General features: G+C 38.4%; 3 protein-coding genes and 1 pseudogene across 3 annotated transcripts; 2 read left to right on the top strand and 2 right to left on the bottom strand.

Annotated features, from left to right (window-relative positions):
• Positions 1-29,761: 29,761 nt before the first annotated feature.
• LOC137732882 (uncharacterized) lies at positions 29,762-35,070 on the top strand. Its single transcript, XM_068472138.1, has 5 exons — positions 29,762-30,033; positions 31,640-31,701; positions 33,218-33,308; positions 33,794-33,896; positions 33,984-35,070. The coding sequence occupies exons 1-5, from the start codon at positions 29,837-29,839 to the stop codon at positions 34,695-34,697; spliced, it is 1,167 nt and encodes a 388-aa protein (XP_068328239.1). The 5' UTR covers positions 29,762-29,836; the 3' UTR covers positions 34,698-35,070.
• A 13,292-nt stretch (positions 35,071-48,362) lies between these two features.
• Positions 48,363-50,679, bottom strand: LOC137733022 (protein CHROMATIN REMODELING 19-like). Its single transcript, XM_068472250.1, has 7 exons — positions 50,344-50,679; positions 50,000-50,224; positions 49,745-49,903; positions 49,466-49,543; positions 49,210-49,346; positions 48,803-49,021; positions 48,363-48,643 (listed from the first exon to the last, which is right to left on the bottom strand). The coding sequence occupies exons 3-7, from the start codon at positions 49,823-49,825 to the stop codon at positions 48,421-48,423; spliced, it is 738 nt and encodes a 245-aa protein (XP_068328351.1). The 5' UTR covers positions 49,826-49,903; positions 50,000-50,224; positions 50,344-50,679; the 3' UTR covers positions 48,363-48,420.
• Positions 50,680-65,676: 14,997 nt separating this feature from the next.
• Positions 65,677-66,832, bottom strand: LOC137732128 (probable xyloglucan endotransglucosylase/hydrolase protein 23). The gene is made up of 2 exons (XM_068471427.1): positions 66,516-66,832; positions 65,677-66,373 (listed from the first exon to the last, which is right to left on the bottom strand). The coding sequence occupies exons 1-2, from the start codon at positions 66,789-66,791 to the stop codon at positions 65,780-65,782; spliced, it is 870 nt and encodes a 289-aa protein (XP_068327528.1). The 5' UTR covers positions 66,792-66,832; the 3' UTR covers positions 65,677-65,779.
• Positions 66,833-69,371: 2,539 nt separating this feature from the next.
• On the top strand, positions 69,372-70,576 carry LOC137732339 (probable xyloglucan endotransglucosylase/hydrolase protein 23; annotated as a pseudogene).
• The last annotated feature ends 1,513 nt before the right edge of the window (positions 70,577-72,089 follow it).

Genomic DNA, 72,089 nt, shown 5'->3' with positions numbered 1-72,089 from the left:
AATTTGTCCAAATTACTCCTTAGGTCCTGTTTTGAGTCAATTTAACTTAGTTTGTGTGTTTTGAGTCTATTTAGCTTGTTTTGAGTTGTTAGAGTCTAGTTTTCTGTTTTTGAGTCTAGTTTAGTGTGTTAGAGTTTAATTTGAGTAGATTAGCAGCCCTTCTAATCCCCGGTCTAAAACGATCCCTACTTTCATATACAACAATCATAGGGTTTTAATTTGAGTGTTAGAATATTTCACATCACGGCCAATCTGAGAGAACTATCTAGACACTAGAAGATATGCTAAGATCTTCGGTACTGCAGTTTGGCGACGCTTACCATAAGCGTTTGGATTTGATTGAGTTTGCCTACAGTAACAGCTACCATTCTAGTATTGGTATGTCACCTTTCAAGGCACTTTATGGTAAGTCATGTCGCATTCTAGTATTGGTATGTCACATTTCAAGGCACTTTATGGTAAGTCCATTCTAGTTGGCGAGAGGGTGTTAGTGGGTCCTGAGATTGTTGATGAGACTACCCAAAATATTCAGGTAATTAAAGCTAACCTGAAACGAAAGCGGCCCAGGATCGATAGAAGAGTCTTGCTTATTAACATGCCACTAACAGAGTATATAAAGTTGGAGATTGGGTATTTCTAAAGCTATCTCTGTGGAAAGGCATGGTATGATTTGGTAAGAAAGGTAAGTTAAGTCCTCGATACATTGGACCGTACCAGATCACCGAGCGAGTCGGTGAAGTCGCCTGCAGACTTGAGTTACCTCCAGAACTATCAAGGGTGCACGATGTTTTTCATGTCTTTATGCTTTGTCATTATGTCCCTGATCTATCACATATGATACCTCCTCAACCGTTAGAAATTAATCCAGATTTGACATACGATGAGGAGCCTGTAACGATTTTAGATTGGAAGGATAAGGTTCTTAGGAACAAGACTGTGCGCATGGTGAAAGTTTTGTGGAGGAACCATTCAGTGGAGGAAGTCACTTGGGAGATGGAGGATCGTATGTGAGATTTATATCCATGCCTATTTTATGGATATTAATCTGTTGTTATGCTAGTGTACAGAAATTTCGGGGATAAAATTTTCTTTAAGGGGGGTAGGTTGTGACAACCTGTCCCAAATAAATACATATCTTATCCTTGAATGTGTGAAAATGATGATTATGCCTTCGTTGACTGGGTGACATGGATGTACGTATATAGTTTTAAATTATTTTTCCTGCTGATGTGATTAAATTGTACTCGACGTCACGAGAGCGTTGACGTGAGCTAGGCTCGAATCAAAGTTATAACGAGAAAGTTATGAATATTTAGGTGCGTAAACGGGTAAATTTTGGACTAATTATATGGGCACCTATTCTTTTGGGCCCAATCAAATCATATTATTTTCTTCTGTTGCCCAATCCCGTAACACACACACACACACACATACAACCTCACCCTCTCATTCCTTCTCGAATATTCTCTTGTCCGTACAACCGAGAGACCATCACCTATAACCCTAACCAAACGTCATGGATCGAATTGTTGAAATCCACCATTGTATTCCTCGTAACCTCACGAGTTGAGTGATACCGCTTGGCCATGGAACGGGTCACGAGAACCTGAGAACTCTCAAACTCCGATGACGTGGTTGTTGCTCCATCGTGACGGCCATCATGACTCGATTCCGGTCGGGGTATGTCATAAATTTGGTCTAAATTTCAGTTGCAAAATAAAAGGAAAAAGAAAAGGGACTAGTGCACTGTTGGTATTTGGATAAACATCTCGATTACATTTTTAATTCAAACTTCTTGCACCATCACATTTTAATCCAAAATCAAACTTAACCATTTTCAAGTCACATGTATTCTAATGTCAAACTCCAAACTTCCAATCTACATATTCTAATGTCAAATTGTGGAGTTTTAGATTTATGATAACAAGGCTAACATAGTACAACAAGAAAACATTCTCTCATGAACTGTATTATAGAGTTTTAGATTTATGATAACAAGTCTGACACAATACCTGATTCAAATGTATCATACTGTTTTCACTTTGACGCATATTGGTGAAGGTAAAGTTTGGTGGGGAACATGACCAATTGTAGTTGGGACTCTGAAGGAAAAATGAAAATTGTAATATATAAATATTGAGAACACCAATACAAATTTCAAACCTATAAACTTGTTTACCTGATTAGATAAAGGCAAACTAGTCTGGACATTGGCGGTTGACAATCTCATGGTTGGACAGAACTACAAACATTGATACGAGAAATTTTGCCCAAAATATAAACCAGTTTACCTAATTAGGTGAAGGGAAACAAGCATGGGAATTGGCAGTTGGCATGCTCATAGTTGGGTAGAACTACAAAAAATTGATAGATATCGAATATGAATAATTAAACAAAATGTATATGGAAAAACCTAATTAACTTTTAAGGCAATAACTCTGTTTCGATGAGGCTGACGGCAAGGAAGTGTGAGAAAACAACTTCAACTTTTAATGTTTTTACTTTAAGAAACAGAGAAAATGAGGGAATTCTTGTTATTTTTCAAAGAAAGAAAAGAGGGAATTACTTGAGTCTGTGCAACTTCCCTCAATTTTCGAGACATTGACAGCGGTATAACGGATGATGTAACAAAGTTAAAAGGGCATCTTTGTTTTTTACTTTTCAGCTTCTCCAGGTATGATTAAATGAGCAAATGAAAAAATATAGCTGTCAAAATTTAATAGGTTGGGAACACCACCTGACTTATTGAGGTGTGTGTTCCCGTCACCCCCAAAAATTTCTTCGTCGGATCTTTGGATAAGGGTAGGCAGGTGGAGGTGCTTACACGTGGTCAACTGGTGGTGGTTACGTCAACACCACGTCTATTTTTTTTTTAATCACAATTGGAAGAAATCAATTCATATCTCAAACATGTTCATGGCTTCAAACTTTCCCCTAACTAATTAGGGGTTTAGCCATTCATGATTACAGCAAACTCAAAAAGTAATAACAAAGTAAACATTGAAAACAAGAACGAAGTACACCTAAGAACGCCCCAATCTGCAAGCATGAAACGTACAAGGCCTCCTTCCTCTCCTAATTGCTGCGGCACAAGGGTTTATTGTGAGTTTAGGGGGTTATGGATGATGTAGAATGATGGATTTAGGATTGGGATGGATGTAGGGGACGGCAAAGGTTGGGTTTGTGCAGAAAATATGGAGAATGGTGAAGTATGGATGTGTTAGAGGGATGGGATGATTTTCTGGCGTGAATGGTGAATGAATGAATAATTGTGGCTGCAACAAGGAGGTTTATTAATAGGATTTCAGGAATTAAAACCCTAGGTTATTTAGGTAATCAGAAATTAAGTCCAAAGCTTCTAGAAATAGGAAATCAAATCAGAAATTTAAAGGAAACTTAATTAAAAGTTGCGGCAAGGCTTGTAAGAAAGGAATGCTTTTTATTTCTGAAATTAGGCAAGAATTTTGGTATAGAAAAGGGTATGTGAGTTATGGCTGAGCTTGGTATGAAAAAGGAATGTGTTTAAATGGTTTAAAACAGGAAACAAGGCCCTTCCTTGCACGGCAAGGAAGGGGAATACAAAGGGACACACGGCATGGCTTAAGGTTGCAAGTTTTGTGACCTAGAATAGGTAGGATCCTTTGATATTGCTGAAATATGGAGTCATTAAGGCTTTAGGAAAGATTAAACCAAAATAGGAAACCTTCTTTGACTAGGATTCCTCATTTGATTAGGAATCCTCTTGTGATTAGGAATCCTCACTTCATTAGGTCTTCAATTTCGTCCATCTCTTTTGCTCCAAACATAAGCTATCCATTCCAAGTCCAATTTTGCTCCAAAATGCTCCAAAATGCACCATTTTGCTTCCTTAGCCACATGAACCTAAAAACACACAAAAGAAGCATAAAGGACTAAAATAACTAAGGAAACACAACGTAAATGCATGAGAACAAGCCAATTAAGTCGCATAAATATGCTCCTATCAAATTCCCCCACACTTAGCTTTTGCTAGTCCTCGAGCAAAACAAAACAAACAAAAGTACACGAAACTAGACAAAACGAGCAAAACACAACCTAAACCTTCCAACATTTGCCTCAGGGATTTCCAATGCACATGACATGTTAAAAATCATCATTCCCACAGATTTTGGTCATCTTTACACTTGAGCACATACTTAATCACAGTCACCACTTACTAGTTCACAATTGATCGATTAAAACAACATTTTTAATGTAGTAACATGCCTTAGAGAATTCCCTCAAGTCCTTACTAGATATGCACTCAATTTTCACTCAGATTTTCTAACTACACACCCTAATCTAGTTATATGTGAGAAGATTGATGTAAACATGAAAACGAACACTCACATATATGTATCACAAAGAAAGCAATTTCTGGAGTTAATAAGCATGTTTAGATATGATCTCATGAATGGAATGCTACTACTTAGACGCGAGAACCAGTGACACCATATGCTCATACCAAATTCAAACTCCACAAATTGAAACACATAACACTCAAGATTGAAGTCAAGGGTTGTAATGGGGCTTGGGGTATTGGTTAACAATGGAAGGATAGGGATAACAAACATTCTCGAAGCAATAGCAAGCAAAGTAATGAAATTGAGACTTAGAATTCACTTTAAAACATAGAAATCAACTTTTAACACAAAGGGAAGATCTAAGCAACACTCAGGGCCATATTCAACATTTTGGACCCTCTCTTCAACTACCATAAACATGTGAACTTATTTTCATTTATTTCATACTCTTTTTTCTTTCTTTTCACAACTTTTTCTTTTCTTTTTCTTTTTCCACGAATTTTTTTTTTTTTTTCTTTTTCTTTTCCACCCGTGCCTATGGCACACTAACTCGCATGAGAAGTACTTCCCCCACACTTGTTTTCTGCCATACATTAATCAAAAGGAGTTCAATTCAAATCATGCTTTGCTATGCTTCAAGAATAAGGGTATGGATGGTCCTAATCTAGGCTAGGTGAGGATAATGTGGGTTAACAAAGAATGTAAGCTTAACAAGGCTCAATGGGGTTAACTTAAACATATAATGAAGTAGGATACACGGCAATTTGGCTTTGGTGGTGGTCACTACACAACTTCTTCTTGAATATGTGTTATGCAAATCAATAATATGCTTCGAATGAAATGGGCATGAGTTCTAGCATTTGGAACTATATGATGAAACGCCTTCTAAGTAGTAACCAAGCAAAGAATAATGAGATCATGCAACGACTTTAGAAAACAATAATGCACAGATTTTAACTCTCCAAATAACGTTTAGGCTCAAGTCTCACAAGGTTGTAGCGTTTGTTTAAGTTCCTTCCTTCAAGCATGTTACAAAAACTAATTTTTCTTTTATGATTGCATGTGAAGTCATACAGTATAACAAATAACCAAGCATATACCAAGAGTAAATCAAACTTTTCTCCATGTTTATAACTCTTTTTAACAGTCATGCAATTAAAAACCAAATCCTCATCATTGTGTTGGAAGGTACCCTAAGACACAAACACACAAAAACGACTCAAAACACTCTTTTTAGGCTTTTCAAAACATGTTTTTCAAAATTTTATGTGATTTCCGGAGTTATAAAACAAAACACACTAAAACACTCCAAAACAGCTTAAAAACACTTTAAAACAGCAAGGAACAACACTTGAAGTTATGGGTGATAAAATCCCACGAATTTGCATCAAATATACTTAGTTACCCCCCCCCCCCCCCCCCACACTTAAATCAAACATTGTCCTCAATGTTTGAAACATAAATTCACACAAAACACAAGTAAACACACAAACAACAACTAAACAACATAACATGGCAGATGAGAAACAACAACAAAGAGAAGGGTTTGAGGAATGCAAATCTCGAATTTGGGGGATTCCTAGGGCTTCCTTTGTTGAATGGATGGGTTGCCTCCCCCATAGCGCTTGCTTTAACGTCGTACAGCCGGACGAAGAACATCTTCACTCCAATTTGGAACCCACGGCAAATCTGTGGGAATGATGACCAAAATCTATGGGAATGATGATTTTTAACATGTCATGTGCATTGGAAATCCCTGAGGCAAATGTTGGAAGGTTTAGGTTGTGTTTTGCTCGTTTTGTCTAGTTTCGTGTACGTTTGTTTGTTTTGTTTTGCTCGAGGACTAGCAAAAGCTAAGTGTGGGGGAATTTGATAGGAGCATATTTATGCGACTTAATTGGCTTGTTCTCATGCATTTACGTTGTGTTTCCTTAGTTATTTTAGTCCTTTATGCTTCTTTTGTGTGTTTTTAGGTTCATGTGGCTAAGGAAGCAAAATGGTGCATTTTGGAGCAAAATTGGACTTGGAATGGATAGCTTATGTTTGGAGCAAAAGAGATGGACGAAATTGAAGACCTAATGAAGTTAGGATTCCTAATCACAAGAGGATTCCCAATCAAATGAGGAATCCTAGTCAAAGAAGGTTTCCTACTTGAAGTAGGAAAGTTAAGCCAAGGTTTCCTTTTTTGGTTTAATCTTTCCTAAAGCCTTAATGACTCCATATTTCAGCAATATCAAAGGATCCTACCTATTCTAGGTCACAAAACTTGCAACCTTAAGCCATGCCGTGTGTCCCTTTGTATTCCCCTTCCTTGCCGTGCAAGGAGGGGCCTTGTTTCCTGTTTTAAACCATTTAAACACATTCCTTTTTCATACCAAGCTCAGCCATAACTCACATACCCTTTTCTATACCAAAATTCTTGCCTAATTTCAGAAATAAAAAGCATTCCTTTCTTACAAGCCTTGCCGCAACTTTTAATTAAGTTTCCTTTAAATTTCTGATTTGATTTCCTATTTCTAGAAGCTTTGGACTTAATTTCTGATTACCTAAATAACCTAGGGTTTTAATTCCTGAAATCCTATTAATAAACCTCCTTGTTGCAGCCACAATTATTCATTCATTCACCATTCACGCCAGAAAATCATCCCATCCCTCTAACACATCCATACTTCACCATTCTCCATATTTTCTGCACAAACCCAACCTTTGCCGTCCCCTACATCCATCCCAATCCTAAATCCATCATTCTACATCATCCATAACCCCCTAAACTCACAATAAACCCTTGTGCCGCAGCAATTAGGAGAGGAAGGAGGCCTTGAACGTTTCATGCTTGCAGATTGGGGCGTTCTTAGGTGTACTTCGTTCTTGTTTTCAATGTTTACTTTGTTATTACTTTCTGAGTTTGCTGTAATCATGAGTGGCTAAACCCCTAATTAGTTAGGGGAAAGTTTGAAGCCATGAACATGTTTGAGATATGAATTGATTTCTTCCAATTGTGATTTGTTAAGTTGTGATTGCAATTCAATTATCTGTTTTATTCAAAACTTGTTCTTGTATGTTGATTAAGGATGCATACCTAGTTTTCATGCATGAACTTGATGCTAGTTTATAAACGAGTTTCACCTAATCGTCACAAGTTTATAAACATGAGTAGTGAAGGTTGCTAGTCACAACCGCGTTAATTGAATTCTTGGCAAGAGTATCATGCATTCATAGTTACAATTGCCTCGTCAACACTTATGATTTTCATGGAGCATAATGATCTCTCACTGTATCTCTTCTATGCATTCATGTTGAGGACCGTTGGAGAATAATTTGAATTGTCGCATGCATCATCCAATTCAATGACATAAGGAAATCTGAGAGTTAATTAGTGCATCACGGTTAACGTGGGGTGTTGAGCATCATAGTTAGTGAAAAGCAATTGGAAAATTGATTCATATACAAATGTGTTATGTGCGGAGAATGGACCTCTAACTAATCCATCCATCATCTTGTTTCCAAAAAAATTTGTTTTACAATCTGCCTAGTTTTATAACTTGTTTTGTTATTTCAATTTTCGTCAAATCAAAACCCCCCCTTTACTTTCTTGTTCTATAGTGTTTAGAATCTGTTTAGTTTGTGTTTTAAAGTGTTTTGAATCAACCTATAATCTTAAATTCGTCCAAAATTGTGTTTAGAGTCAGAAACTGCCTAGTTAGTGTTTTTAGGCAGTTTTGAGTCTTTTGAACTTGTTTCGAGTCCTTTGAGTCTTTGTGAACGTTTTTAACTTTGTTTTTATGTTTTTAAGTCAGTTTAGAGGTTTTAGCAAGCCCTCCTAATCCCCGGTCCAGAACGATCCCTACTTGCATCCTTACTACAATTTGACAACAAGAGGGTTAATTTGTGTGCTTAACTATTTGCGCATCACTGGTGCGTTAGCGTCCAGGCGGCACGTGGACAAAGCAGGACCCATCTTAGGCTAAGAGTGCGAATAAGGAAAGCAACGTGGAAATGAAAAAGAAATAGAAGCAGATGGATGTGTACTTGGAGAATCCGGATCCTCTTTGTAAGGATTCTAAGGATCCGTGAATCATGTCAGTTTATCGTACATCGTGCAGTAAAAAATTATTTGAAATTTTTTTATTTAAAATTAAACACAAACAGTACTTGACAAAATTTGACCGCACAATGTACGATGAACAGACATGATTCACGGATTCTTGGAATCCTCACAAGGAGGATTCAGAGAGGATCCTATTGGGTACTTGGAGGGGTAAAGTGGAGAGATGTTGAAGGGCATACAAACAGGATGACAGTGGTCATTGCGTTATCACAACACAATCTTAGTGAACACAAACAAATTCTCCATTGTCCACACAGCACAGCTCGGTTCTCCTACAGGTTAAACCGAGTGATACTGTTTGGATTCAATTTTACACGAGCAGGCCATATAATTGAGGTAGTTAGTGAGCGGAGTTCTAGACCATTAATTATCTCTTAATGATGAATTATCTTGACATTTTCTCGTAAATTGGATGCAAAATATATCTTTGATTTGGAAGTAAACAATACAGTTCAAGTTGAATTAGGACTCTTATCACGTGGTATGGCTTTGGATATGGGGGTGATGATAGGCTTTAGCCTATGGTAAAAAGTATACATGATAGGCTAAACCTATAGATGAAATAGAAAGGGTAATTTTATAAGGAGATCAAAATTTTAAACTAAATTTGTAAATCAAATAATGTGTCATTAATAAAAATTAATTACGTTAATTATTTAAGTAATAATTCAATCATTAGTAATCACATCATTTAATTTCCAAATTTAATTTAAAAAATTTAGTTTTTATGGCATTAGTGACTCGATGTGACAGATGGTTATCATGCATGCATGGATATGAAGGTTATGAAATGATGGCAGATAATGATTATACTTTGCAATTGATTTGCATGGATAAGACAAACATGAAAGACAGAGCGTTTTATGGTTTTCATCTGGAAGATTATTGCACCTGCACATGAATTATCCTAAGGATACTTTTAAGGGGAACATTTTTTCTCACCACTATAACTATAATGTATACTTATTATAAACCTAATTATCTGTCACGTGTTATTTCATATAACTCTAGTTAACTTTCACATTAAATGTTACTTTTTGAATCAAAAAAAAAAAAAAAAAAAAAATTAACTAAGGTTAAATGAAAGGGCACGTGGCAAATAATTAGATGTATGATGAACATACACCATAGTTTATAGTGGTAAGCAAAAATGCTTGCAATTCCAAGTGCATGCAGATCAGCGATGTGTGAAAAAGAGTTAATGCATTGATACGGCTGGCATCAGGATAATATTTCACGAGTCGGATTCTACGATGGTACAACGTGTCAAGTAGTTTCCTTCTATAAATCCAAGGCGTTTTGCAACTTTCAAGGGACCTTCAACACAACACACAAATTTGCCCTGTACAATTTCTCACTATACACGAAACCCTCTCACCTTTGAGAAAACACTGACCTTCCTAACTTTGTTGAGCATATCTATCAGTTTGTATAAACAGCTCTATGGTTGACAACTGGCGACATCTCTTAGTTTAGTAGAAACAACTCTGTAGCCATAGAGTCAAGTAATCGTGGAGTATCTTCTAGTTTGAATAAATAGCACTACTTCAAGCTCAATTGACTATCTATCCAAGTCTCTACCAACAAGGAGTCTTTGAGTCCTTATTGAAGAAGGTCATCTCATTAGCTTTCTTGGTGAAGTGAGGTGTTACTAGGTTATGTTGTTCGGCACATTGAAAGCTGAACTTATTTTATGATTGGATATTCACAAGTACATTTTAGAATTCGGTATTCCGATGGTCAAATCACATTTGCAATCAAGACACTTATCTCTTTTGAGTATTTGTGTTCATACAATATGGTACCGATTTGGCGCACTTATATTTGCACAAATATAATTGAAGCAGCCAACACCACCACCACCATCACCACATTCAATTTTGAACTTCGCAACGCATTCGACACCACCACCACTACATTCATTTATTCATGAACCGAGCCCGGTCGTCCAGTTGACATGCCTTGCAATTAACTAAATGATGTAGTTAGCTCATTAGCTATTCGGCCTACTCGCCACGCATGCTAAGTGGTATTTAGGGTCAACATATACATAAAAATTTACGTGAAATGAGTACATCGTCATATGGACATTTTGATTCAATAACATAATGTCATGTGTTGATAAACTTATATATCATTATTTTAACGAAACATAATATTAAAATGGCGGTAAACTTGTTCCATATAAGTTGTCTTGACTTGATTCTCCGATTTAATTATGCATAACCTTTCATCTTTTAAGACTTTCACCGTTTCAAAAAAATAATTTTTCTTCAATAGTTCGAGACTACTAAGTATTCCGAAAAAAAAAAAAATTCATCCCTTATGAATAAAATACCATTGAAAGAGTGCATTGCCACTTGAGTGAAGAAGAGAAGGGCTTTGTATAGAAACCCTTGAGTCGTGTTTGTCAACCATTATTTCGTTCTATTTATGTATTCAAGCTCAAAAGCACATAATAAAGAGTGAAAATTGACTTCAAAAAAATTGAACTGTTAAGATTAAAAAACAAAATTATTTGATAAACTGAACTACATAAGACAAACTCTGGATAATATCTAAAAGTAAAAATAATTGTTATATTGACACACCCCGACCGAAATCAAGGCGTGCTGGCCATCACGCGAGGGTGACATAGCCATGTGCACAGTACGAAAGCAATATTAATATAAAAAAATGTGAATAAATAAAAACCAAACTAACTAGAACACTAGATAAGATAAGGTGCAAGACAAAATAAGTGTGAATTCACAACCAGAGCATAAGTAGTCCAAGTGCAGTCCAGCAAGATGAATACTAATTATACAACACCCAAAGGTGACCATACAATGGTGATAATTTGTTAGAGCTGTCGTGGATTCCTCGCAAGCCACTAAAAAAAAACTCCTAACTAGAACCTGGAAGGACGCAAAACAGAAAGTGTGAGTGGGCAAAAACAAAGCTTTTCAAAACCATTTCAATTATCAAAGATAGTAACTGTAACATCCCACATCGCCCAGGGGAGTGATCCTTAAATCTATATTCCAATCCCTACCTAGCACGAGGCCTTTTGGGAGCTCACTGGCTTCGGGTTCCGTAGGAACTCCGAAGTTAAGTGAGAAGGGGGCTAAAGCAATCCCATGATGGGTGAGCCACTGGGAAGTTGCTTGTGAGTTCCCAAAAACAAAACCGTGAGGGAATGGTAAGCCCAAAGCGGACAATATCGTGCTACGGTGGTGGAGCGGGCCCGGGACGTGATCCGCCCCGGACCGGGATGTGACATTTGGTATCAGAGCCTATCCCTGGCCGGAAATGTGCCGACGAGGACGTCGGGCCCCTAAGAGGGGTGGATTGTAACATCCCACATCGCCTAGGGGAGTGATCCTTAAATCTATATTCCAATCCCTACCTAGCACGAGGCCTTTTGGGAGCTCACTGGCTTCGGGTTCCGTAGGAACTCCGAAGTTAAGCGAGAAGGGGGCTAGAGCAATCCCATGATGGGTGACCCACTGGGAAGTTGCTCGTGAGTTCCCAAAAACAAAATCGTGAGGGAGTGGTAAGCCCAAAGCGGATAATATCGTGTTACGGTGGTGGAGCGGACCCGGGACGTGATCCGTCCCGGATCGGGATGTGATAGTAACCCCTAGTTGTAAAACCTGTATAATTTCCCAAAACATAGAATACATATCTATACCACAACCATGCTCAGAATAGCAAAATTCACAAATATGCCATGTTTAATATCTCAGCATAAAAATATGTAAGCCAAGTGATATAAATCAATGCAAATGATATGTCAGCCGGAGTCACCTAACGTGACCTGTACGGCTGAATCTAGAGCTCATCCATCTAGCCGAAGTCACCTAACGTGACCTGTAAGGCTCAAATCCACATCTCAACAAATATACTTGCACACGAGTCGGAACCGCCTAAATTGGTCTGTACGATAGGACTAGGTGTAAATAAATACGCTTAAGTGCTACGATTATGTGAAGACTGTGCGAATAATCACGGGTCACTATGAGTCGGAACCACCTATAGTGGTCTATACGACAGGACTGTGCACTTAACTTGGATCCAAGGTGAGCGTATGGTACGGGAGGTGAACATCACATGAAAGATTGTGCCCTAACCACGGGCGGGAGCACTAACACCAGGTTGCAGGTTTATGAGCTCTTAACACATCTCACATAATCATCAATACATAAATAATCTACAACTCACCTAGTACTTACCTGAGCGTCCACAGTGTCAAATCACATTTATGCATACTATATTAATTCAATGATCTAAGTATAAATCAATACGCATGGCATTTCTAAACATAATTTCATTTAAATCGATTTTCTGGGAAAAATCTCAAGTATATAAGTATATACGGAAAACCAAAAGTCCACTCACTGGTATGTGGAAGGGTCGTAGCCCCCAAGCCTCGATTGACTACGCTCGTCCTAAAGATAGGTCTCACCTATATGCGAAACAACTATATAAACGTTAATTTAAAGCACATAAATGAAACTAGCTAATAACTTCTCATACATTGCTCAAATGAGGTGTTTAATATACCAACGTGATCTACTCAACATAATGAACATCCCCATATTTTTAGAAAAAATTTCCAATCACCCATACGCACTCACGCGCCGGCCAAGGCACGGCCACACGCAGGCACGTGCCTAGCACACGTACGAAAACCCTAACGGCGTTAGGGAATATTCCGTCCAAAAATGGAATATACCGTTAAATATTCTTGACGCCATTAATAACGCCATTAGTATATTCCGTCAAAGTTGACGGAATATTCTTCGCCTTCTCCGGTGATCCTCGCCGGAGCCGCCGTCTACGTCGCCGGAAACTGGAAAAACTTCTAATCGTCATATCTTCTTCATTTTTCAACCAAACTTCAAGAAATTTGTACCAAAATGAAGCTTACAATGAGTAGAACAAAACCTTACCACTTTTCGGTCCTCGAACTCACGGAATCTCACCGGAAAAATCACGATAATCCAGCCACCTCTGCAATTTGTCAAACCCAAGCTTCATAACGTCTAAAACCTTCCAAAATTCTTCCCTAAGCTTTGTGAAGAAGTTCTAAGGCTCTCTAACACTTCCAAACTCAACAAAACCTCTTCGATTACGATGGATGAACAGTGGATCTCATCGTGGCTTTCTGGTTCTTGAGTAAATGAAGTCTTCACGTCCAACTAACTATATGGATGAGCTCCTGGGCTCACAAGGAACACATAAACAACCTCATCAACGTCGATTCGTGCATTCAAGGGTTAATTTGAGAGTTGTCCGTAGAGTTGTATGGAAATGGAAGAAAAATCTGAAGGGAAGGAGAGAGAGAGGGTCAACGGGTTGATGTGTGTGTATGAGTGTGTGGTCCAGGTTGCAGCTGATGCGAGATTTATACGCGCACAAATTAAACCCTCGTTTGACAATTGTAGTAGAATGGATAAGTGAGGGATCGTTCTAGACCGGGGATTAGGAGGGATTGCTAATCTAATGAAAACTGACTCAAAGATGTAAAAATATACTTCAAAACACGTAAACAAAATCAAAAGACTCTTAACTAAACTTGTATGACTCAAAACAAACTTAAAAGACTCAAAACAACTCAAAACAATAAAAAAGACTCAATTTAGACTCTAGGACTTGACTTGGACGAAAATAGAATTGGTTTTGACTCAAAAACACTCAAACTCACAATTAGGACAGATTTGACACAACTAAATAAAGGGGATTAGGTTTTTGACGAATTTAAAAGAAAAACAAGTAACTAAAAGACTTAAGTAAACTTTGGACGAATTTGGGGATATGGATGGGTGATTAGCTAGCTAGAGGGTCCTTCTCCACACATGACACACTTGCATACAAATTGATTTCCAGTTGCTTTTCGATAAACCATGAACCTCAACACCCTAGATTAACCGTGACATCACTAATTAACCCTCAGATTTTCCTTAAGTTATTGGATTGGATGACATCATACGACAACCCAAAGCATTCTTCAAAAGTCCCCTACATGACATCATAATAGAGATACAATCAAAGATCATTACGTTCTATGAAAATCATAAGTATTGACAAAGCACTTGTAACTATGACATCATGATACTCATGCTAGGAATTTACTTAACATGATTGTGAAAACAACCTTAACTACTTGTGAATATAAGTTTGTAACGATTATGTGAAACTCCCTTATATTCTAGCCCCAAATTCATGCATGCAAACTAAGTGTGCACCCTTAATCAACAAACAAGAATAAGTTATCCATCAAACGGTTAAGTAAATTGCATTCACAATTTATGAAATCACAACTGGAATTAATCAATTCATATTGCAAATATAATCATGGTTTCAAAGTCTCCCCTAGCTAAAACAAGTTTAGCTCCTCATGTTTACAACAAAAGAAAGAGAATATAAATTAAACATTGAAAACAAAGATTGAATACACCTAGAAACGCTCCAACAATCCAAGCTTGAATAGCCAAAACGTCCAAGGCTTCTCCTCTCTTCTTTCTCCTTCTTTGTTGCGGCACAATAGCATAAGGTCTAGGGATAATTGGTTTTGGGGGATGGAAGTGTGGAATGGAAAAATGGTGTTTGGATTATAAGGGGAGAGATGGGAAGCTCACGGCTAGGGAAGGGAGAATGTGTTTGTAATGTGTTGTGTATGAAAAATGAGATGCTCATGAATGAATGAATGCAAGGGTATTTATAGGAGTAGTGGAGGGAACATATGGCTATGTCATTTGTAGGTAAAGTAGGTGGATGTTGTAGGTGAAGTAGGTGGATGTTGTAGGTGAAGTGGATGTTGTAGGTGAAGTAGGTGGATGTTGTAGGTGAAGTAGGTGGATGTTGTAGGTGAAGTGGATGGATGTTGTAGGTGAAGTGGATGTTGTAGGTGAAGTAGGTGGATGTTGTAGGTGAAGTAGGTGGATGATATGTTAAGTGATAAGTGATAAGTGATATGATATGTGGTTATGATATGATAAGTGGTTAAGTGGTGATGATAAGTGATAAGTGATTAAGTGATATGATATGTGGTGATGATAAGTGATAAGTGCATGTGGGTTAACTAATGAAGGAAATGCATGTGCAATGACAATGTGTTAGAATGGATGTGTGTTATGCATGGCATGATTGGGATTAGGAAAGGTTTAAATGTCCTAAAACTAAAGAGAACAAGGTTCCAACACTTTGGCTCCAATTAGGTCTTCAATTTCGTCCAACACTTTGGCTTCAAGCATAAGCTATCCGTCCTTAGCCCAAAAGTGCTCCAAAAGTCTCCAAAATGCATCTTTTTGCTCCTTTAGCCCTTTCGACCTACAAACACACGAAAATAGCTTAAAGTACTAAAATAACTAAAGAAACATAACGTAAATGCACGAGAACAAGCCATTTAAGTCGCATGAAAATGCTCCTATCAGCAGCCAACCAAAAACAAAGAAAATCTAAGTTCTAATTGGGTCCCAACCATTAGGACTTAACATATTTGGTCCACATCCGAAGATTAAACTATAAAACACCACATAACGTTCATGGGCAAAATCGTCATTCCATGCTAGCAAGGATAAAATAATATACCCATTCGGGACCGGTTGTCACAACCTACCCCCTTAAGAAATTTCGTCCTCGAAATTACACAATAACAAACAAACCGCTAGTAATCGTAAAACAAGCATGGATACAACTTTTTCATATGCTCCTCTGTCTTCCAGGTAGCTTCCTTCATCGAGTGATTTCTCCACAAAACTTTCACAAACGCACTGTCTTATTCCTTATAACTTTATCTTTCCAATCCAAGATTGTCACTAGTTCCTCATCATAAGTCCTTATAACTTTATCTTTCCAATCCAAGATTGTCACTAGTTCCTCATCATAAGTCAAATCTGGATTAATTTCCAAAGGCTGAGGAGGTATCACATGTGACGGATCTAAAACATAATGACGAAGCATGGAAACATGGAACACATCATGCACTTTAGACAGCTCTGGAGGCAACTCAAGCTCATAAGCAACTTCACCGACTCTCTCAGTGATCACATATGGTCCGATGTACCGAGGACTTAGCTTACCTTTCTTCCCGAACCGTACCACACATCTCCATGGTGAAAGCTTTAAAAATACCCAACCACCCACTTTATACACCCTGTCAATGGCATGTTTATCTGCTAAGCTCTTATCTCGATCTCGGGCCACTTTCAGGTTAGATTTAATCACTTGAATATTCTGAGTAGTCTCTTCCACTATGTCAGGGCCTTCCAAAACTCTTTCGCCAACCTCAGACCAACACAAAGGTGTACGACAAGATCTACCATAAAGTGCCTTAAATGGTGCCATACCAATACTTGAATGAAAACTATTGTTATAGGCAAATTCCATCAAATCCAACCGCTTATGCCAAACATCACCAAACTGTAAAACTGAAGATCTCAGCATATCCTATCTGATTGTCCATCTGTCTGACGATGATATGCTATACTATAAAGTAATCTCGAACCAAGAGCTTCCTGGAATGCTACCCAGAACATAAAAGTAAACCTGAGATCACGATCCGAGACAATACTAACTGGAATTCCATGATATGTCACAATCTTCAATATAAATAATTCAGCTAATCGGCTTAAAGAATACTTCTCCTTCACTGGAATAAAATGTGATGACTTAGTAAGCTGATCAACTATCACCTAAATGTCGTCATAACCATTATGTGTACGAGGAAGCTTGTACACAAAATCCATAGTAATGTTTTCCCGTTTCCACTGTGGAATGGGAAGTGGCTGCATTAACCCAAAAGGCTTCTTTCTTTCTGCTTTGACTTGCTGACAAATGACACACCTACTCACATACTCAGCAATTTCTCTTTTCATACTCGGCCAATAATACAATGGTCGAATGGTATGATACATTTTAGTACCTCCAGGATGCATCGCATAAGCCTAACAGTTCGCTTCATCCAAAATTTCTTTCTTTAATTCCATATTATTTGGCATGTACAATCTGTTCTCCTGCACAAGCATGCCATCAGTCTCCCGAACTATGAGATCTTTCTTTTTCCCCTGACTTTTTGCTTCAATTAACTCCTGGATTTCTTCATCATTCATCTGAGCCTCGAGCACATGATCAATTAAAATTGGTCTAACTTGGAAATTAGCAAGTAAAGCTTCTTTTCGAGCTTCCACCCCTAACTTCACTCCAGTGGACCTCAAATCAGCAAGAAAGGGAATATGACAAGCATATAAAGCATTAAGTCTAACTGAAGTCTTCCTACTAAGTGCATCAACCACCATATTTGCACGACCAGGATGATACTCAATCATGCAATCATAATCACTTAGCAACTCAATCCACATTCACTGTCGAAGATTAAGATCATTCTGAGTAAAAACATACTGGAGACTTTTATGATCCGTATAAATCTTACATTTTTCACCATAAAGATAATGTCTCCAAATCTTCAAAGCAAAGATAATGGCTGCTAATTCTAGATCATGAGTAGGGTAATTCATTTCATGAGGCTTTAATTGTCATGAAGCATAAGTAATCACCCTACCATGTTGCATCAACACACATCCCAAACCATTCAAAGAAACGTCACTATAGATCTCGAAATTTCCACTATCATCTGGGAGCGTCAAAACAGGTGCATGAGTGAGACAATACTTCAACTGCTGGAAGCTCTACTCACAATTATCGTCCCACTCAAATTTAACATCTTTCCTTGTCAATCTCGGTAGTGGTAATGTAATAAATGAAAAATCTTTAACAAACTGTCGATAATAACCTGCTAGACCAAGGAAACTCCATACCTCCGTGATAGTTTAGGGCTGCTCCCAATTCTCAACGGCTGCTACCTTTTGAGGGCCCACCAAAATACCTTGGGCAGATATAACAAGTCCAAAAAATGCCACTTGATCTAACCAAAATTAACATTTGCTAAACTTAGCATACAATTGGTGTTCTGTCAATCTATTCAACACCAAAGTGAGATGTCGAACATGCTCTGATTTAGACTTAAAGCATACCAGAATATCGTCAATAAAGACAATGACAAACCTATCTAAATATGGCTAGAATACTCGATTCATCAAATCCATAAATGTTGCAGGTGCATTAATTAATCCGAATGGCATCACAAGAAACTCATAATGACCATATCGAGTCCTAAAAGCCGTCTTAGGAACATCCTCACTTTTAATCTTCAACTGATAGTAACTAGACCTCAAATCAATCTTAGGAAATACACAGGCGCCTCGAAGCTAATCAAATAAATCATCTATACACGGCAATGGATAACGGTTTTTAATTGTTACCCGATTCAATTGCCTATAATCAATGCATAGCCTCAAAGTCCCATTTTTCTTCCTCACAAATAACACTAGAGCTCCCCATGGTGAAGTACTAGGCCGAATAAAACGTTTATCAACTAATTCCTACAACTGAATCTTCAATTCCCTCAATTCAGTAGAAGCCATTCGATAAGGAGTCAAAGATATATGATCCTTACTTGGAAGCAAATCAATTGTGAATTCCACATCTTGGTCTGGCGGCAATCCAGGTAAATCATTACGGAATACATCAGGAAAATGCCTGACTACTTTTACATCTTCCACACTACTAGGAGCAACATCATTCAACACCATATGAGCTAAATATCTCTAGCAACCTTTTGATAATAACCTTTTTGCTCTCACAGTAGAAATAACGCCATGCCTCACCCCACTCTACTCACCCACAAAAGTAACCATAAGTAATCCAGGACGATGGAAAGTAACTGTTTTCCCATAGCAATCTATATTGGCATGATTATAATGCAACCAATTTGTGCCCAAAATCATATCAAAATCAACAATATCTAATGGGATAAGGTTAGCTGGCATAACTATATCCTTTTCCATCACTGGACATCCTGGATATACACAATCAACATAACATATCTCCCCTCTAGGCATAGCAAACTCTAAATCATACCCTAGAGGTGTAGGATGAGGTTGCATCACTTGAGCAAATGTATGAGAAATGACAGAATGCGTAACACCACAATCAATTAAAACACTAGCAAAGTGACCAAGAATGTTTAACATACCCATGATCAAGTCTGGATGATTTTGAGCATCCTGCTGAGAGATATTGTTAATACGTCCCTGGGCTTGTTGTTGTCCCCTACGACCTCTACTAGCTTGATTATTTCGCCCCTGCACACCACGACCTTGACTTGGCTGACCAGGTTGCCTTGAAGATCCTGCACTACTGGAAGCAATCTCTATTTGATGGGGCTGTCCTCCCTAGTACCACTGAGATCAACCAGCTGGAATGGGAGGATACGGCGTATAACCTCCAGAATACTGAGGATACCCACTCTGATAATAAGCATCCTGGGAATACTGATACTGCCTTGAAGTATAAGGAGCGGCGCCACCCTGATAATGGTAAACACCACCACGACCCATCTGACCATAACTACCAGACCCTGTAATTTGTTGGATCGGCGCTGGTGGTGGCAAGGAAGGCTACTGGGGCCTCTGCTGATTCTGAGGGCAATTTATAGCTCCATGCCCCATTTGACCACAAGTAAAACATCCATTGCTGCCTTTCTTACACTCTCTAAAATGTTTATTATTACATCTGCGACACAACGGAGCACTTCCTCTACTACCATCCCCCTGTCTCTGGAATCTAGGACCCCTAGAAAATCTACCACCTCTTCTCTGACCAGTGGCACTAAAACCCCCGCTGGAAGAATTGGAACTAGCTCCACTTCGCTTAAAACCCTGAGTCTTGCGAGGTCTTTGAGATGATTGACCTTTACCTTTATCATCTTTTTTTTTTATTACCGTCATTTTCTTCTTCCTCTTCACTTTCACTAGGCATATTCTTTGAATCCTCAATCCTCAACAAAATCTCATAGAACTCCTGGTAAGAAGCACAAGGAGTAGTGGTCGCCATAGAACGCCACTTCTTTTTAGTACCCAATCTGAAACAACAGAGCATCTCAACTGGATTAGCAGCAACATCCGGATGATAACAAGACAAGTCAGTGAATCTCTTAAAATACTCATTCGCTGTCATCTTCCCCTGTCTCAATTGAGTAAATTCTTACTTCTTGCGGTCAATATACTTAGGGGAATAAACCTTTTCTGAAACAACTATTTAAACACTTCCCAGTCAGTAATTTCCTCTGTGGTCAACTGATAAGCCTCATGTTCCCACCAGGATGCTAGTTCTTTACCTAAGAACCATGTAGTCACCTCGACCCACCTTTCAGGAGGAAGATTCCCTTGACTTTGCATCACTCGAAAAGTCTTTTCAAGATGATCGAGCCACCACTCTGCTCCTTCATGTCCTTCATTACCCTCAAACTTATCCAACTTCAAATTATACATAGTCTTTAGGGGAGTCCTCTGAGGAGGGCAAAGCAAAGACTGAATAACATGAGCTATAACTTCTCCTAACTGAGCTATATCGGGGAAACTAGGCTCAGCTGAATGACATGGCTCTCTACGAGGTGCCATAGTTCTGACAGAAGACACCAAAATAATTAAAATATTCACAAAATATGCAGGACTGCTAAACCTAGGCTCTGATACCAAACTGACACAACTCGACCGAAATCAAGACGTGATGGCCGTCACGCGAGGGTGACGTAGCCATGTGCATAGTGCGGAAGCAATATTAATATAAAAAATGTGAATAAATAAAAACCAAACTAACTAGAACACTAGATAAGATAAGGTGCAAGATGAAATAAGTGTGAATTCACAACTAGAGCATAAGTAGCCTAAGTGCAGTACAGCAAGACGAACACTAATTATACAACACCCAAAGGTGACCATACAATGGTGATAATCTGTTAGAGCTATCGTGGATTCCTCGCAAGCCACCAAAAAAGCACTCCTAACTAGAACCTGGAAGGGCGCAAAACAGAAAGTGTGAGTGGGCAAAAACAAAGCTTTTCAAAACCATTTCAATTATCAAAGATAGTAACCTTCGCTGTAAAACCTGTATAATTTCCCAGAAAATAGAATACATATCTATACCACAACCACGCTCAGAATAGCAAAATTCACAAATATGCCATGTCGAATATCTCAGCATAAAAATATGTAAGCCAGGTGATATAAATCAATGTAAATGATATGTCAGCTGGAGTCAACGTGACTTGTATGGCTCAAATCCATATCTCAACAAATATACCTGCACACAAGTCGGAACCACCTAAAGTGGTCTGTTCGACAGGACTAGGTGTAAATAAATACGCTCAAGTGCTACGATCAAGTGAAGACTGTGCGAATAATCGCGGGTCACTTACGAGTCGGAACCACCTATAGTGGTCTGTACGACAGGACTGTGCACCTAACTTGGATCCACCCATTGCGTAAAGATGTATCTCTTTTGCCAAGTCAAGAGCTTCGAGATTAGCACAAGCCAAGGGCCAAATTTCACATTCACCTTTTTACATTTCACCAATCTCCTGACAATTTCTAGCTTCGTCATTGCATGTCATGACCCTTATCTCCTCCCTTGTCAACAACATACATTTCCCTTTAAAATAGGTCAGCATCTGATGTGTGTTCGCTTTTGTAGCTGAATAAGCATGTGTGGTGGTGTGATTTAGGACTTTAAGCTCAATGAACCTGTCATAAATTGGTAAATTGAGAGAAAACTTTTGTTAGAGATTGAAGTAGAACAGGATCAATGCATCACTTTTTTAATTTTCTTTACTTGTGTCTGATAAAAGAGATGAATATATAAGAAGAGAGGTGAGAGAAACTAGTATTATTACTTTATACTTTTGATCTTTTTGTGCTACTGGTATGATACAAGCATACCTTTGTATATAAGTTTTCATCCAACATTTCTTTTAATGCATGTAGAAAGTTTGCACACTAAAATATTTAAAACCAAACTTCTACTATTTTAGCCATATAAGTTTGACTTATACTCTTTCATTTTCCATCCTTAGCTTGTTTTATGTGAGCATTCTGATAACTCATATATTTCATGCATTTATACCATCCATTCCTAGTCTATTTGTGATGTTTTAGAGTAAAACCGGTTGCATTTCACCCTATTTTGTATTAGTGTGCATGCGTTTTAGGATCAATTTGAAGTCAAAAGAAGTGAAAACATGCCATTTTTGGGGTTGACCCTTATTTAAACGTGGAAAGAAGTTTAGTGGCCTATTTTGAAACCCAAACAAAGAATCCAAAGTGAATCTGGCTGGTTAGAAGACCAAGAGCAAAATGGGAAAGGAATTGGAATATCTAACCTAATTTGGAGGAGCCAAATATGGAAAAACGTTCAAAACCTTGGCTTAATGGTTGGGATAACCTTGCAATCAGCTGCAGCCCCATTTAGCATATAAATACTAAGGTTTCAAATCACTTTTACACAATCCCCCTTTGGCGACACCTAGAGCTCTCTCTTTTCTCTTTATTTGGCCTTTCTTCCAGAATCAAAACCCTATTTCCTTTCCAGAATCAAAACCTTGGAGAAGTTCAACATCAGAATTGCTTCAATGGGGTTTCTGCTATGAACTTTAGTTTCACTCATGTTGTTCTTGATATTTATATATTCTGTAATCATGTTGTGTGATTAAGTTCATAGCTGGGGATTTCGATGTAGCCTTGCAAAACTACTCTTTGTTATTATGTTAAAGTATTCAAATTACCAATTTGTGTTCTTGTTTCATCCATTGATTTTATAGTTTAATTTGTTTGTTAATCTTAATGTTTGATCACCATTAGGGCTGCTTATGAATTATTTGATCAAGGTTATAGTACACATCATGCTTAATCTTGGTAGACATGTAAATGATTGAAGAAACTGCTATGCATACATCCTGCCATGTGATTTCTTTGGTTCTTTGAAGTTTTCTTGTTCTTAATAGATTCTTATTTGGTAATCTAAGTTGAACATGACAACTAGGTTGCAGATTAGGAGTACTTGATCACAACCACACATCAAATGGATGATCTTAAATGAGTAAAACGAACCCTAGATGCAAATTGGAGAGTAGAATGCGTTTTGACTTAATTTTCATGGAATTGGCTTGTAATGGTGAAATCGGTATCCCTAGTTCAATTCCCATTATTTCTGAATCAACCTATCATTTATCTTTATCTTTCTTTCTTTTTTAAGTTATTTTAGTTTTCAATTGAAAAATTTAAATGTAGTTTGCATTTTCATTGTTTAGTTAGGGTTCACATATAGCTAGTAATTTGTAGAGATCTAATCACTCCATGTGGTTTGACATTCTTATTTGTGCCATTATACTATCCTCATATTTGCACTTGAAAGGAAACAAAATAAAATTTTGGTGTCGTTGCCTGGAACTAATTTTAGTCCCCTATAATTGCTTACTTTATAAATCCTATATGTTTTTATTTTCTTAGTTTAGATTTTTAATTTACATTATAGTTTGCTTGATTTCAAGTGGTATAGAGAGATGTATGGTGTATGTCCATTATGTATCAAGTCCGGTCATCCTTTTCAATTCTGCCCAAGGAAAGACGAGTTTCATACATTTATCTGAGAGCACTCACACCACATGTGTTTCTCTAACCAAGGGCCATTGCAACCATTGCCTAATCATGAGTCTTGGAACAACATAGAAGCTCCAAATCAAGCATTTGCACCTCCCCCACAGTAGACCCCCTTTGACACTTCATTGGAGGACACTTTGGGGCTACTTGCTCAAAGCATTTTACAATTTCAACAATCAACGTGTAACATGATTCAAGAACACTCCACTGCACTTACCAAGTTGAAAATTCAATTGGGGCAAATTGTCCAAGCGTTAAATGAACAACCCTGGGATGATGGTCAAGATGTGAACGTTGAACAATCATTTGAATCTAGCTGTGCCTATATACATAGAGAAGATCTTGAACTTGAAGTTTTTTCCTAATCTGCTAATTTGCTTGAATTTTTTTCAAAAGTTATGTTGGATTCTCCTTGTTGTTTTACATCTTTGGAGTCTTTTGGAGATGATTTGATGTCATATCAAGAGGAAAACAAATTGAAGTTGGATGACGAATCATTGCTGCCCATTCACCATAAGAAAGAAGATTCGGAGCTAGACAATGAGATTGTTGCCTTGAATGAATTTCATTCATCCTTATCAGCCACAAACTCATCCATTGAAATCATTGCTCCGGCCACATCTTTAACAATTTTTGAGGATACACTTCTTTGCAAGGAGAGACAAAAACACCATCACAATCAAGTCCTTGTGGAAATTCAATGCACCATATTCAAAGACCCTCAAAAGAAACCACTTCTTCCGACCAAGGTTCGGAGGTACCTTGACTTCTTGCCACCCTAGGCGTATATCTATCATGATACCATGTCTCGCCTAAACATTAAATAAAGCACTTGCTAGGAGGCAACCTAGCTAGGTTTGTGTTCTTTTCTTTTATTTTGTGTCTTTTAGTTTTTGTCTTATTTCATTCCATGCATACTCTACCTTGATGCATTACTGCATTCCATTCATTTTTTTACGCATTGAGGACAATGCTTAGTTTAGGTTTAAGGGTGTGGGATTGAAAATTTTTGTTTGTTTTTGCTTACTAATGTGAATGTACATGAGGGCTATGTTTACAATCAGGACTATAATGTTGTCATGAAATTGTTTCATAGCATATTATTTTTTCACAAAGCTAGTACTCTTTGATTTATTACGGTTAAAGTATCATGCTCAAATTCTAGAAGAAGAATAGTAGAGACTACCTTAGTGAGCTATTTTGAGCCTATTTGCTTCTTTGAGAGGGTTTAAAGTGTTTATATTCCTATCTTTTTCTTTCAGACTCACTTCAAATGATCCCATTATTTCTCTTTGATTGAATGCCAAGAATAATCCTAGGTTGCAGATACCATGTGTTTATTATCACCAATGAATGAACTCATTGAAATGATGCTAGGCTATGCATGTTTTAACCACTAAAAGGCCTAATTCCCATCCCTTTGTGTGCTCCATTCACCCTTGTTGCAGCCAAACACTTTTAGCTTAGTTCTTTCATCACCCACACCAAACTCCCATCTTAGTCCATTATAGCCATACCTTATAGTTTGGGAAATACTAAAGTGATGAAGACACAGATAGATTGAGCTCTAGATCAAGAATGTGGCATGAACTGAGGTAACATGTGCTTGAATTGCAAATAAAAAAATAAAAGTTGCAGAAAAAAGAAAAATCAAAGAAGATGCAATTTCCAAATCTTTCCATTATCATGTATGGGTTCTGGACGTCAAGAACAAATAACAAAGACCAATTCAAGTGAACAGTGTGCTTATTTCATAACAAAGACACTTTGGTATGTCCTAAGCTCTAGTATTTCCTATCCTTTCTTTCATAGCCCATAGCCTAAACCTTACATTACAACCTTGTGAAAGACCTAGCTGATCTTTGGGGATGTATTCATAGGTGCTGGTAAGTATGTGTTTTATCCATATTCTTAGTATTTGATTCATTTCATGAGATCTATTAAGAAATTGTGCTTTTATTTCATATTTCATATGTGAGAATTTTTTTATCCCTTTTACATAATTTCACTCACATGTATTTGTGGAGAGACTACACCTTAGGATTTGAGTGAAAATTTGAGTGACATTTGTGAGGACTAGAGTTGAGGCGAATTATATCTTTGGCATTTAAGTATGGTGTCTTTGAAGTCATGAGTCATGGAGTAATATTTTTACACTTTACGCATTATACGATTCTTTGAAGTGTAAGACTTTTGGTTTGGATGTATGACTAAGCTTTCATTGGTTCTTATTAGTTTGTTTCAACTATGCCTTAACCAATTTGTTTGCAGAGTCTGTAGATGTTTGTGGGCATTGTCACTATAAACCCTTAGGAGACACAACTCCTCTGACTAAGGACACCTAGAGGTTTAAAGGCTTGTTGCACATGCTTAGGCAATCGTTTAGCCAGCGAAAGTGGTATAGTTAGATTTTATAGTTTTGTGTGTTTTTTAGTTATAGTTTTGCTCAAGGACTAGCAAAAATCAGGTTTGGGGGTATTTGATAACTCATATATTTCATACATTTATACCATCCATTCCTAGTTTATTTGTGACATTTTAGAGTAAAACCGGTTGTGTTTCACCCTATTTTGTATCAGTATGCAGTTACGTGGGTTTTAGGATCAATTTGAAGTCAAAAGAAGTGAAAACATGCCATTTTTGGGGTTGACCCTTATTTAAACGTGGAAAGAAGTTTAGTGGCCTCTTTGGAAGCCCAAATAAAAAATCCAAAGCGAATCTGGTTGTTTAGAAGACCAAGAGCAGAATGGGAAAGGAATTGGAATATCTAGCATGATTTGGAGGAGCCAAATAAGGAAAAACGTTCAAAATCTGGGCTTAATGGTTGTGATCACCTTGCAATCAGCTGCAGCCCCATTTAGCATATAAATACTAGGGTTTCAGATCACTTTTACACAAGCCTCCTTTGGGGACACCTAGAGCTCTCTATTTTATCTTTCTTTGCCCTTTCTTCCATAGCAAAACCTATTTTCCTTCACCATCTGCTGCCAACAAAGAAACCACACATCAGCGTTGTTCTTGGAGAAGTTCAACATCAAAATTGCTTCAAGGGCATTTCTTCTATGAACCTTAGTTTCACTCATGTTGTTCTTGATATTTATATATTCTGTAATCATGTTATGTAATTAAGTTCATAGTTGGGGATTTCGATGTAGCTTGCAAAACTACTCCTTGTTATTAAGTTAAAGTATTCAAATTACCAATATGTGTTCTTTTTCATTCACTGATTTTATAGTTGTTTGTTAATCTTAATGTTTGATCACCATTAGGGCTGCTTATGAATTATTTGCTCAAGGTTATACTACACATCATGCTTAATCTTGGTAGACATGTGAATGATTGATGAAACTGCTATTCATACATATTGCCATGTGATTTCTTTGGTTCTTTGACATTTTCTTGTTCTTAATGGATTCTTATTTGGTAATCTAAGTTGCAACTAGGTTGCAGATTAGGACTACTTGATCACAACCACACATCAATAAATGAGTAAAATGAACCCTAGTAGCAGATTGGAGAGTTGAATGCATCTTGACTTAATTTTCATGGAATTGGCTTATAATGGTGAAATCGGTATCCCTAGTTCAATTCCTATTATTTCTGAATCAACCTATAATTTATCCTTATCTTTCTTTCATTTTTAAGTTATTTTAGTTTTCAATTGAAAAATCTAAATTTAGTTTGCATTTTTATTGTTTGGTTAGGGATCACATAAAGTTAGTAACTTGTAGAGATCTAATCAGTCCATGTGGTTCGACACCCTTACTTGTGCCATTATACTATCCTTATATTTGCACTTGAATGGAACACAACACATTCACACCCATTCCACAAGACTCCCCTTGGATGCCCTGCCCATATAGTGTTAAGTATGCTTATGTTGTCTTGTAAAAATCTTAATACGACAAAACCCAGTGGAAAAAATCCTAGTAAAAAAAGTGCAACACACATGTGTCCTGGATGCTCTCACCTTATCAATATCTCCCCCATATTTCCGCAATCTTCAATCTAATTGATTTCTATGTTGGCTTAATCCGATACCATATGCACCAGCTTCTTGAATGTATACTTTGGTAAAGATTTGGTGGACAGACTTGTTAGATTATCCTTGGAACGAGTTTGTCTAACTTTAGTAACTTTAGCCTTTTGGAGCTCATGTGTATTGAAAACTTTAAAGATGTGTGTTTAGTCTTATCGTCTTAGATGAATCCTTCCTTCATTTAAGCAATACAAGTTGCATCTTCTTCATGAATGAGAGTTGGAATGTTTATTTTTAAAGATAGACCACATGAGTTTTGGATGTGATAGATCATTAATCTTAACCAAAAACATTCTTCACTGGCTTCATGGAAAGCAAGTATTTCTGAGTGATTGGAAGATGTAGCAACTAGTATTTACTTCGTTGAGCGCCATGAGATTCCTGTAATTTGATAATAGAACAATATTCACTTTGTGAGCAAGTTTTATATGGATGAGGGAGAAAACTAGGATCTAGTGGTGAACAATGTTCAATTTGTGACATTGCCACGTCAGCCATCAAATTAACATTTGACATTTATCTTTCGACATGTTCATTGAAGATGTTCTTACGTTGCATGTTCAAACCTTTCACTCCCCTCAATATAGATTAACGTAGAATATCGTGATAAAAAAAATTTAATAGTTTTTATTTAATTTAAAAAATATAATTATTTTTGACATCCATTTCATAATTATTTCCTATTAAAAAAATGATAAATATTTTTGACATCCATTTAGAAAAATTCTAAAGTTTTAACATAGTTGACCACCGAGGTGACTTTTAGGGTTGACCATTTACTTTTTCGTTAACTTTTTACAAAATTTACCCATGACCTATCTTAGCGTATTTCGACTCGCTGATTCCAAATCTGTTGTTTGTTTTTCCAAATTTAATCGTTTTAGTTGAGTTTTACTGGTTGGACCCAATATTATGCTTAGGTGCGATTACTATCGGAGACTTTGACTTTCATAGCTCACAAGGATGTGACATCGCAAGTACCTGTGAGTGGGTCTTTTGTTTTTATGTGTATATATGTATATGTTTTTTCTCAACAACTGCTTTTATATATATTGATGTGACATGCCATGTTTAGCTTTACAAATAGATTTTTCGTACACTTTATGTTTTTAATATTATTTGTGAGTATAAACTTGTGGCATGACATTCTTGCGTTTTACCTACTCATTATTACATGTTTGCATGGTGTCTCTTACTTGTACTATCTTGGGCCAAAGACTAGCTTCACGTGTATTTCACATGCACTGTTTACATTCACTTTGGATCCAGAGTTAGGTGACAGCCTGTTCTTTTGTGTGATGTTTTGGACTTGTATGTGATGTGACTAACGCAACTCACGTGATGTAGTCCTAGAATGTAAAATCTACACCTAGCCTGTTCCATTGCCTGATATTTTTTCAAAGTTTGGCTTTTTGAACAGCCTGTTGCATTTGGTCACGAGATGTTTTGGACTCGTATGTCCTTCTGCTACAAGGTACTAATTTGGCTTTTTGTGATTTTTTTTTCAAAATTTGGTTTGAATTAAAATTTACTTTTACTTTTTTTTTTTTTAAAATCAACTTACCAATGAATTAATTGTTGAAAAAAAAAAAAAAAAAGGAAATAATTATTAGATAGTCTTAAAAATAGCTCGACAAAACAAGAGAGAACTAACTTTTTGTCTAGAAACAAAAACTGACCCGGCCCATTAAGACTCAATATTTTTTTACACATCAAGTGGCTGACCACACACCTCACGCCGATCCCTTACCAAACACAACTCTCGCTTCTCTAAATCTCTCTTTAATTCCATAAAACGCAATTAAAATACAAAACCCGATTTCGCGCCCTTATGGCAGCTGCTCCTTCGCCCTCGCCTGCCCTAAGCAATACCAGCTCCGGCGACACTCGCCCCACCACTACCGCCACCGCTGCCGCACCTCCCGTCGCTCCCTTCCATCCGGTGCACCGTACCGACACGCCTCCCAAGACCCTTCGCGGCCTTAACAAGCCCAAGTGTAAGCAGTGCGGCAATGTCGCTCGCTCCAGGTAATTCATTTCACGGAAATTGAATTCCTTGTTTGATTTCCTTTTCGGTCTTTATTAATTTATGATCTGACAATTAGGTTTTGGTGGAGTATGCGATTTTTGTCTTTCTAATAAGCATTGCCTTGTTTGTTGTTTGCGGTTTTGGTAATTAATTTGGGGGAATTGAAGGGCTAAAAATTGAATGTGTTTATGGTCTTAAAGGCAAGTAATTTGCTGTCACAAGGTAGGGATTTAACTATGCCGGATGGTAGATTGTAGAAACTGGATGAGACAATCTTGCCTTGGTAGGTTTGATGTAATTCTGATTTTCTGCCTCGATTTGATGAAATTTTCCGGGAAATTTATGATGCGATTGGGGGCTTTACATTGATGAAGTCGATCAGCTTTAGTACGACTCCTTTTAACTGTGCAGATGGTATTAACTTCAAGAGAGAATGCCTCTGAATCAACTTTAGAATTTGGCGCAAAGAATAGCGCTGTAACCATGATAATTAGATACTTGTTAATATTTGAATGTGTTTAGTGAGTACAGTAGTTATTGTTGGACGAGATTAGTTTGTTTTTTTTATTTTTTTATTTTTTTTTATTTTTTTTATTTACTAGAATGCAAGCCCTAAACAGATTGGAGAAATGGGCAACCCCGAATTTTTTTAAATGTATTTCAAACTTAGTTCCATCTCCTCAGCGATATAGACTCAAACCTCAAACTAAGAGTTTTGAAGAAAAGTAAAAAGAAATTAGGAGAAATAGAGAAAGGGAGGGAGGAAATATGGAAGAAGAAAAGTTGCTCTCAACAATACCTTCTAAGGGGTGGCTAGTCCAATGGCGGACGAAGGCTGCTGCTGAGAAGAGTAAAAGATGAAGGCGAACTGCTTGAACAGCTTTACCATGAAAGAAGCTAGTATACCACTTAGGTAATCTTGTTCCACGTATCGACAAGACCCACTATCCAGGTACCATTAGGAAGTATTGTTTCCTTGGTAAATTATGGGCCTAGCTTCTCCTTACTGTATCAGGATTTAACCTTGATGTGCAAGCCTTTATAATGTGATATACTCCAGTACTAATTAATTAACATTCTTGGAAGTTGGGAAGTTTGTGGTGAGACTCCTAGAATGGCGTTAATGAGACTTTAAAGAGGACATTCTTCATTTTTAGTTTCAAACTTCTGATTTTCAGCCACTTCTCAACTTCGTTCAAGTACCATTTGACCCCAAACATGCACTTTAGGAACTCAGGATAATCCATTTTCATTACCACCTAAAGAAAGAAAGAATGAAATTACTGTTTGATGGTCTTGTTCACAGATCTCACTAAGGCACATCCAAATAAAGTTTTCCATGTTAATTTCAATTATGATCCTTCCCCTTCCAGCACCAACAGGAGATAAGCTTTAGTGCGCTGACTTTGTTGATATTCTGGATGATGGAGTAAGAATCTTTTTTTTTTTTTTTTTTTTTTTTCTTCATATACAATGTGCTATGTTATTGATATGTTTTTTACCATACGCTATATTGTGTTGAATATATGTTTTGTTTGTATAACTACATTTAGAATAATATCCTTTCTTTCTGTTTCATGTTATTGAGATGCTTTGGATGTGCAGGTGTCCATACGAGTCATGCAAAAGTTGTTGCTCAAAAGCTCAAAATCCATGTCATATTCATGGTATGTCTGTTCAAGACTGTGTACTTTATCAAAACATCCTTAAAGTGCGTGGCTATTTTGAAGATTGGATAATTATATTCATTTTTTCTTTACTGTTGTGGAGGGTGGGGTGTGCTTGTGCATTTTGTGAAGTTTTGGTAATGCTTTTCTACAATTGGCATTTCAAAGCTTTATCTTCTACAGTTTTCATTTCAAGCTTCGGGACAAAATCTTGTATTGCTTGGTTTTGTCTGTATGGTTTCCAACAATGCCAGTTAATAGAGAAAATTTCACGTGGAGAAGAGTGACGACAACAACTGCCGCTTTTTGAGGGGTCTGAGAAATTTTAGGTATCTTATGTAGTAATGGCTTTCAGCTTTATGTCTGGTGATGGCTGATGGCTTTGAGCAACTACTCTGATGAGTGTAAATGAGGGAAAGTCGGTGGTTTCCTATATCGGTAAAAATATATGTTTTTTTTTCTAAAGTGCTGACTCCACATAACGTCCCTTTTTCCTAAAAGGAAAAGAGTGGATAGCTTAAAGGTATGGTTCCACCACCCATGACATCACTTATGCTTATGCAGAGGATTGAGTAAGCTATCTGTGGCAAAGTTGGAATCTTAAAGTGGATCCTAGGGAATAATGACGGCTGCTTAGTGTCTTTGAGCTGCTGAAAGCATCATGAACAGTCTCGGAAACACTGCGTTCCTAGCCCTAAGGTCTTTGGGTGTGTTGGATGAATATCCATATTTGAAATGTTGCAAAAATTGAAGAGTAGTGGGGCGTCTGGTTAAATGTAATACTGTTATAGGCTTGGCATGCTAGCAGGTAACTATTTATGCTTAGAAGCATGAAGTGGCAATCTGTTCCATTGGTGGACAAGATTGATTATGTAAAATTTTGATCATAGTTGCTTACCTAGGTGAGATTCTTATTAAATTGTGTGTCAGAACCATCAAGTGCTCACTCACACTACACAGAGACAGCAAGGTGTCTTGAGAAGGGTAGGATGTTGACTTGATTTTGGCATGCCTTTGCATGATATCTTGGGGTTGTGTTACTTATGATGGGTCTGTTCAGGTTTGGGCTTGGGAATTTTCACCTATCCATTTGGATTGGTCTGCTATTTTAGATTAAGTGGGACTGTTTTCTTTGGTTTATATTTGAGTTTGCATTTCAGTTGTATTTTAGGTGTTTGATCCTGATGGACTGCTTGTTGATCATTGTTCTTTTTCGTTCTGACTAAAAGAAAGATCGGTCATCAGTTTTGTCCTTTTTTTATTAGTCTTTTTAAGATATAACTATTAATCCAACTTAGTTTTTTCATTCTCAAATATATCAAGAGATCTGCATTTAGCATCATCTTATGGTTTTGGTTTCTATGGATAGGCCTAGATGTTTGGGTGGGTGATCCAAAGCTCTTGTTAAGGAGATTTTTTGGTCCCTTTAAGAAAAAATTGTTTGTTTGGATTTTTCATCTTTGCATGTTTGTTTTTGGCCTTCTCCTCCTTACTGTATATTGTATTGTCTCTGCAGTTTTGAAAACAAATACAACTTTTCCAGACAAGGCACCAACCTCAAACTCTCCTCTATTTGACCATCAATCAACCGATGCATCACCATCAGGGTGAGTTCCTGACAGCTGCTCATTTAACATCTGATTATATCTTAATTCTCTGTCTCTAAGAATTTGGTCATTAAATTGTTTTCCCTACAAAACTGCATTGCTCTTCTACCATTTATATAATATTGTGTCATATTGCTCAAGGTTAATTTGTTGGCAGCGAAGCCAAGTTTATAGTCTAATTCACTATGACCTAACTTGAGAATGGGTTTGTCAAAAATTGATGATTTTAATTAAGTCGAATCTTCCTATGGAAGGCAATTGGCTGAAGATTTGCACTGGTTTCTAGCTTGTTCTATAGTCATAACTTTGATGGTTTTATTCCCTAACTCTAACAGTTGGCCTTCTGAGCTTCCCATGTTTCAACCCTTTCTACTTTTTCTTGCTTGCCTTGGCTGCCATGGGAACTTCATTCAGTAAATGTCTTCAAAGCAAGTACTGTTTTCATTGTGGATGTAGATTTTCTTACATTGTTGGCTGTATTTCAGGAATTCCCATAGAGTTGCATCATTCCGGCAACTTTCGATCAATTTTGCTCAATTCAATAATCTGCATATTCCGCTTCGTTCGAAGAAGCCTTTGACCAGAAAGGTGCATGTCCTTTTGTACCATCTATTTGTTCTTGTACTATTTTCACAGTGAGAATGACTAGTTCTAACTGAAAAATATTAATGTCAGGATGCCGTGGCTATTAATGAGTGGAGATTTTCCAAGTTGAGGGAATACAAGGACAGAAACATTGAAGTGGAAAATGAAGCTTTTGATCGATACATGCAGAACGTCAGCCTATTAGAGCAAGTGTTTTCTGTGGAATCTATTGCAGAGGAGTCAATGAGGGATGGATCATCCATATCAAACCAAAATACTACTACTAATACTACAGAAGATAACACTGAGGCTATAGTGTCTGGACTGAAGTTGAAGTTGAGATCAAATCCAATGAGAACCAGTAACTTCCGAAAGAGGATACAGCAAATTGTTGACGAGGGACTAAAGAAGCTTCAGAAATGGGAGTTTGATGACGGGGGCAAGAAATCAAGTGTGCCAAATGGATTGGATAAAGGGCCTAAAAAAGAAGAAACACGGTGGGCTGGAAGGCCTTCTGCTTTAGGCGATCTCATTGATAAGCTGAACAAAGCCCGAAACAAGGAGGATTTGAAGGCATGCTTGGAGTTGAAATCCCAGCTCTTCAGTGAACACAAATTGACTGGTAGAACAGAATTGGAAGACACTGACATAATGAAGAAACATACTGCAAAGAATGATTCGGAGCCCGGAAAGGAGTGGAATTGTTCGTTTCCTAAAGTGATTAGCGCTACCGAAATTGATCAAGAAACTCTGAAAAGTGTTAATGCACACTTCTGTACCCTTGAGCAGATAGAAGGTTTATGAATAAAAAGATTCAAAAGGTAAGATTTTTCTGTACAATTTGTACTTTTGGTCAGTTTTAGTGGTGTCATAGCTTAGTGTAATTTCATCCTTGAGTTACTGTTCCTGTTCATATATCAACAATGTCTCCTATATTTTACTTTCTAAAAATGTTTTTATGACAGTTGCTTCTAATTAGCATTTTTAATTTGGAAGTGAAATTGGTACCTGAATCTTTTTCTAAAAAGCTTTTATTTAGTAACAAGTTCAAGGACCAATAAAGAGTTTAAAGGAGCAAAAAAAGGATAAAAGTTCTAATGGAGTTGGCTAAAAGGACCATTGTTGTATATTAGAACGAGTTATGGGATCAATACTGACGGATTTTTAGTTTAGAGACCATGATTATTGTATGTGTGAGAAATGTATTTATGATGCGTGGCCTTAAATGGTAGGATGTGCAGATTATAGAAATTTTTTTGACTAAAACGGAGAAGAACAAAGAGAACTGGACGTGGGGGGGATGATGCAGATGTTGTGATTCCTGAGAACCTGACTCCTAACACTATGATGTCGGTGAGTTGAAATGCAGTTGAAGGAGTTGAAGGTGTCATTCATGCGTCTGGCCCACGAGACGGAGATATCAAACATGATTTTGCTGAAGAAAGTGGAAGAGCTGTCGAATGGGGTGGAGGAATTAAGGAGGTTAGTGAAGGAAAAACATACAGATGAGGATGCTAAGGAAGAAGAAGAAGAAGAGAAGAAAGATGTGGGAGATCAAGTTGTAGAGGGAGGAAAAGATGAAGAAGAGGGAGAAGAAGATGAAAAGGAAAAAGAAGAGGAATGAGATAAAGAAGATGAAAAAGAAGAAGACAAGGGTGGTCAAAGTGGTAGTAATGTACAAGAAGAAAAAGGGTGATGAGAAAGAGGGTGATGAAAAAAATGGTTTGGAGGGAGGGGAGAAAAAACCAGTGGGTAAGGAGGGGAATCAGGAGGAGGAATTAAGGGATGAAGGCAAAAGAGGGAAGGCAAGGGATTGAGAGTTGTCTTTTGGTCAATGTGTCTTGAACCGTTTTAGAATGTTGTAGAGAATGTGTGCAAGCTAGAATTATGTGTTTTATCTTAAAATTCTGAAATGGGACTTATGCCTTGTTCTAGGCGACAATTGTCCATGAACGCATCAATCTTTGTGCTAGGGAGCCGTAGCGCAAACTCTAGGTGAGTGACTTTAATATGTGTGATATTGGTTATTACTAAAAATTTCTCATGCTAGTATGCTTTGTGGATACTGCATGGATTTATAAATGTAATTTCTATTAAAATATTACTTTGAAAATGTGTCATTGATCTATCCATGAAATGGTATTTGAAACTTGAGGGCTAGTAGAGGACCGTTACCCCGTTGTCATAGGGAGTTGTTTTGAGTTGTTCTAATCTAAGTTCCTTGAAATCTACTCGGTTCCGTTGAGTGCTTGGGGTTTTGTTGAGTGGTCTGGTACCCTGCTTCGTCTGGATTCTATTAAGTCGTTTGAAATCCCTCTTTCTCCGTAGTTTCGTTGAGTGGTCTAGAATTGTGTTCCATTTGGATTCCATTGAGTGGTTTGGAATGCCATTTCCTTTTGGTTTCATTGAGTGGTTCGGAACCCGATCTTACTCCTTTGATTGGTCCAGAATCCCATCCCTTTGTTGGTTCATTGGATTTGGTCTAAAATGTGAAAGCTTAGGAGCTGTAGGCTTTGGCCGAATTGTAGCCCTAGTTTTCAGTGTATTTATGAACTAGAAATTCAAGAACCTTTGTGGTTTGATCTAGAAAGGCAATTGGATGTTTAGGTGACTCCTTTGGGATGTTCAGCATATTGTTTATGATTTTATAAAGTATGGTTTTATGCTTAATGTTTATAAACTATGGTCAATGGACTTCTTTTATGATTATCACATACATCGGATTGTCACTCACACGAGTTTCGAAGCTTATCGGGGTTATTGCTTTGCCTAGTGCACCATTTCCAACGTGTAAGGAGTCATTGTATAGGTGACAAGTGTTAGTAGATATGAGGAGCTCTTGGGGAAGCAGACATAGGTTAGAGAACTTGGAGTGTGACATCCCACATCGCCTAAGGGAGTGATCCTTATATGTATATTCCCATTCCTACCTAGCACGAGCCTTTTGGGAGCTCACTGGCTTCGGGTTCCGTAGGAACTCCGAAGTTAAGCGAGTAGTGCGCGAGAACACTCTCATGATGGGTAACCCACTGGGAAGTTCTCGTGTGAGTTCTCAGAAACAAAAATGTGAGGGCGTGGTTGGGGCCTAAAAACGGACAATATCGTGCTATGGTGGTGGAGCGGGGCCGAGAAGTGGTCCCCCTTGGGGCGGGATGTGACAATTTGGTATCAGAGCCTAACCCTGGTCGCGTGTGTGCCGACGAGGACGTCGGGCCCCTAAAGGGGGTGGATTGTGACATCTCACATCGCCCAGGGGAGTGATCCTTATATGTATATTCTCATCCCTACCTAGCACGAGGCCTTTTGGAAGCTCACTGGCTTCGGGTTTCGTAGGAACTCCGAAGTTAAGCGAGTAGCGTGTGAGAACACTCCCATGATGGGTGACCCACTGGGAAGTTCTCGTGTGAGTTCCCAGAAACAAAACCATAAGGGAGTGGTAGGGGCCCAAAAGCGAACAATATCATGCTACGGTGGTGGAGCGGGCCCGGGAAGTGGTCCCCCCTGGGACGGGATGTGACATGGAGTGATTAGGTTAACCCAATATCTTTCATTGTATTTCTTTTGGACTTTCCTTTTTAGAGCCTATGGCGTTGTCATAGTGAGGGTTGTTTGATTTTGTTGTATATTTGTTGTAAATATTGTTATTTCAGTTCAGTATTTTTTGTTTGTATTTTCTTGCACCCCTGCACCCGAGCGTCACGTAACGATCCTGGATGTATGTCGTGATCGGGCGTGACATGGTCAATGAAAATGCATGACTAAAATAGCGTGTAGGAAAATATCTCATTTGCTTACCCAACATGGGATCACTCTAAGTTGGGCTAGGACTTTGGTGTTCCCAAGTAGACCAAAGTCTACTATCATAAGGTTTCCATGGGCATTGTGTACCTCCATAACCTTCCACACCTCAACCCCTCAAGCAAGCTCCATGAAACCACGTGTCTTGGGTCATGTGAGCTTGGTAGATATTGGGTTTAAACGAATTTGTTTGACATGGAGTGATATATTTCCTTGTTAGTGTGGCATGATAATTAATTAAAACTTGTGTAAAACCTTCCTTAACTACTAATTTTTCAAATAACAGTGTCAAGTTCGAGTTGTAAAGCGTGTCAGAAACGAGTTGCCTAGGTTGTTTTGTTACCGTGTCGGCATTTGAGTCTCTGTAGAGTGTGACCAAGTGGTTCAGGCGTGCCCATTGTGCCTGACTTTGAGAAATTCAAGTGTGGAAGATTTTCTTTCCTAGGGCCCAAGACAAATGCCAGAAGCCATGTATACAGTTTTCTTTTTTTTCAAGTGTCAAGTTCAAGTTCGAGTAGTGATATTAACAAAAGAAAAAAAAGAAAAAAAGAAAAAGAAACCATGTATACAGTTTTACCTCAGAGAGAGAGAGAGAGAGAGAGAGAGAGAGAGAGAGTTAACAAACTTTTGGTATCATGCACAATACCATAATGTGACATGCAGCAAAAGTCACCGTTTTAGGTTTCCTTTAATGGTGAGCTAAGCCTCATTTGTATTATGAATTTTCACATTCACTTTCATAACGCCATTTAAATGAAAATTATATTGCAAGTGTTGGATTTTCATAGTGGTTGGTGTAGAGCAAGAAATTGAATTCAGAAAATTTTGAAGTGGACATGTTTGTTAACGCTCAAAATTTGCAAGTTAACAAATTAGAACAATAAATGTATGAAATAATAGACTCAAGATTTAAGTGGTTCACCCTCAAAACTGGACTACATTCACTATGGTGCTTGGAATATATTGATTTATTGATTACAAAAAGCACTCGGCTATAGTCTATGTTCCTTTTCCTCTCAATCGTTCGAACTGTCATAAGAGGCACTTCCCCCCCCCCCCCCCTATATAGGCCCTCAGTGAGCCCAACAAAGTCCTTTAGGGCTTGATCTTTCTTGGGCTTCTCTTGGTGTTCTTCCCGGCTTGTACTACTTTGAGTGTCGAAAAAGGAACTTGCGATAACAACATGAACTTTCATTTTTATTAAAGAGAACGCCTTCATTAAATTGGTGAGGACCACATTTGTTTCACGCGCAGTTAATTACCAAGAAGACCTGAGTTGCTGACTACAACTTCTCTAAGCTCTTCTGCTCATGGCAAGGAGATCAGACATGGAATTAAAGGTGGAATATATAACTAATTCCTACCTTTAACCTTTCCTCATTGAAGACATATTCCTTTAAACAAGGTAGCCCAATCACATCCAACCAAAGATTCTCCAACATAATCCTTAGGATATTATTAATTAAATTTAATAATAACTACAAAGATTATCCTCAGTATTGTCATAGCATAAGTACAACTACATCCATCAGACGACACATCTTGGTAACTGAATGTAGACATGTTGCGTGGGATACACCACCTATTTGGTTGGCCTTTAGCTCCTATAAATACCCTTTATTCTACAACTTCTCAAGTAAGTTGAAGTTAACTTTGAAGGAAATTTTGTGATAAACTAAGTTCATTGAGCAACATAATACATGCATTTAACTATTGAATGGCGGAAGCATGCTTGTGTGCACATTAAAACAAAACTTAAACCATGAAATTCAAAGGCTAATAATTGCAGTGAACCAAGAATCAACTCCTATAGTTAAAAAATAAATTAAAAAAATGTGAAAGTTGTAGTAAGGCTAAAATCACTAAAAGGCCTCATAAAATGTCCCTTTTTTTTTTTTTTTTTTTTTTTTTTTTTTTTTTTTTTTTTTTTGGAATTAATCATAGTGAGATTTGTGAATTTTAAGAAATTAACTTATGGAGGAAACATATTTTATCACTTTTGTTGATGATTACTTCAAATATACTTATGTTTATTTGATAAAAAAATAAAAGTGATGTTTTTAACTATAGTAAAAAATTAGCCCTTAATTTCAAAAATGTTAGTTTTTATAAAAACTTTCAAATATATCCAAAATCTCACTTAAATAGATACAAGTTCCCTAAAACTTTAAAACCAAATGAACAAGAAAAGCAAAACCTATTAGATGAAGAATTTCTGATGGCAAAGCCTAAGAAATAATGGAGACATAGTTAAGACATTGACTGCTAATGGAGATGTGCATCCCTAGATGATATTGAGTGTAGATGGTTAATCTTTTTTGTATTTTTTCCTCGCCTTCGTTTTCTTTTTGCTTTTGTAGTTTCTTCCTTCGATTGAATATTTATTGAAGAATGAATGTCAATTTTTGTAACGTTATTCATCTCAATTTTTCTTTGGATTATTGGTACTTCATATTTATTATTTCACACCTTTGAATTATTTGGTAGATGTGGGGTACCCACAAATGAGAGGTTATTTGGGAGCATGCAAAGGTGAAAGATATCATCTCGCGGACTCTCGTAGGGTTGCTGAACCAACAGGTCACAAAGTGACACATCCCAACTCTGAATGTCCACGTGCCCATTCGAATCGTGATGTGTTGGCCGACACCCGGAGGGTGACAAAGCCATAAAGTAAGGTTGATGTGTAAAAGTGAGAATAAATTTAAACTTTAAATAAATAAACTAGAGTGCACAACGTGATTGGGTGGTAACCCTTATTACAAAACGTGAAGTTCATAGCATGGTGTAGAAAGATAAAAGTTGTCACATCCATAAAGGATGATTATTTAGTACATAAGCAACCTACTTTGACCGAAGGACAGTCAACTACTTCCACTGAACCTCGTACTCACACGAACTCATTCTCTACATCCTAAAGGGGCAAAAAACAAAGGTGAGTGGGCCTAGAAAAATAAAGTTTTCTAAAACCTTTTTGAAAACTTGTAACCCCTCGCTATAAAACAAGTATATGATTTCCCAAAGTAATAATATAATAATAGGTAGTAGGGAACCCTGCAACACAAATGATTAAAGGATATATAGGGTGCTACTACAAAATATCTCATCATCAAAACTCGAATGGCTATCATAAAATCACAGTTATGGAAATCATTAAAAATTCACTGCTATGAAAATTTGTACTTATTACCTATGTCGGCACACAAGTCATACAAAAAGTAGTTGATGAACAGGCTAGGTGTAGGTTTTACATTCTAGTACTACATCACGTGAAGTTGGCGCTACGTGTATCACATACGAGTCCAAACAACAAACTTAGGGACAGGTTGGCACCTAATTCTGGATCCAAAGCGAACGTAAATGGTGCGTGTGAACATACACGTGAAGCTAGTCCTTGGCCCAGGATAGTACAACTAACTAATAAACACCGTGCACACATGTAACAATGACTAGATATAATGAATGAAGATGTCAAGCCACATTTTATACTTGTGAATATAAAGTGTAGAAAACCTAATAAGAAGATAACCATGACATGTCACATCAATTATGTAAAGAAACAGTTATGCGTAAAATCACACACACACACACACACACACACGTGTGTGTGTGTATATATATATATATATTTAAAACCAAAAGACACACTCATTGGTATGTCGCAGGGTCGTAGCTGCCCAACTTATTCTGCCCGCGGTACTCCTCTGGGTGGTCTTCTCGTAGATGGGAAATTACTACACTAATCATTATACTAATAATAATTGATGCAAAACACCTAACCTCTCCTTATTTTGCTCAAAAATGGAATTTGGAGACAATTGGTATTGAAATTGGAAAAACAGAGCGTAGAAACGGAATCAGCGTGTCGAAAAACTCTAGAAAGGGTCTCGGGCAAATTTTCAAAAAAGTCAACTTTGGTCAACTAACTGTCAATAGTTAACTTTAAAAGAATATTTCATCCTTAGATGGAATATTCTGTTAAAGTTAACTAGAAGTTAACATAATATTCCAAGGGAATATTTCCTCCAATTTCATAAATGGATCCAGGTCAGATCTGGCCCACGGATCTGTGTTATGGGTTTGGGCTTTTTTTTTATTCGAGTGATGGGCTTAGGTCGGTTTTATGGATCTAGGTCGGATCCGGGTTAGGGTTAATGGGTCATGGGTTTTGGGCCGGTTCATGGATCGAGTTTTGATTTTTTTTTGATTTTTTGATTTTTTGTTCTCTTTGCTGCAGATTTTCGTCGAAAAATCTGGGGGAATAAGATTATACCTATTTCAGAGCCATTTCACAACCAAATTTTCCCCATAATATATCAACCACAACAACAAGGTTACGTTGGGTTTAGCTTGGAAGAACGTACAACTCGCCGGAAAACATGGTGGGTTAGGAACCATACTTCGAAATGTGTGGAAACTTGCATGCATGCTAGTAAACTACATAGAAAAACTCAAGAACGCAAAGATAGTGACAGAAACATCACATGGGTTCGGGATTGAGAGCTCAAGCTCTAGGCTTCAATGGTAGAACCTCGCACCATGCACCGATGCCGCATGCAAGGCCATGGTTAGGTTCCTTGAGCTCCAGGGATTCAAAAAATAATATTTTTGAGCTTGATTTGTTGAAGGTTTGAAGAGGAAGGAGAAGGAGAGCTCACGGAGCTTTAGAGAGAAAATGATAGGAGAGCTAGGAAAAGAGAGACAGAGAGAAAGAGAGAAAGAAAAGAGAGAGGGGGGACCGGCTAGGTGAGGGGAAAAGGAAAAAGTGATGGGTAGATGATGTCTGATGGATTAAGTGGGAGAAAATAGGTTTTAAAACCTATTTAAACCATTATTTTAAAGTCCAATTGCACACACCAACCTAAGTGGTCAGTACATGCAGCAATGTCTCTGCACGAAGGCAAATTTTAGTGTCCCAAAAAGGACCCATGCAGTGGTGCATGCTGCACAAGAAGAAAATTTCAAGTTTTGAATTTGTCTCAGGTATTTTTACACAATTTTGAACGTAACTTGTTCGTTATAACTTCAAATTGAATTCCGTCTATGGCCACGTGTTAGTAAAAATAAGTACTATTCATAAATAGCAAAGGAAGAGTGGGAAAGTGAAAGGAAAATTGAGGTCCACGTGGAAAGCTTACGTGGCAACTCAGTGGCATTGTAGAAATTTCATTGCTACCAGGAATAAAATGCATTAAATTTCGGGACAGAATGTCACACAAAGAGGTATTCTACCACATGCATTTCTTCTATTAGGAGCATCGTTGAACAAACATTAGGGGTATGAAAGAAAAGATGGGCAATTTTAAGGGATATGCCTAATTACATGTCCAATAAGCAAGTGAACATTGTCATTGCTACAATGGCTCTTCATAACTGCATCGAAGGTATTCTGAACGTGATTGTCATTTTGATGACCCTAGTGATTTTTGTGAAGAGAGCAATAGTGATGATGATGATGATGATGAATACCATAACTATGAAGTTGAAGGATCACATGAACAGAAGCATTAAGAAATATAATTGTAGCAAGTTTGATGAATGTATCTATTAGACTACTTTCAAATACATCAACAATATTGTACTAATGAATCCTAACTATTTAGTCTAATATTTCTATATTTTGAAGTAACTTGTCTTACTAATTAATATTTGCAATAAGTTTATAAATATTTTTAAAAAAATTATTTAGTAATTGACCTTTGTTTGTTAAAAAATAAAATTAATAGCACATCCAGTATTATACATTTTTTGGTCATTTTACACAATCACAACTGTTTTATATAAAAATTTACCAAAATACTGTAACGATATTTTTTAAATTTTTTTATTATTAGTTTTTTGCTACAAGCACTTTTACAAAAAAAATTAACAAGCAATCTACTGCTTTATTTCACAACTACTTATTCTCATAGTATAGCAAAAGCAGTTTTTTTTTTTTTTTTTTTTTTTCAAAGCTCAACAATACCAAACTAACCCTAAGGGTGTTGTCCGTGTTCAGATTGGATTATCGGTGATTCATATTTAGTTTTCCACACCTTTGCAATATTTGTGCTTCATATTTAGTTCCAACATAATCACATTTTGACTTATATATTTGTAGATATCGAAATTTTGGTGAAAGTTGTCCTAGGAGTTTTCGTGCTTACAATATTATTGGAGTAATATTATAAATGGTCCCAGGTTCAACTACAACATCAGTAATTGCTACTGTTTGAAATTCCAATTTTTCTTTCTTTGTTTTTTCATTCTTCTTATCTTGGCTTGGGGTCAACTAATTGTATTAATAATCTAGGCAATATTAATTCTTTCTTTTTTTCAATGTATTTGTCACTTTTTTCTTTTCTTATTGTTTTGCTTATATGTTAGGGAAATGTCTAGTTTGACAATTTTGGTGAACTATAATGGAAGGTGGACTGACTCAATGTACAAAAATTGCAAAACAAAAGGATTACTTATTTCAGATAAAATTACATTTGCCAAGCTTCAGAGAAAAGTACATGGTATTGTGAATGTGGACCCAAATGAGCATGAGATAAGTATGAAAGTCATATGTAATGAAATGAAAACTACATGGCATGAAAATGTAATTGATGATGATGATGTGAATGCATTTATTTTTAAAACCTTTCGAGGTCTTGGAAGATTCCATTGCGTGTTACATTAAAGCATAAAGTATTTTCTTCAGAAGATAATGATGATCCATTGCAAGCAGATCTCAACTTTGTTACTCAAGGGGATTTGGAAGATAATGTGCTACATGATTCAGATAATGGTTTGGGAAATCAAGAATTTGAGGAATCATCGTATCATGAAGAATTTGAGAATATGCCACATATGGAGTCATATAATGTGTACCAAGATAATGTTGAATTTAATGAGTATGTGATGATGTGCCCCTTAATTTGCAATATGATGAAGCAAGTTCTAAATAATCAGATGTTCACAAGGGTAAAAATATTCTACATGAATCAGACATGGCGAACTTGTGCAATTCAGATGGGATATAGTTGCACGCCAATTGTACGAGACTAAGGAGGATTTAAAAAAAAAAAAAAAAAAAGTGTATTGATACTATGAAGAACAATTTTGAGTTCAAAGTGAAGAGATCAACAAAGAAAGGTTGAAGTTGGTTGTGTCGGTGATGGATGCAAGTGGAAACTATAATCTTCTAAATTACGACAATCATCATATTTCAAGGTTAGAAATATGTTAATATGCACTCATGCTTGTGAGACGTTATTAATCACCATCATTGATAGGCAAGTCGTTCTCTTATTGGTCAATGCATATAATCTAAGTGTGAGGGTGTATCATGAGTATATAGACCACGTGACATCATGGAAGTTATACAGAAGGACATGGTTGTGAGTATAAGTTATGTGAAGGGTTGGAGAGCTAACATGCATTGGAGTTGGTTAGTGGATCACCAGAGGAATCTTATGCATTGCTTCCATCTTATTTTGCTATTTTAGAAGCAAAAAATCCAGGTACGATAACACTTATTGAAATGGATGAGAATAATCATTTTTTGTACTTGTTTCATGTCACTTGGACCTTGCATAAGAGGATTTCGAAGTGCAATTAGGCCAGTAATAGAGGTCGACGATACATTTGTAAAGTGTAAATATCTTGGCACTCTATTTATTGCCACACATGGACGACAATAAACAAATATACCCTCTGGCATTTAGAGTTGGAGATCCAGAGAATGACACAACATAGAATTGGTGTTTGACAACATTATGGGTAGCAATTGGGGAAATTGATGACTTAGTGTTGGTTTTTGATAGACATGAAAGCATTCAAAAGGATCTCTCAACTGTTTTTCCCAATGCTATCATGGTGTATGCATATTCCATATAAGTCAAAACCTTTGGCACAATTTTAAGCATAAGAGAGTACACAAACTGTATTTTACAGCTGCTAAGGCATATCGAGCTCCTAAATTGAATCGCCTTATGATAGAAATATATAAAGTCTTCTATGAGGTGGGTGATTATTTTAATTCGGTTGGATATGAAAAGTGGACTTGTGCGTACTTTGATGGAAAGCGGTACAATATCGTGACAACAAATATTGATGAATGTCTCAATGCAATCACAAGAGATTCTTGTAAACTACCTATCACCCATTTTCTTGAGTATTTAAGAATGCATATTCTTCAGAAGTGGTTTTATGAGCATCAAACCAAGGTAACCAAAATGAATACATATTTGATAGATTGGGCAGACAAGTTGGTGCGAGAAAATAGCAAGCAAGGGTTATCATTACATAATTATATTTTATCAATGTTATAAAAATCGCTCTAGGCAGCGCCTAAGCGCTAGGTGATAGTTGTCCAAGGCAATTTGGGACAAATCGATTACAAAATTGGTGAGGAGCAAGGCAGCCTCCTAGGCGCTTGCTAGGCGCTTTAGGTGATCAACGCGGAGCTCAGTGGCATATCTAGGCAAACTAAATCTAGTCGTTTTCCATTGCTAGCTCTGCAACTCTTACCGTCTCAAACTCCCGTCTTTTGCTCTGTGCATAATTCTCTCTTCATCATATTCTGCTCTGCTCTAAATCGTGACATCTCATCTACAAATCTCGCGACACCGAACTCGAAGAACAAGAGAAATTACAAGGAAAACTGAAGAAGACGATGTGAGAAAGAAAAGGACGAGGAAACGGAAAAATAATACAAAATAAGGGCTTTTCGATTTTCAAGACTTCAAAAGGTTTTGCGTGTACTCATCACACTTCTTACAGTCATGTCTACCACTAGGCCTTATCATCAAAAGAAAGAATAGATTTCTTTAATATTTTTTACACTATTTGATCTCATATATTGCAATTGAAATTTTGGGTAATGTAGAGGCAAGTGAATGGGCTCCACCGATGGGATTGGTGTGGGAAAGGTGGGGTGGAGTTGTAACTATGTAGGTATTTCTTTAAAATAAAAATAAAAACTATATTTTTTTATTATTTTCTGTCAAACTATCTTAAATTACTATATTTATATATACATTTTTGATGTTATTATATTTTTTGTAGTATAATTTAATTAATTTATTCAAATTTACTTAAATCTGCCTAGACTTCCCCTAATCCCCGCCTAGTCGCCTAGGCCCTAAACGCTAGTCTACCGTCAGACTAGTGCCTAACGTTTTGTAGAACTGTGTATTTTATTCACTTAAACAAAATTTATGAACTTGTCTATATAATTTTGGCAGATTTTGATTTGGTCTCAAGTGTTTGAATTATTTTATCGGTTCTTATCACTAGTACAAAAAACAGTTTGCGTGATGCAGGTACCTTTGTCGTGCAAAGGCAAAAAGCGTTGCCCGAAAATTAGCCCAACAACATCATTGTCGTGCGCAAACCATTGCGCAACGAAGAGATAACATGCGTCGTGCAAAAGATCTTTGCACGACGGAGTTCCTGTAATCGCGCAAAAGGACTTTGTGCGACGCATGTTATCTCTTCGTCGCGCAAACCCTGCTTTCACAGACTTTGCGCAATGGTTTGTGCATGACGAAGATGTTGTTAGGGTAATTTTCAGGCAATGCTTTTTGACTTTGGCGACAAAGGTACCTGCATCGCACAAACTGTTTTTTGTACTTGTGATAAGAACCGACAAAATAGTTCAAACACTTGAGACCAAATCAAAATGTGCCAAAATTATATAGACAAGTTAATAAATTCTATTTAAGTGAATAAAATACAAGGTTCTACAAAACGTTAGGCGCTAGTCGGGCAGTAGACTAGCGCCTAGTGCCTAGGCGGCTAGGCGGGAATTAGGCGGAGTCTAGGTGGATTTAAGTAAATTTGAATAAATTAATTAATTTTTACTACAAAAAATATAATAACATCAAATAATGTATATATAAATATAGTAATTTAAGATAGTTTGACTAAAAAGAATAAAAAAAAATATAGTTTTTAATTTTATTTTAGAAAGAAATATCTACATAGTTACAACTCCACCCCACATTTCCCACACCAATCTCATAGGTGGAGCCCATTCACTTACCTCTCTCACATTACCCAAAGTTTCAATTGCAATATATGAGATCAAATAGTGTAAAAAATATTAAAGAAATCAATTCTTGCTTTTGATGATAAGGCCTAGTGGTAGACATGACTGTAAGAAGTGTGATGAGTACACGCAAAACCTTTTGACGTCTTGAAAATCGAAAAGCCCTTATTTTGTATTATTTTTCCGTTTCCTTTTCATTTTCTCTCTCACATCGTCTTCTTCAATTTTCCTCTCACATCATCTTCTTCAGTTTTCTTTGTAACCTCTCTTGTTCTTCGAGTTTGGCGTTGCGAGATTTGTAGACGAGATGTCACGATTTAGAGCAAAGCAAAATACGATGAAGAGAGAATTATGCACAGAGCAGAAGACGGGAGTTCGAGACGATGAGAGTTGCAGAGCCAGCGATGGAAAACGACCAGATTCAGTCCGCCTAGACATGCTGCCAAGCGCCGCCTTGATTGCCTAGAACGCCTAGGGAGCGCCTAGGAGGCCGCCTTGCTCCTCACCGATTTTGTAATTAAATTATAAACAATAATTAATAAACCAAGAAAAAGTATTTAATTATAAAATATATGAAAATGTACATACAAGATGTTCAAACATAAAAGAAAAGACTACAAGTAGTCTTCTAGGCTTGATGCATTAGGCTACTGGGTATCAGCTAGGCGAATTGGCTTGGAGGTCGAAGGTGTGACTAGAAAAATACAGACACTAAATTACAAAGGTTTCCAGTTGCAATTTCTCTATCGACAGATTGACTGTAAGTTTTCTAAAATCTTTAACCAAGCAAAAGTTTCGATAATATCTCTCCCATGGTGGAAGTGTTCCTTCATTATCCATCTCCACGCCAGATTCCAGGACTGCAGCATCTAGCACTAACTTCCTTTTCGCAATCTCGTAGACATTTTCATCAACTGTAGCCTTAGTGACTAGCCTGTAAAGGACATGACAGGTTATAATTCTACAATTTTCTATTCAAGATTATGACTCATACCAATACCACTTTATAAAAGCAGGTAAACCGGAAAGGTGCTTCTCTCAGATTGGTAGGTATAGGTGAGGAGCGAGATTGGGAAATTAAAGAGGGGCTAACCTGTATATAGTAACAGGCTTCACTTGGCCAATGCGATGACAACGATCTTCTGCCTGTGGATAAATTTGCGGGTTGTAATCCATATCATGAATAACTACGGTATCAGCCCCAACCAAGTTCAAACCCTGACCTCCAACTCTTGTGGACAGCAAGCAAGCAAATATAGAAGTGTCATTATTGAGTGTATCAACTATCGTCTGTCTTTCTGTCACCTGAGTGCTGACATTGGGAAGATACGGGTTAACAGACAAGAAACGCAACTTAGAACAGATAAGGTAACAATTCAATTAACCACAATCAACAAGTGGAACTGAGCAAGCCAGATAATAAAACAGATATACCATGTGGCATGGCACATTTTCTTATGATAAAAACAATCTGTAAATGTGACAAAAGTACACCAGTACCTTCCATCAAGTCGTCTGTATGTAACACCTAACACATCCAAAGTCCACTCCAAAATATCAAGCATTGACGTCCACTGGCTGAAAATCAGAACACGACGCCCAGCTAGCTTCAGTGAAGGAAGAAGTTCAGCCAATGCCTAATATCATCAACAAGAAAACTCTCCTCAGTTTTGAGCAGAGAGTATCATATGACAACTCTCTCCAAATTTTGACTCAGACCAATTGGCTAGTGAAGTTATTAAAGTAAGCATTATACCTGAGATTTTGAAGAAAGCAATGCATATTTGTCTGGAAGCAATCCTTTCTTATCTGAGACACCATAATACAGCAAAAGCTACAGAGAGAGAGAGAGAGAGAGAGAGAGAGAGAGAGAGAGAGAGCATACACAATATCAACATACAATATGTAATCTGCTACACACATACACAGGCACACGAACACTGTACGCCCCAGATAATCAAATCGTTCGAAAACATTGATAGTAATGCATCAAAATTTGAAAGACAAATTCATTTTCAAGAAGTTGAGAAAATACCCGATGGATAGAGAAGTCACTATAATTCTTAAGTTCCCCATTTACTTTGTCTAAGGTACATTCAAAGCCAAATGCACCCATTGGATGTAATTTTCTGGCAAAACGAACAACATCCTCATCACTGTAAATACGCCTTACTAGTAAGGGATGATTTGCAATCTAGAGAATGAGAAAAGTAAGAATAATAAGCAAACATACATACAATCTGAACACAAAACTGGGATATCAAAAACACGAAAGTCGAGACAGGCGCACCTTATGAAACTGAACAAAATAGTTGGAGATCTGCCGTCGAGGAAGAACCTTAAGAATACTGTTCGAGGAAACCTCTGAAGTTTTTGCAATACGAGCTCGTGAAGTTGTTGCATAACATCAGATTTTAAGCGTCTCAAAATAAAGGGTCCCAAATGGATTTCATGTAGCCAATCAAATCTCTATCTTCACCAGTTAACAGCTTTTTCAAGTCAACAAAACTAAAATCTAAAAAAATTAATAAAAGCATGAGTTCCACTACAAAATCAATAGTAATCCAAGGAACTTAATCAAGAAACATATGAAATTATTAATTGATTTCAATTCTTAGTTGTTTCTAGTCTTACCTTGGTCAGATTGCAATGTGCAAATACCATTTCTTTTCCATTAAACCTCGTCCGCCTCGTCGTCCTCCAATTCGATCTTAATAACGACGCAATCAGAATCATCGTCCTCCAATTCGTGTTTAATCTCAACGCAATCAGAATCCAAGTCCTCGTCGTCGTGGGAGAGCTGTTGGGGCTTGGAGACTGATCGGAAGGCGAGGGGGAAGGCTACGGGAGAGGATGAGGAGAGGATGAGGAGGAGGCTGGCTCGGTGCAGTCGGGAGGAAGGCTACGCGAGACGGAGTGAGAGAGAGGGCGAGATCAGGTAGTCAGATGAGGAGGAAGGGCTCTTTTCCATTTTGCCAGAGTAATTTGGGAAAATTCAAAATAAGCGCCTATTTTTTACGGCTGGAATTTTAACAACATGCACGATGCAGGTATATATTCAGACGTCGTGCAAGTTTTATTTAAAAAAAAATCAATGCTCTAAAAAACGGCCTAGGCGCCGCCTAGATGCTGGGCGGTGGTGAGCCGAGGCGTTTTCTTGCAAATCGGTGGGAAAAATCAGATGAGCTCTAGGCGGGGCTAGGCGGTGCAAGGCGGAGCTAGGCGGTGCAAGGTAGAGCTAGGCGGTTTTTTTTTTAATTTTTATTTTTAATGAAATTGTGAACTTGTTGTACATGTGTCATCCTACAATACTCCTCACTATGATTATATGGCATATATGCTCAATGTGTTTTTAAATTTTGGACTTGTTGGATATATGTATTTCATACAAGTATAATTTTTTGTAAGTGTCAATATGCACTTATTTACAAGATATACAAGAAAGTTACCTAAATCCGCCTAAGATGCTGTGAACACGAAAAATTCCTGAAACAAGAAACAAGAATACGTGTACAAAAAAAATATTTTTGTGTTTAATGATTTTGGGGTTACGATCTCTCTCAAATTTGGTCCTCTGATTCTATCTTCGTAGGGTGTAGGTTTGTGGATGAGTTGTTGATCCAAAGGGCCGTCGGGGCTTGATCTAAGGATGAACAGTTGATGAACGGATCTTCAAGGGGCGTTGGGCTTGATCTTGAAGAATGGGTGTATGGGTTTGTTGAGGTTGTTGATCCAAAGGGTCGTTGGGGCTTGATCTTAGGATGAACAGTTGATGAATGGATCTTCAAGGGGCGTTGGGCTTGATCTTGAAGAATGGGTGTATGGATTTCTTCAAGGGCTTTTGGGCTTGATCTTGAAGGTTGATGGATGAGCAGATCTTCAAGGGCTTTTGGGCTTAGTCTTGAAGAACGATTGGATGTATGGATTTATTGAGGTTGTTGATCCAAAGGGCCGTTGGGGCTTGATCTTAGGATGAACGGATGATGAATGATGAACACTTTCTTCAAGGGGCCGTCGGGGCTTGATCTTGAGTTGGTGGGAGTTCTTCAAGGGCCGTTGGGGCTTGATCTTGAAGGAGGATTTGGCGAAGAACGAAGAGTGCTTTCTTGATCCTTCGGGATTTTCTTGAGAGCTTTAGAACTTTAAGGCTTCAAGGTTTTGGTCCCCCTCATGGGGAGTATTCTCTTCCATTTTGGGAGTAGAGAAATGTATTTGTGAATTGGTTTTTTTCCTCTTGATAGAGAAGCCTATTTATAGGCTTTGAGAGTGAATCACCACCATTCATTTTTTTGGTGAAGTGAGTGGAGGTTGTAGGTGAAGTGAATGGAGGTTGTAGGTGAAGTGAATGGATGTTGTAGGTGAAGTGAATGGAGGTTGTAGGTGAAGTAAGTGGATGTTGTAGGTGAAGTAAGTGTGTGAGGTTGGTGAAGTAAATAAATGTTGTAATTTTAATAAATTGGTTAACATTTATTTTACTGAAATTTCGATGTCTACAAATGCCCCCACTTCAAGGCGCGTAGTAGACATGTGCTTGTCACGTGTAGAAGATGCGTTTTGAAGTCCCTTAATGTAGATGTCAACCCAAGGGCCGTCGAGGCTTGATCTTGAATTGGGCTAGAAATTTCTTCAAGGGCCATCGAGGCTTGATCTTGAGTTCGACTGGAAGATTTTCTGGTTTCCTCCAATCGTTGATTTTCCACAGGCTTAATCTTGAACTGGGCTGGAGGATTCTTTTGGTCTCCCCCGAAGGTCTGAACTTACTCCTTTTATCTGGAGTTGAATTTGATTCAAGGGTGGTGAACACTTGATTTTGAATCGGACTTGTGATTTCTTCAAGGGCCATCGAGGCTTGATCTTGAGTTCGACTGGAAGATTTTCTGGTTTCCTCCAATCGTTGATTTTCCACAGGCTTAATCTTGAACTGGGCTGGAGGATTCTTTTGGTCTCCCCCGAAGGTTCGAACTTACTCCTTTTATCTGGAGTTGAATTTGATTCAAGGGTGGTGAACACTTGATTTTGAATCGAACTTGTGATTTCTTCAAGGGCCATCGAGGCTTGATCTTGAGTGAAAATAGGACCATGAGCGGTTTCAGGATTCAGACATATGGCAGGCAAGCACGAGGTGGAGGTGATGACCTGTTTCTTTGTTCAATCTTTCCAATTCATATTTGAAGAGGGTTAGAGGATGACTCAGCATATGCAGTTGTTGCGTTTGCTGACGATCCACAAGATTGATGTTTCATTGTCACTCGTCTTAGCTGTTCTCCAAGCAGATGTGGTCCCTTCTCTGGAAGTGTATCAACCGTTGAAGATGACTACTCGAGAGCAACGCTAGGTAAGCAACCAGGGAATAGATTCCAGGTAGTCGGTTCCAGATCGGAAGACTGACTCCAAGTGCCGGCTGATTGCTCTCTTTCTCTTTGCCCTGCGAGTAAGAACAAGGACAAAGGGAAGGACATGGAGAAAGCATGATATGAGATACTTTTGTTTTTTGAAGAAGTGTTGACGATTTAACGGCGTCGCGCGGCGAGGCTTTGCTCTTTGGTGACGGCACCAGCGGAGGGTTGTTGAGGCTTCTCGAGCTCTTTGATTAGAACAATGATGTCGAGCTTGGATTTGACTTAAACTCTTCTGTCTGGATGGTGTTGTAGGGGAAGGCGTCGTGCTCCAACAGTTTGTTCCAGCTCCTTGTACCGCATTCTTCTCTACTTGTTTCTTTTACATAACCGAGGTGGTGCCCAACCATTTGCCTTTAAATGGTCTTTCAAGGCATCACTTCTCAGCAATTCATCTATGCTTGGCAGCTTCAGTGTAAAGAGCCGACACTTCGTCGCCTGTCCTGAAGTCTGCGCTGAGGGAATTCAAGACTCACCAACAGTTGAAGACGAGCACTCGAGAGCAACGCTAAGTAAGCAACCAGGCAAAGGTTCTGGGCAATCAGTTCCAGATCGGAAGTTTGATTTCGGGTTCCGACTGATTGTTTTCTTTCTCCTTGTCTTGGAGGCAAGAACAAGGGCAAAGGAAAAGACAGGGAAAAAACATGATATGAGATACCTTTGCTTTCGCCCTTGATGATATGAGATACTTTTGCTTTTGAAGAAGCAGCGAATGAATCAACACATATATTTGTTGTGCTTGTCTCCACATGCTTCGATCTACCGTTTCCTCCTGCCTCATCTGTACTCCAGGCATCTGGTATCTTCTTTGGGGGTACATCAATAGTTGAAGATGAGTACTTGAGAGCAGGGCTGGATAAGCAATCAAGGAAGAGATTCCAGGCAGTCGGCTCCAAACGGGAAGCTTGATTCCAAGTGTCGACTGATCTCTCTCTCTCTGTTTGTCTTTCAGGGAAGAACAAGAACAAAGGGAAGGATGAGGGAAAGGCATGCTATGAGATACTCTTGCTTTCGACCCTAATGATATGGGATACGTTTGCTCTCGAAGACTTGGTTGAATAGGTGTTTTCAAGGGAAGAAGAAAACTAAGCATGTTGAGAGGTTTGGTTGCAGCTACATTCTCGGCCGAGAAGAAGAGTCATGCATTTTTGGATGTATGCCTTGCCATGAATGTTGACATATATAGAAATTTTAATGGTAAGTAGTAGTGCGGATGCGACTTTGTCACCCACGCTTGTCGGCAAAAGTGTGGTAGTTGGGATAATGACCTCCACGCGTTTTCAACTTTGTCAGAGATCTTTGACAAAGTTGCACGTGTTATCTGAAAAGCCGAGATTGTGTCTAAAGAGCGTTGCCGAACTTTACGCAGGAAAATCCGGCTTAAGATTTGAAGAGTGGTGTCTCTTCAATTTTTTTTGAATCGGTGGTTGTGTCGCCTCTCCTTTTATAGAGGTATCGATCACCTCCAACATGCACACTTTGAAGATTGCCCATTCGTGAAAATCGTCTCCGGTGTATTTTGTTTTAACGTCCCTTTGAGATTTTACTTCATCCAACCTTTCTCTTTTAACACCTTTGAAAATGGCTAACCCATCTAACATTTGCTTAGATTTGAGTCTCAGCAGTGATACGGGTGCGCCGCGTCAGGGTAATGTATGGTGCCCATCTTTCTTATCTTCTAGTGGCCCTCTTACAGGTGAAGACTCCGTGATGAAGGATGCAACAACAGCTACAATAGTAGCTAGGAACCTCCTCACTCCTAGAGATAGTAGGCTGCTTTCAGGACGGTCCGATGAGTTGGCCATTCAAGAGTCCCTAGCTCTCAGTGTTCAGTGTGCGGGCTCTGTGTCCAACATGGCCCAACGCCTACTTGCTCGATCCCGTCAAGTTGAATCATTGATGGCGGAGGTGGAAAATCTTAAACAAGAGATCAAACAGCTTAAGTACGAGAATAGAGGTTTGCACGTGCTTGCAAATAATTATTCGACGAGCATGAAGAGGAAGCTTGATCAGCTGCAAGAATCTGAAGGTCGAATTCAAAGTGACCGTCAAAGGCTTGCGGCTTTCTTCCAGAGGCACCTTTTTCCTGCGTCATCTAGCGTTCCACCAAGTATTGAGGCCTCGAATGATCTATCTTCGATGCCTCCCGCTCCTGGAGTTTTACCAAGTAGTGGGGCTTCACGTGAACAACCTTTGTGAAAACTCCATCTTTTTTTTTTTTTTTTTTTTTTTTTTTGTACGCACTTGTAATTTCTCGGAGATCAATGGACATGCTTTATTTTATTCAGTGTATTGTGCTAAATATAGATAAAACATATATATCACCAAGATGTGTTATTTCCTTTTTTTTTTTTTTTTTTTTTTTTTTTTTTGGTGATTTTGATAATGATTTTGCCGTACCCAGTTTATGCTCTTGCGGGCCAGGAGTGTTTGGTTGTCACCTTTTAGGCTCGTGCGAACGAGGAGCTTTGGTTGTTGTTGTGGATTTGTCAAGCGATCTGGGAAAGGTGTTCCTCGCAATCTTCATAGGGAGGAGCCTTGACCGAGTAATTGAAGAAGTCTTCTGGGAAGAGGTCGCACATTGTGATGGGGATGGACGATCTTTGTGTCGAAATTTCATTATCTCCAACACCTTCACATTGTTCTGGAGGTTGACAAGAGCTGTTTTGCCCCCTTTTCGACTGATAAACTTATGGACAAGATGGTTGCTGCTTGTCCAATTTCTTCGAAGTGATCTTCGAAATGCATTCCTCACAATCTTCATAGCAAGGAGCCTTGATCGAGAAATTGAATAAGTCTTCGAGGAAGAAAAGATCCCGCATGAATGATCTTTGTGTTGAAATTTTCTTATCTTCAACATTTTCACATTGCTTTGGAGGTTGGCGAAAGCTGCTTTCCCTCCTTTCTGATTGGTGCACTTGTGGAGAAGACATATGTTTCTCGTGCAGTTTCTTTGGAGTGACATGAGTCAATCCTTCAATTTCACTTGACTTGGAGCATGCCCCTAACAGTCGAGGTGAAGACTTTGAGTCGAAAGAGCCAGAAGTGACATCTTTCTTAGGGATTTCATCTTCAGTGCCGTTCTCTTGGGTTTGTTGGCATGAAGATTTGCCAGTGTGGACGATGATGCGCCTCCTTACCTTCAGTGGTCCTTTTGTGTCGACCTCTAGGATTGCTTGGCGCTTCATCCTTGAAGGAATCACGCTTCGAACGTCACCTTTTTCTGCTAACCCATCAAACTTTTCTTCCTTTGGTGTTGTCTTCCTCTTTCCAAAAGGCTTCTCATTATCTTCAAATCTTTCCGAAGCTGATCGTCGCAGAGGAGAGATAGTTGTGTTGCTTTGTTTCTTAGGCTTTAACAACCTTTCAAAAACAGAGCTTTGGGATGTTGGCGCGTTAAGCCTCTTGAAGACAGAGGTTCGGTCTTGACTACCAATACGATTAAGCACTGAAATTCTGGAGCTTGAATGGCTCATCCTATCGAAGACCGACGTCCGAGGGGCGGGTTTAGGCTCTTTTTGGTCTTGTTCAATGCTTACACTGACGTATTGAGTGCTAGTGTTTTTCGCTTGGTTTGAAATCATCACAGGTGCATTTGGTGTGAAGCCAAGTCCGGCTTTGTTGTTGTCAACTCCGTAACCATGCTCCTTCAACTTCTTTTGAGTTTTGGTGAGGTTACGTTCTTTGTCATTGACAGTGTTTGAAACCTTCTTTCCAGCCGCTGCAGAAGAAGCGAAGTCGTACCCGGCCTTTGACATGAGTTTGTAGGCGTTTGGGTCGAAACCTTCCTCGGTCCTCTTGGTTGGAAGAAAGCTTGATTCCACCTTCTTTGGTAGAGCTTTTATGAAGCCTTGTGGTAGTCTTGCGACCTTAGCACCCCCTAGCTGTGTCAAAGGCAAAACTGCATTTGTCTTGAGCAACTTCACATTATCCGTGTGCCACTGTGTGTCGGCTTTTCTTGTTCCAGTGGTCATGACTTGCATGGTTGTACTGCCGCTCGAATCAGCGTCAGAGAGTAGGGACTCTGAGTATTTCCTCGGGCTTTCCCCCCTTGATGCCCTTAGCGAGGCTAGGGTGATCACAGGCTCGTACCTCAGGTGCTTTTGTTCCACCTTTGATAGAGTTAATGCGGGGGCGGAAGCCGCGGAAAAAAGAGCTCTTGCCTTACTTCGGGTTATGATGCCCGAAATATCACCACTTGCGGCGATGATGTTCTTGTTCTTTGCTTTGATTGCAGGAACAGCTTGATCCTTTCTTGATGCCATTTGCGTTTTTCGATGATTTGAGGATAGAGATGAGAGGTAGAGATGTCCCACTGGGCGTGCCAAATTTGTGAACACGAAAGATTCCTGAAACAAGAAACAAGAATAACGTCTACAAAATATATATTTTTGTGTTTAATGATTTTGGGGTTACGATCTCTCTCAAATTTGGTCCTCTGATTCTATCTTCGTAGGGTGTAGGTTTGTGGATGAGTTGTTGATCCAAAGGGCCGTCGGGGCTTGATCTAAGGATGAACAGTTGATGAACGGATCTTCAAGGGGCGTTGGGCTTGATCTTGAAGAATGGGTGTATGGGTTTGTTGAGGTTGTTGATCCAAAGGGCCGTTGGGGCTTGATCTTAGGATGAAGAGTTGATGAATGGATCTTCAAGGGGCGTTGGGCTTGATCTTGAAGAATGGGTGTATGGATTTCTTCAAGGGCTTTTGGGCTTGATCTTGAAGGTTGATGGATGAGCAGATCTTTAAGGGTTTTTGGGCTTAGTCTTGAAGAACGATTGGATGTATGGATTTGTTGAGGTTGTTGATCCAAAGGGCCGTTGGGGCTTGATCTTAGGATGAACGGATGATGAATGATGAACACTTTCTTCAAGGGGCCGTCGGGGCTTGATCTTGAGTTGGTGGGAGTTCTTCAAGGGCCGTTGGGGCTTGATCTTGAAAGAGGATTTGACGAAGAACGAAGAGTGCTTTCTTGATCCTTCGGGATTTTCTTGAGAGCTTTAGAACTTTAAGGCTTCAAGGTTTTGATCCCCCTCATGGGGAGTATTCTCTTCCATTTTGGGAGTAGAGAAATGTATTTGTGAATTGGTTTTTTTCCTCTTGATGGAGAAGCCTATTTATAGGCTTTGAGAGTGAATCACCACCATTCATTTTTTTGGTGAAGTGAGTGGAGGTTGTAGGTGAAGTGAATCACCACCATTCATTTTTTTGGTGAAGTGAGTGGAGGTTGTAGGTGAAGTGAATGGAGGTTGTAGGTGAAGTGAATGGATGTTGTAGGTGAAGTGAATGGAGGTTGTAGGTGAAGTAAGGGGATGTTGTAGGTGAAGTAAGTGTGTGAGGTTGGTGAAGTAAATAAATGTTGTAATTTTAATGCATTGGTTAACATTTATTTTACTGAAATTTCGATGTCTACAGCTGCCTAGGAGCCCACCTAGGCACTAGGCGCCAGCCTGCCGCCCGACTAGCGCCTAACATTTTTTAAAACCTTGAAAAAATATATATATTATAAAATTTAATAAAAATGTGACTTTACTCTCTTCAAATTCAATTTTTTTTTACATAAAATCCACAATAATATATTTTTTCTAACAAAAACCCGATCCAAAATACAGTAATAAATTTAAAGCTACTTAATAAATATACATACCTTTCAATTTCTTAAGTATTATACATACAAAATAAATAAATTTAAAGCTACTTAATAAATAAATAAATATATATATACTATTGAACTTGATGGGATACACATTCTACGAAATAAGTTTCAACGATCCAACCATCAAACTTGTTTGTATATACTTTGAGATCGCATAAGGCAAAAATCCTAAAAAACAAACATTCAAAGATCAAGTAATGGGACAAAACTTTTCAACAGTTATAAACGAATAATCACGATTTAACAATTATTTTAACTTCAATTTTGATTTTTTTTACGGCTACACTTTTTGACCCTATATGAATGCAATGAACAAATTCGATCTTCAATTTAAAATATTTACACTAGTGGATAGCACAAAATCTTTATGTTATACTTAATGAAAGTGCAAATAAACTTTTAAGTGTTAGTGAATCTATTGTTTGATGGGATACGCATTCTACAAAACTAATATATGCCTCGAGATCGCATACGCCAAAAATCGCAAAAAATAAACATTCAGAGATCAAGTAACGGGACAAAACTTTCAACAGTTATAAAAGAAAAATCACGATTTAACGGTTATTTTAACTCCTATTTTGATGATTTTTTTACAGCTACACTCATTGATCCTATATGAATACAATGAACTAATTTGATCGTCAATTTAAAATATTTACACTAGTAGATACCACAAAATCTTATGTTATACTTAATGAAAGTATACATAAACTCTTAAGTGTTAGTGAATCTATTGTTTTGATGGGATATGCATTCTACAAAACTAATTTCAACAATCCAACAATCCAACAATCAAACTTGTTTGTATATGCTTCGAGATTGCATACGCCAAAAATCACAAAAAAAAAAAAAAAAAAAAAAAAAAAAAAAAATCATTCAGAGATCAAGTAACGGGACAAAACTTTTCGGCAGTTATAAACGAAAAATCACGATTTAACGGTTATTTTAACTCCGATTTTGATGTTTTGTTACAGCTAGACTCCTTGATCCTATATGAATACATTGTACTAATTTGATTGTAAATTTAAAATATTTACACTAGTAGATACTATAAAATCTTATGTTATACCATAAAGTCGTTGACTTTGTGCGACAAAGGTGTGCATTCGTTGCGCAAAATAATTTTGCGTGACATAGGTGCATAGGTGCACCTTTGTCGCGCAAAGCTATTTTGCGCAACGAATGCACACCTTCATTGTGCAAAGGACATTTGTGCGATGCGGCATGTGCGTCGTGCAAGATTTTGGTGCCAAACCAAGACTTTTACCGCTTTTTTCCCAACAATGCGCAACGAAGGTGTTCCTTTGTCACGCGAAGCTGTTTTGCCCGACGGTGGTCTTCGTCACGCAAAATGCCTTCGTGTGACATTTTGTTGTCACTGTTACGCAAACATACTTTGCGCGACGTAATTTGCTTCGTCGCACAAGTATGTTTTTGTACTAGTGTATATCCCATAATCAATACATTTACCCGTCACTACCAAGTTTAGTAAAGAATAAATTAAACTTTATTCTTCTAAAGAAATGTATATGTTTGCAATTTAAGAGACTAAAGTTAAAAACTATATCTAATGTAACTTTAACATAAGATGGTTTAAGAGGCTTGCATACCTGACACCTCCCATATCAGTACAAGAACTTGGTAAGGTGTGGTCAGTGCCACACAGCAGTTCTAACTGAACCAGGGAATTTATCCACTTCACTTACAGATCATTTATTTGCAAATTGCTTTTCTAGTTTTTATGCGGATTTCTTTTTTGTTGTTCAATTGTTCTTTTGTTTGTGTAATATAGATATATATGCATGTGAATATGCAGGTATCGTCCTACGCAGCTTACTCATTTCATGTATACAGTGAATTTTATATTGAAGTTGTGAATTTAAAGAAAAAGAGTTGCACATGCCAACAATTTGATCTTGACGAGCTACCATGCTCACATGCTTATGCTGCATGTAGACAACGACAAATTTCATGTTATCCTATATGTTCGAATTATAATACTATAAACTCTTTGACCATTGCATATGCAAAAGCTATATGATGAATCGGCCCATTTCGTCAGAAAAATGGTGAAATTGGAGAACCCATCAGTTACAACCTGGGTCATGAGTCGAAGGGGAACCTGGCTGGTTCTTCTCCTTCTCTCCTTTCCTCATTTCCCTCCTTTCTTTCTTTCCTAATTGGCCACCTCAGTTCTTTCTCCTTTTCCAATTGGCCTCACATCCCCCTCCTTTCTCTCCTTTATAATTCATCACCACTGCTCATCTTTCTTTCTTTTAATCTGGGCCACAAACGTGGCTCCACCAGATTTTCCTCCAAAAATCTAGAGCGTTCTAGAAATAAATAAATTAACAATTTTTCCCTCGACTTTAAACGTTAATATCTTCTTCGTTATACCTCCAAATCACAATCCATTTGCACCCACGCGTTCGTAGCGATGAGTACTACGAGGATATGCCAAGAAAATGAACCTTACGTGACACGACACGGAAGTCAACAAAAGTCAACACTTTGCCTCGAAACTTCTTTCGTGACTGATCACTAGAGTTGCTCTCCAAATCGAAGGGTATAAGATCTAAAAGCTAAACCATATCTCTGACGACATTCTTCGAATGACAATTGCAGTTCCGAGCCATACTTGAAAATTAACGTCACAACCACCAAGCTCAAAACCTACATTCATACCTTCACCAATATCATGTTGAATTACTACTCAATCCTCAAAGCCGCTTGGAATTCTTTTTGGTAATTCTGGTAAACTCGCAAGAAGATTATACTCCAATGGTCTAGCATCGATATGAAACGGGCGCACACATTTTCCGAGTCGACCAATCGTGAATTCCTCACTGATTGAGCGAGAAACCATGTTGAGAAGGCTGAAAGAATACTCAAGAATTTAAGGGTCAAAACAAGTCCATGAAATCTAGAGTACAAGATATCTGGATTGAATATACAATTTTGATGTCTGAATACGTGTAAATATTTAACTTGATCATGCTCTAGCAACGAAAGGGTTGGAAGATAACTCAACTTGAACAATAGTTTAAGGAGGGTTGACGGACAAAAACTTAGATTTTTCCTTGACTCAAAATTAACGATAGCTCCAGGAATAATAAATCACCGATGGTGACGATTTGCTTGATAGAATGCTGATTGGGTGATTTAAGGATTGATGGTCTAAACTGAAAGTTTTGGACATCTAAGTGATCCTCCCGGGCAGTCTATCAACATCAAAAATGATATGGGAAACAAACAAGTGATTCAGAATCAACTAGAATACCTTTAATACCAGGAGGTGAAACTGAGGGTACGAACAGAGCTGATGCAGACTAGAATATCAAAGAGTCGGACAATTTCAAAAATGATGAATTATGCCAAAAAGCTAAACAATTATGTGGTTGTCTCAGGCCAAAAGTAGAAAGGTAGAGTTTAAGAATGAGCTAACAAGGTTTCTTAATGATCGAAAAGTAACATCACAAAAGTATTAGAGCTATCAGGGACCAAAAGTGATTTTCCCAAGATGGTCTTCCGTCGAGTGCTACCACTCTAGCACCATCGTCACATGAGACATTTCTAGAGTCTTGACAAAAATAGACTTCGCAGGAATTCTAATAGGTGGTATTCTAATGGATACTACCAAGGAATCAAAACTATTTCGGATTTCCCATCTCGAAAGGTTTAATAATGATGGCTGGAGGATAAGGATGGAATTGGTTGGTAAAGTCTCCGATGATACACAGTTACTGATACATTAGCCCTGCTTTAGGCCATCAACTTACCTCAAATCTACATCTTTCCTTGGCAGGGAATTTCTTCGCTTTAAATCTAAGGGCATTCGCCAAAGTGCTCTTCTAAAATGTCGACAAGTCGACAAAACTACCCAAAACTCAGGAAAAGCTAACATATTTTTCGTATTTGATGAGGTGGCAAGATTCAAACATTAGGCTCAAAAACTGAGAATGCTTACATCACGCGTGTAATGAACGCAATACTGCCTAACTTATGCTCTGATATCAAACTGACACACCCCAACCTGGAATGTCCACTAGGACTCTGAATCGAGCTGTGTTAGCCGACCCCTGGAAGGTGACGAAGCCATAAAGTATAATGATGTGGAAAATGTGAATAAATTTAAACCTAAAAGTGCCTAAAGACAAGAGTACGTTGTGAGTGGGGATGAACCCATTTCACAAGCGACGTCAGAGCATAAGTAAAGTACAGTAGTGTAGGTAAGGAACATACCCTCAGAGGTAGCCACCTATACTAAGATTCGCCACAAATCCTCGTCGATACGAACTTTCAACTGCTAAAACCTGGAAGGGCACAAAAATAAGGGTGAGTGGGCCTGAAAATAAAGTTTTTTAATAAAACCTTTTGAAAACGTTATAACCCCTTACCGTAAAACCTGTATAATTTCCCAGAAAATAATAATACATACGTATATAGAAATCATGCTCAAGAGTAGTGAAAGCCGAGTATATGCCATGTCAAGTATCTTAGCAATAAAATAAGTAAGTCAGGTGAAATTAATCAATGTAAAATGATATACCAGCCGGAGCCACCTAACGTGGCCTGTACAACTGAACCTATATCTCGTTAACCAATTCCTGCACACAAGTCGGAACCACCTAATGTGGTCTGTACGACAGGGCTAGGTGTAAATAAGTACGCTCAAGTGCTACGATCACATGAAGGCTGTGCGAATAATCGTGGGTCACCCACAAGTCGGAACCACCTATTGTGGAATGTATGACATGGTTGTGCACCAAACTTGGATCCAAGGTGAGCGTGCAGTGCAGGGGGTGAACATCATGTGAATGACTGTGCCCAGGCCACGGGCGGGAGCACTAACACCGAGGTGCAGGATAATGAGCTCTACATGCATCTACGTATAACCATAACCAATGCAACCACTAACATCATACAGTACTCACCTGAAACTTACCTGGGCATCCGCAGCGTCATGCAATAATATGCATATCTATACTAATGCATATACTAAAATGTAATGCAATTGACATGGCATTTAAAAACGTAATTCCATTTAAAACCATTTATGGGAAAATGAAAAACATATATACATATATATAGAAAACCAAAAGCCCACTCACCTGGAGTCTGCGCTACAACTCCCTAGCACAATATCAAGGTATCACGAACGATCGGCGCCTAGAACAATTATCAAATCATGTCTTAGAATTCTTATCAATATAACATATAACTTACATATCCTATTTGGGAAGATCCATACATTGGATTTCCGATCCATAAGTTTCTAAAATCCTCAAATATTACGTATTATAACGTGTCAAAGTTTGGTGTCGATCCAACGGTCGGATCGTCGATTGCTATAATAATCAAGCGGCGGACCTTAATGAAACTACATTCAAATGACGGAAATTCGTCAATCGGACTTCACCAATGGAATCAGGGTATTCAAATTTAGCCTAGGAAAGTTAAGGGATGTCTCGGGCCACGCGCCGCCGCAAATGGCGGACGGCCGCCCCGACTCGCCGGAAAATTCAACTATTTCTAAAAATTCTCAAACTTCACAAAAATGAAGATCTCAATGAGTAAAGCAACTTTCATACTTGTGAATAAGGCCAATTTGGCCGTGAAATGTCCTAATTTCACGAAAACCTGTTGGAAACCCTTAAATTTGGTGTTCTTGATTCAACTCCCAAAACAACTCCGACGCCCCAACCAATCAGCTTTGTTCCAGGCCTCAAGGGAAGTCTATTGATGGTGGTGGTTGACTGAAGTACCTTCGGATTTGGTGGATTGCCACCTTGTAGTCGTCGCACCCATCGATGCAAAACCCCCCAATTCCAAACCCAATCCTCTCAAACTTGAAGTGGAAATGGTACACGAAGAGTAGAATTGATGATTGGAAATGATGAATTGGCCCATTTCGTCGGAAAAATGGTGAAATTCACTGGAGAACCCATCGGTTACAACCTGGGTCGCGGGTCGAAGGGGAACTCGGCCGATTCCTCTCATTCTCTCTTTTCCTCATTTCCTTCATTTCTTTCTTTCCTGATCGGCCACCTTAGTTCTTTCTCCTCTTTCGATTGGCCTTACATCCCCCTCCTTTCTTTCCTTTATAATTCATCACCACCACCCATCTTTATTTCTTTTAATCTGGGCCACGCACGTGACTCCACCAGATTTTGCTCCAAAAATCTGGAGCATTCTAGAAATAAATAAATTTACAATTTTGCCCTCGACTTTAAACATTAATATCTCCTTCGTTATAACTCCAAATCACGATCCGTTTGCGCCCATGCGTTCGTAGCGATGAGTACTACGAGGAGACGCCAAGAAAATGAACCTTACGTGACACAACACGGCAGTCAACAAAAGTCAACACTTTGCCTCGAAGGGCATTTTTGTAAATTCATTTTTTAAAATTATATAAATCATAATAATTGGGGACGGGTTGTTACAAGTTGGTGCATGTCGATCTTGCCAAACAATTACTCATGTTAGAAAACTTAATGGAAATGAATATTCGAAAATGAGAGTCTTATTAGTACGTTCCCTAGTTTGTTTTGGATTCGGTTTTAGTATAGGATTTCATTTCTTGTATTCTAGGGACTTTGTGTAAAACCTCGGTATCTATTAGTATAAATAGATGGTTGCGGGATAGGGTTCATATGATGTGAGTTTGAGAGGCATTAGTTTGTATATGATAGGTGTTAGTTTGTATACAAGAGAACACTTAGTGTTTGTGAGTTCTCTTGTATTCGTTGGTTACCTATAAAGCTTCCGTTGTTAGAGAGGTACTCCTCTATGGGAGGAACTCTAAATTGGTGTTTGTATTTTGTTTATTGCTTGGTTCTGTGGTTTAGTTTACAACAGAAGCATAGTGCAACACTGCATAAAATGTGCTGTATTTGATTAAAATGGTAACAATATCTCTATCAATCGAAGAATTAGTACTAATCTTACAACTTAATGATTAAAATATGAATGATTACACAAAATAATGAAAGAATAGATTATCCTAATTATATTCCTCTATGAAGCGGTGCATTCCACCGGGAGGCCTTGGGGAAATCTCTTGGTGTCAGCACAGTAATTGTAAATCATGTAGTTGGTCTGCACCCATTTCAGCCTGTCTTGGCTCGTAGAGTCCAAGTCTTGAGAAAGCCAAGCTCTATTGTTAGCATTACTTGAAGTTGCAGAACTGCAAGAGGAGGCTCCAGAAGTCCAGACGCATGCTTCAGCATTGAAATTCTTGTAAGACGCGGTGAAAGGAGCTTGGCTCCAATCGGTCTTCACAAGTCCTCCCCTTGTTGCCCAATCATCGGCATTCCACAGGCTCGAGTATATCCTCATCGGCTGGCTTTTTGGAAACGGAACGCCGTTCAACTCTTGGTTCTTGAACTCTCTGATGGGAGTTCCATCTACTGAGAATATAATGCGCTGGGAGTTCCAGAGGATGGAATATGTGTGGAAGTCGGCAGTTGGGTCAAACCAGAGGTAGAATTGCTGCTCTCTGTTGCCTTTGCCTTGGCTGAAGACATTGGTGTGAAGAATGTAAGGGTCTCCACTCAAGTTCCCCAAGAACTCAAAGTCTATCTCATCCCATGTTGATCCTTTTGATGATAACTGCATGAATTAACAACAAAATTAATATCAAAATCAGTCAGAACGGGATTCGAACTCTGGCTAACTGACCTAAACTCGAGTTTATCATACTTGTACTAAAAAACTTGAAGGAAATGAATATTCGAAATGAATGAAAACATACGTAGTAGGCTGTGACGGTGCCAGCGGAGTTTCCAGGGACAAGCTTGAGCTGCATGTCGATCTTGCCGAACAAATACTCGTGTTTGGATTGAAATCCAGAACCGGAGGCTTTGTCGAGAGAAAGGGTAAGAAGCTCGCCGTTGTTTAGAATCTTAGCACGTCCGTCCCCCCATGTAATCTCAAAGTCTTGGTTTAAGTCGGCAGTAGAGGCAGCAGCCACCACAAAGCAGAGAAGAAATATTGGTAACAGAATAAGCATTGTAGAGTAGGAAGCCATGGTAAATGTTTGTATATATGCTGATGAGTAGAGAAAGAATGTGTTTGTGTTCGTTATGGCTGACAAATTGTGTAAGTTGGCATTTATAGGGAGAAAGAGAAGGGGAGAGGAAAGAGTTGGGAAGGTCAGGTCGGTGGGAATCGACTTCAATATTTAGTTAGCTCAGCCTCAGCTGTTGACAGTTGTTGCATGGCTTTGAAGATCTATTTCTTATTAAATATAATATTTAATACAAAGCACACGGTGTTTTCATTGGATGGGATTGGATTGGATGTTAGAGAATTTTATAGATGGAAATGATTTACCGCGTTGAGGATGAGGACAGTGAGCAGCGGGAGGGAGGCAGTAGGAGCAACTTCCATTGCAAGCTCATCACCGCCAAAGAATATATAAAGAATGAAAAGGGGCCCTTGAAATGTGAAATATATTTTCACGCGTTTCTTTTGCAAAATGCCCTTTTGTTGAAATTTGATGCGATACCCCCGGGGACTCTGAGAACCCTTTTTAGCAATCGAAGAGGTGCGGTTCTAACTCTATATTTTTTAATACATTCAATATTATTTATACTAAAAAAAAGAATAGAAAAAGACTTATTAACATAGGGTTTTTTTCCGATCCCAAAATAGTACAAGTCTAAAGGAACAAGGGCCCATAGTAAGAAAGAAAGGAAGGCTTAAAGGAAGAAAGGGAGACCAAGGCCCATCAGAAGTGAAGGGACGATTTCGAGCGTTACAGACAACGGCTTGTCGGCAATGAAGCCGAGCACCCCCTCATAAAATACTTTTCGACCGCCGGCAATAAATTGGTGCACGACAACTTTATAGTACGGAATCACAAGGACACATAAACATGCCTACTCAAACATTAACTCCAGACCATGTGGCGGCTACCAGAGAGAACAAAAGCTCATGAAGGGATGTAAAGGCTGACAGATTAGGTCCTCAGATGTGGATTCTCACCAACTACGGGGTCGAGCAAGGTGCTTAGTACGCATTGTCACAAGAAAACATGCAAGTTGGCTAGAGCGAATATCACTTCGTCGCTACTTGTCGATTAAAGGATGGGGAGGTAGTTAGTAGGTCAAGTCTATGCATTCAGTGCATTAAATGCAAAGACGGTGGAAGACTCGAGCCCAAGACTTGGGGCTGATCAATGGCTTATATAAGGAGGACAATCACTCCTTAGAACGGGTCAGACAAAAAGAGAGAAAAAAGGGATGCCGAGCGCTATCTGTAACATTTCATTCAATATATACGAGTTACTCAATGGATATAACCTAATTTGATGGGTGAACGACTTTGTTAGTAAGTTCTTATCCTTGTAATCCTAAGCCCACCAAGGTCCGACCACACGACAACACTGGTCTTTGTTAACCTTATAATTTGGAGCGTCAACAATTTGGCGCCGTCTATGGAAAATACGTACAATTTGGTTGCGTTTTCTACCAGGCATGTCTAAAAATGCTCGGTTACGAGCAGTCATACACTCTCTTAAGTATCATGAAAGACAGAAGAACAAGAAAAATAGCACCATCATTCGACCCCGAGGGACACACAAGACGGGGGGAACCAGAAAAAGAAGACCATGATGATAGCTGAACAATGGTTGACTCATCAGCCTCACCCGAGGAATCACCAACACCAGACTCGGGGGACGAAGAAAGTCGGGAGCATCCCAAGCCTATGGAGGAATTGGAAACTATTATTCTATCGGAGGAATGTCCGACCAGAGTAGTGAAAATTGGTACTAAATTAACAGCGAAAGTCTAAGAAGAATTGATAAATCTTCCTAAAGCCCACACATTGTATTGGTGTGTGATGAGTAATGCTAAGGAGATTTTATTTTTGAACCACATTAATGTGTTATCCGATGTGGAAGTGATGCATACACTCAAAATCAAATGAGATTAACTCATTAATTGACATTACTTGTACATATCATTTACTACATTAAATTGTACACTAATATAATAATAAAAAAAATGTGATTTTAGCATTTTTTGGTGTGCGACACAAATTTTCTTTTGGCTGAAATTGAAATCACCAACAAGTATTTTATGATGCGAAATAGTATTATTGGCCCTATCCTCGATTGTACGAATTCTCCATTACTAATTTAACAGGATATATAACAAGGATTCTTGTCCTATTTTTTTCTCTCTCCTTCACCTCCTTGAATGCTCAAAATTTCATTTTTTTTTTTTTTTAATCTTTATAGAGAAAGAAAGAAGAAAAAAAACTGTAAGAGGTGGGAGGGAGTAAAAAATCGAGGGATCGAATTCCCACCGTACATAAAAATGCAGCTAAAGAAGAAAAGGAAAAAGAAAGGAAGAATCCAAGGAGAACGCAAAAGCGCGTTTTATAATATTCAGAAATTTGTTTGGTTGTGTTTTGCAAATGCGACGTTGACAGCCACCTTTTTTAAGCCAACTGTGCACAGCTGAGTTGACTGAACCTTCCTTCCAAACTTCCAAATTCCAATCACTTTCCTTACTTTCCTTCCAAACTCACGGGCACATCCGCTTCCTTTAAATACCAATAAAACTTCTTGTTCATCCGCTTAACTCACTCATATCAAACATATCTTTGTGGTGGCTCCTTTCTCTCTTCAAAACTTTTGTCAATGGCTTCTTCCACCTTAAGTGTTTCCTTAATGTTGCTTATTCCGATGTCTCTACTAAGCTTTACGGTGGCTGCTGCCTCTACTGCCGACTTAAACGAAGACTTTGAGATTACATGGGGGGACGGACGTGCTAAGATTCTTAACAACGGCGAGCTTCTTACCCTTTCTCTCGACAAAGCCTCCGGTTCTGGATTTCAATCCAAACACGAGTATTTGTTCGGCAAGATCGACATGCAGCTCAAGCTTGTCCCTGGAAACTCCGCTGGCACCGTCACAGCCTACTACGTATGTTTTCATTCATTTCGAATATTCATTTCCTTCAAGTTTTTTAGTACAAGTATGATAAACTCGAGTTTAGGTCAGTTAGCCAGAGTTCGAATCCCGTTCTGACTGATTTTGATATTAATTTTGTTGTTAATTCATGCAGTTATCATCAAAAGGATCAACATGGGATGAGATAGACTTTGAGTTCTTGGGGAACTTGAGTGGAGACCCTTACATTCTTCACACCAATGTCTTCAGCCAAGGCAAAGGCAACAGATAGCAGCAATTCTACCTCTGGTTTGACCCAACTGCCGACTTCCACACATATTCCATCCTCTGGAACTCCCAGCGCATTGTATTCTCAGTAGATGGAACTCCCATCAGAGAGTTCAAGAACCAAGAGTTGAACGGCGTTCCGTTTCCAAAAAGCCAGCCGATGAGGATATACTCGAGCCTGTGGAATGCCGATGATTGGGCAACAAGGGGAGGACTTGTGAAGACCGATTGGAGCCAAGCTCCTTTCACCGCGTCTTACAAGAATTTCAATGCTGAAGCATGCGTCTGGACTTCTGGAGCCTCCTCTTGCAGTTCTGCAACTTCAAGTAATGCTAACAATAGAGCTTGGCTTTCTCAAGACTTGGACTCTACGAGCCAAGACAGGCTGAAATGGGTGCAGACCAACTACATGATTTACAATTACTGTGCTGACACCAAGAGATTTCCCCAAGGCCTCCCGGTGGAATGCACCGCTTCTTAGAGGAATATAATTAGGATAATCTATTCTTTCATTATTTTGTGTAATCATTCATATTTTAATCATTAAGTTGTAGGATTAGTACCAATTATTCGATTAATTGAGATATTGTTACTTTTTTTTTTTTTTTTTATCCCGAAGCAAAAGAAGCATAACATTAAAGAGAAAAACCACGCTTACAACCGTTCTTCACATAATCAAATTGAAGAGCAACTACAACAAATGGAGGAATCCAATGGTCCCAATATGATAATCGGAAATAAAAAGATCCTAACGAGCAAAGGCATCAGCAACAAAGTTGACCTCTTTGAAGATGTGCTTCCAATCGATCCAAATAAATTGAGTTGCCACCCATTTGATATATTCAATAATATGCACTAGATTCCAGGACGTCGAATATCTCCCCATCACAACCTGAAGGACCAGCTTGGAATCCTCTTCCGTCATAATTTTATCGACACCCTTCCTCGGAGCAAAAAGAAGCCCTTCTCCAAGACCTTGAGCCTCCACTTCAGAAATAGTACCTCCATCAAGATTTAAAGCTCCCAACCCCCAACACCCCCCACCCACACACAAAAGAAAAATGGAGTTTTAACGAAAAGCCTGCGGTAGTGTTCACTTTAACGAAAAACCACATTTTAACACTAAAATGTCAATCCTGGTACTATTCACTTTACCCTTTATTTAGTCCTTATCATTAAAACTCAAAGTTTTCAAATCATTTTCATTAATTTTCCTAAAAAAAAAAAAAAAACCAAAAAATAAGCATACCATTGACCATTATCGTCTCTGACAGCAAACCCCGCTGCCGCCTTAACACCCACAACTGAGCCATCAAATTTTAATTTAACACAATTCATATCCGGAGGGGGCCACTTAATAATCAGTGGTAGGTTTTTTTAATAGACTTCATGTTGGCCTTGAAATACCTTTCACCCATTGAAAAGGCAACTTTGTCCTCAGCGGAGATGGAGAACTGCTTCTAAAGACACAATCATTCCTGTCGTTCCAAATTAAAGGGAGAATTGTAGAGAAATTACAAGGGTGGAAACAGGGTACCCTTTCAAAGGCGGGAAAGGAAGTTCTAATCAAAGCAGTTGTTCAGGCTATACCAGCGTATCCCATGAACATTTTTAAATTTCCAGCTGTGGTCTGTGAGGAGCTGGACACTTTGGTTGCAAAATTCTGGTGGGAAAATAAGGGGGGCAGCAAAAAAATTCATTGGGTGTCGAAGAATGTCTTGGGACTCCCTAAGCAAATGGGGGGTTGGGGCTTTAGAAATTTTATGGAGATCAATGATGCTCTACTGGCAAAACAATGTTGGGGTCTTCTTTTTGACCCATCTTCACTGTGGGCTAAAGTGATTAAGGCTCGTTACTTCCCCAGTTGTTCTTTCTTGGATGCAAAAAAAAGGGGGTAGGGCCTCTTGGGTGTGGAGTAGTCTACTTGCGGGTCGTGATCTACTACTTAGTGGGACTCACTGGCAAATAATGGGAGGTCAGGATGTGAGAGTATGAGTTGACCACTGGTTACCCTCCCTCCCTTTGGGGCGTCCTTCTCCGATTGGTGAGGTTGTGGTGACTAGAAACCTTCGTGTTAATACTCTTATTTGTCCACAGTCTCGTGATTGGAATATCAATTTTCTGCTTCCTTTCCTG

This window comes from Pyrus communis, chromosome 4 (genome assembly GCF_963583255.1).
Source record: "Pyrus communis chromosome 4, drPyrComm1.1, whole genome shotgun sequence".
In the NCBI taxonomy this organism is placed as follows: domain Eukaryota; kingdom Viridiplantae; phylum Streptophyta; class Magnoliopsida; order Rosales; family Rosaceae; genus Pyrus; species Pyrus communis.
The sequence above is the reverse complement of the archived record's forward strand: the minus strand, read 5'-3'. Positions and strand labels throughout refer to the sequence as shown.

Coding starts and splice junctions, on each gene's coding strand:
- LOC137732882 (XM_068472138.1), top strand. CDS start 29,837: ATGGCAGCTGCTCCTTCGCCCTCGCCTGCCCTAAGCAATACCAGCTCC. Junction 30,034..31,639: donor GGCAATGTCGCTCGCTCCAG/GTAATTCATTTC, acceptor TTGGATGTGCAG/GTGTCCATACGAGTCATGCA. Junction 33,897..33,983: donor AGAAGCCTTTGACCAGAAAG/GTGCATGTCCTT, acceptor TATTAATGTCAG/GATGCCGTGGCTATTAATGA.
- LOC137732128 (XM_068471427.1), bottom strand. CDS start 66,791: ATGGCTTCCTACTCTACAATGCTTATTCTGTTACCAATATTTCTTCTC. Junction 66,374..66,515: donor GCACCGTCACAGCCTACTAC/GTATGTTTTCAT, acceptor TAATTCATGCAG/TTATCATCAAAAGGATCAAC.
- LOC137733022 (XM_068472250.1), bottom strand. CDS start 49,825: ATGGGTGCATTTGGCTTTGAATGTACCTTAGACAAAGTAAATGGGGAA. Junction 49,022..49,209: donor TACAGACGACTTGATGGAAG/GTACTGGTGTAC, acceptor TCCCAATGTCAG/CACTCAGGTGACAGAAAGAC. Junction 48,644..48,802: donor AAGCCTGTTACTATATACAG/GTTAGCCCCTCT, acceptor TGTCCTTTACAG/GCTAGTCACTAAGGCTACAG.